This window comes from Haemorhous mexicanus, chromosome 9 (assembly GCF_027477595.1).
Source record: "Haemorhous mexicanus isolate bHaeMex1 chromosome 9, bHaeMex1.pri, whole genome shotgun sequence".
In the NCBI taxonomy this organism is placed as follows: domain Eukaryota; kingdom Metazoa; phylum Chordata; class Aves; order Passeriformes; family Fringillidae; genus Haemorhous; species Haemorhous mexicanus.
In genome coordinates, this window is record NC_082349.1 from 28,603,539 (window position 1) to 28,673,759 (window position 70,221).

A 70,221-nucleotide genomic window follows, 5' to 3' on the forward strand; every position below is an offset into this window, starting at 1 on the left:
CTGCAGAACTGGTTAATGTCAGGGAGACTGATGAACACTCCACAGTAGTTAAGGGATGCAGTGAGATGTCATAGAGAAAAGTCCACTGCTAAATATTTTGATTTGAGGAATGAAGAAAAGAAAACAACTGGCATTTTAGCAGATGGGGAGAAAAGAGATCTGGAAGCAAGGAGAAAATCCTGCAGAGAATGAGGCATGACTTTTTAAAACAGCTGCAGGATGTTCTTCTTGGAGGCTCAGAGAAGCACGTTAGGAAAACCCTGGGATGGACCTGGTTCTCCACGAGCACATCCTCACGCCAAAGAGTTATCATCTTCTTCATGAAGCAAACCACCAAAATGTGGGAGCAGCTGCAGCTCACACAACAGCCAAGCCAGAGACACAACCTCTAGGAGACCATCAGCAACCAGAGTCATCACCTAAACAGCTACAGAACTATTTAGGACGTGATGCCGATTTGGGGTAATGCTCAGAAACCTACTCCAGATGCAAACTGGGAAACTTTGAAGAAAATGATGTCTGAATTGGATTAACCCCTCCTTGGGACAGGGACAGTGTCTGTCTACACTGGAATGGGGAAAGTGACTTAAGCCTGCAAAGGCAGAGCTCTACCCAGCTCATGTGCCCAAGGGGCTCACAGCATGGCTCTGCCAGGAGTTTGTTGCCCAAGCTAACAATCCAAGGGACAGCCACTTTGTGACTCTTAAACACAGCCCACAAACACCTCCAGTGAGGTACCCTTGATGGGCTGAGGGCTCATGACCTCCTAGGACAGTGGCAGTACGAAGGGCTTCCCTCCCACATGGAAAAAGGAAGGGAGCAAAGTAACACAGCTTGCTGAGAAGTGGTTGAAGCAACCATCTGCAGGATACCCAGCTCCTTCCTGTGAAGGAGCCACAACAGCAGGGAGTTGCTGGTACCTGCTGCCTAGGAATGACTCCCAGAGCTCTCCGTCCCTTCACTTCTCCTGGGGATACAGTGGTCCCCGTGGAGGCAGTGGCAAAGAAGGTCAGCTGCCCTTTAGCTACACGGCAGGCAGCTGAAGGGCTCCTGTTTCTGTTGTTGTTGGACTTAGGACTGCAGAGCAGCCACAGCCTCACTCAGTATCCATCACCAGCCAGGCATCATTGCTAAGCTTGTAGTTCATGGAGTGCCTCTGTGCTTTGCTCTACTCCTCCTTTACTGGCTCCATGGAGGAGGAAGCTGTGGAAGTAAAATAACTCAGTGGGGTCTCCTTCAGGACACTTAGGGACTAATGCAGGAGCAACACGAGGTCAGCAATTGTGCATTCAGATCTGCTCCTGCTGTGTCTCCTTGTCTGCAGCTGCTCCATCACAAACCCATCACAGTATTTGAGGGCTTCCAAGGCACAGCAAGTTCAGAGCAATGCCTTCCCAGGCTGAGATTTGGGGCTCAATTTGGTCCTGCATAATCAGGAAACACCAGCAAACCAGAACGAAGACCAATTCCTGCAGATAAAAATGTCAGACAGACATTTGAAGGGTGAGATTCAGCCCTGGCAACATGGACAGGAGAGGATCACATCAGTCATGTTCATGATACATCACCAGCCCTTCCCAACTGCTCGAGTAAAGAAACCTTGTGTGGGAAAGTTAAAAAGGCCCATCACTCAGGGATTTATTTGTGACTTATTTTTCACTTTTATTACCCACAAAGCATTTTTTTGGTGTTGGGTGATTTTGTTTTACTCGGCTCCAGCCCTTGAAAGCTGACTGAGGGAGGGCCATGGCTTCAGCCCGTGCATGGTCTGGGTGAAGTGACTCTGTTCCTTCATTCTGCCACATCCTCCCCAATTCTGAGCAATGTAAGAGACTGAATGGATATTCCCAACACTGCAGCTTTCCCTTGGGATGATTTTTATCCACTTCAATGGCATCACAAATCCTGCAATGGGTTCTTTCATCTCTCAGTGTTTCGTTCTTTGCTGTGAGGAACCTCCAAGCTTTTCTCTTGCTGCCTGCAGAAATGGATCCCAAGGCTCCACCAGAGCACTGGGCTGAACTGGGTACAGAGCAACCTATCCCATCCCAAATTTCCATCAGTCTCCAGAAAACTGCACGTGATAGAGCCAGGGAAAAGGCTCCTGGGAAAGGAGTCATGTGTTCCAGCTCTAGAGCTGCAGCCCCAAATGTGCTTTCCAGTCCCAGATATCACATCCCTGCTGCTGCTGGACTTTCTGCACTCCTGTCACCACCCACCGCTGCCTATTCAATAGGACACCCTTCCCAGCCCCTGAAGGATAGTGTGGCTTGGAGTGCTGAGACTGTTGAATCCCTGCCACTTGTAAGAGGAATTTTACTTTCTTGCCTAAGAGCAATTTCTCCCAGTTCTCCCCTCCTGTACTCGTGTGCCAGGTGTGAAAACCAGTTCAGACATCAAAACCCACTGCTCAGCACTGGCAGCATGGAAAAATAAAATCACTGGCTGATCAGCCAAACATGCAGGTGGGAGTGGTAAGGGCAGAGGCAGGAGAGACAAGGTACTAAACCTGCCCAATGCTCCCAAGTGCCTCGTTAGACTGATTTATGTTTAGCTAATTGAGAAAATGACCCTAACTACACAATCCAGGCCCTAATTCAGAAAGGCCCAGGCTTTTTAGCGTCTCTACCTGAGCCTTAAGATGCATGATTTAAACCCTGTAACTAACAGGCTGCCAAAGGCAGGGATTTGAGGGATCTGATGTCCTATCATGCCAAGGGGGTGAGGCTTGGCTCACTTCTCTTGTTACTTGGTCTTTCCCCACTGACGTCCGAGTTCTCTGCTGGGACATAAATCAGGGAAACCATGAAGGAAACCAGTCTTGTGCCCCATCAAAGCAGCCAACACTGGCTTTAATGGGACCATGCAGACCAGCCTAAATAGGGCACTTAACAAGCATGTGGTTTCTATAATACCAGCCCACGTCCCTGCACCCTCTTTGCACCGCCACTGGCAAAACCCTTTGTCCATTACATGCCACACCTGCTGCTATCCATGGAATTAGGAAAGGGATTGTGATATAACACCATATAAATGCTGAACACAGGATTTCTGGGATGGATCGGGCCTGAAGAAAAATGTTAGCTCTCTCTCAGCAACTGCATGAAGCCTTATACACAGCTATGTGTATAAAGGCATGTGCAGGAGAGGAGCACAGGTACCCAAGACACTGTTACACAGAAGCCCACTCAGGGACCAGGCTCGGCCCAGGACATGCAGGTGCTCCAAGATCCCACATAAGCTGCATCTGGTGAAGTTCCAGGCCTCAGGTGTGGGTGTTTAATCCAAACTTGAACCTTGACAAAGGGAGTTAGGAGCAGTAAGCCTTGAGGTCCCATTATTCTAAGCAGAAAATACAGACTAGACAAGGAAAGAAGGGAGGAAAGAAGGCAGGGAGGAAGGAAGGAAGTGGCGGAAGGAAGGAAGGAAGGAAGGAAGTGGCGGAAGGAAGGAAGGAAGTGGCGGAAGGAAGGGGCGGAAGGAAGTGGCGGAAGGAAGGAAGGAAGGAAGGAAGGAAGGAAGGAAGGAAGGAAGGAAGGAAGGAAGGAAGGAAGGAAGGAAGGAAGGAAGGAAGGAAGGAAGGAAGGAAGGAAGGAAGGAAGGAAGGAAGGAAGGAAGGAAGGAAGGAAGGAAGGAAGGAAGGAAGGAAGGAATTCAACAGTGCTCTGTGCCCCTTTCTTGGGCTCCAGAACTTCCCCAGAGGTTAAACTGCCAAGAGCACCCCTCTCTAGCATGTTCCTAATGCAGCTGATAGGTAACACAGTACCCCCAACCACTAGGCCAGTCTCCACATTTCTCTCTTTACTAGTTTCTCCTCATTCAGTTCAGATGGGATCCAGGCCCAAAGGAAAGACTCCACTGCATCACAGGAGTTATCAGGAAGAAGAATGGCTGATGGAGAACCTGAGTCCCTCCCCAGAAAGCTCCCCTATGCTCAAACCTCTTGAGAGCCCAGCTTCATCTGGCTGGACACACAATCAGATTGGGGGTTGTCCAAGTGTTTTACACCATGCTCTGCACATCCATGGGAAGCCCAGGCTGAGTCATGACCATCTGTGCTCATTTAAACATTTCTTGACAGAGGAGGGAGTGCTAATCCTGACATCCTGGCCAAAATGCAACACGCATAATTATACTGTGCTTTGTAACTTTCTCAGTCGTGTACATTGGTGTTTTCCAGTTCTTCCCATAACGGTATTGTGGCGATCCAATACAGGAATGGCCACGTTGCCAGAGGAGAGTCCCCTGTGCCAAGCCCTGAAGTGTTACTGTCAGACATCACACATCTCCATTTTCCCTCCCATGACTGTTCAACCCCAGCCCACTTCACACTCAAGACATTTACCTCTACCTGTGCAAGAGGTGCTCATGAAAAATCTGCCCACTCATTCCTGGGCTGTGCTGAGCTTTGCACTCTTCTGAAGAGACACAAAAGTGGACAGCACACCGGCCCTTAGTGCACACCTGGGGCAGCAGGACAAACATTCTAACATCAGCTACTACAATGGTAGAAATGGATTTGCTTGAAGAGCCTCAATTCCAACAGTTCTTTTTCCTTCAAGGAGAAACAAGAAAAAAAACCCAAGCCTTTTGTTGCACCAAAATCATCTCCTGGCATTTCTGACCAGCACACATGTTGTTACAATTAAGACTGGACTCCTTGGCTCCGGCACAGGGGGAATTTTAAACCGGCACACTGGCACCCATCAAAACATTTGTGAACTTCCAAAGTGGAACTGACACCATGGTAGTGGTTTATATCACACGTCAGAGAAAGGCTTCACAGCTGAGATCAAACAAATTAACTCTTCAGCTCCCTGTCCAGCAAGAGCAGCCTGATGCTGGGCTGCTATTGTTACTCCATGGGGCTATTTCACGTGGTTTCCAGCCAGTCCACTTCACTTTGCAGGCTCAGAAGTTAAAGAGAACTGGCCACAACTTCAACAACAGACTTGTAAGAGAACAGCAACTGCTGATTTTAACAGCATCTTCCCTCTCAGGCAGAAACAGCACCAGCACTATCGCAATGGTACACAAGAATGTTTCAGCCTTTAAACAGTTTTGTTACATATAAACTTATTCCCTTTTAGGAAACTCGTAACCTTAAGCAGTTGTCAAACAATCTTTGGACTTGGAATTTTTTGGAACACCATTTTCAGAGTTTGAACAATAATCTTACCTGTGGCCACAAGGTGTAGAAATATTCTGACCCCATTTTAGCCTACCAGAGAACCATAAATTATATGCAAAATGTTGTCTGTGTGATTTCTGTAAATACCATCTGCAATTCAACTCTTCTGTCAGAAGCTCTTCTGTGTGTCCCCAACGAGCTGAACACAACTGTAATGAGGAACAGACCTATCCTCTAGGCCTTTGAATCTCTTGAGGAACAACTGGGGACAGCTGCAGAGGCTGGGAACAGGAATGGTACAATTAAATTATTGCTGCATTTACTGGTATCCCATTCTGAAAACCATCAGCAGGTCTCAAGGTGTCCTGCAACAGCAGACACAGCAAAGGAAGTCACGCAGGATTTTCTCACAATACCATCAAATCTTCTGCTTTTAGGTCAGGTTTTCCAGCAAAATAACAGGGAATGCAGTGTACCAGCAACAGAGCAATGCTTCATATGTATTTCTAATACTATTTTGGAGTTAGACTCTAACTGCAATTAGCCCAAATTATGAGTGGCTGCTCTAGGAGACATATTTATCCCACTTTCTCCTGTGTATGGAAGGCACCAAGAGAGATTTTCCACTGTTGCCTTGAGCCAGTTAGTTGAAAAGATTCCTGCCAAGCTGTATCCTGCCATGTCTTTACTTCATGCATTTCCATATTTTGGAACAGCCTTATTTGAGGTTTTATTTTCACCCAGCGGAAAGCTGCCAAAGGACGTATCTGATTCTACCATTTATCATCTCCTGTGGAAAAACAGGCTTGGATCCCTGTATTAGTCTCAGATATCACAACTGAAAGTAAACACACTGTGTACAAGATGCACTGATTTATTAATAGAATGAAATTGAAATGTAGTGACATGTTTTTCCACTGTTCTAGCCATGGAGACAATCACTGTCCCATTTATAGACTCGGTGGCGTCATTCAGCAACTCATTCATAAAATCACACCCATCACGGCCAGGTCAGGTATTCCAGGAACCATTCCCACACTTCCCTGGTACCAAGAGGTTAACTGTGAGTGCAGAGTTTGCAGCTGCAATCAGTCTGTGGGAGATTTTTCCTATGTTCTCTTTTAATTCCTGAGGCTTTCTCCACCTGGAATAGCTTTTTAAAGCCTTTCAACAGCAATAGAGCAAATCAGTTGAACTTCTTTGGAAGACTAACCTGCTCTTCAGGCAGGAAAATGCATTAAATGTTCTACAAAAATAGGCTTATTTCCAATATACTGTGGGAATTATTCATTACAAAATTAATTATTGGCTAATTATTGGCACTTTGAGGCAACTACAACAGAGAAAATCTCTTCAATGGAACAGCTTTAAATGTAACACCCTCTCTTTTGTGTGTTGCTACTTCTACATTCTGCAAGGTCTTAAACTGTAACCCATCCTTTTTGTTAAGCTCTAGCAGCAGTGATTTCATAGCTAATAGTGTTATCAATGTACAGCTCCATGATTCAGCACTGTCTGAAAGGAAGTGATAAATAAGAGGTATTACAACTGACATTACAGTTTGCCTCAATATGCAAATTTCCCTTAAATCAGGAAAATGTAACCTCTAGGAAGGCAATTAATGTAAGCACTTGGGTTTGACAGCAGGAGAAACTGTTGGAAACTAATCCCTTATGGATACAAAGGAAGACAAACATCCTACTGCAGTTGTCAGAATGTGTTCTGAAGCAGACCCAGGTTTCTCCTGTAGGTATCTTTCTCTTGCACACTGCTCAGAACAGGCATCCTTGAGTATCAAAAAGCTGAAAACCTTTGGACAAACCCTACTGTTCACTTCCAAGCGTCCTGTTTCAGGAAGGTACAAAAGCCCATGAAGAGCTGGGCAGCAGAACATGAACGTACACCAGAGTGATGACAGATGATGAACCCCAAATGCGTCTTGTGGAAAGAAAAGAGCCATTAAAATTTGGAAACAATAAAAAGGAAAAGAGAAATGAAGTGCATATTACTGGCACTGCTGAAGCCCAGATACAACATACAGCCACAAGCCTGCACAGAGTACCTCATCCATAACCACTGGCTTATCTGCATCCAGCAGTCATGTGGCAGAACAAGCTGGGGAGCTTCCTGAAGTCACATTTACTGCCTGGGTTTGGCTGTCCACGTTGGAGAGGGATTTGGTCCTGGGGTTTTGAGACTGTTCAGAAACTGCAGGAGAAGCAGCAGCAGCACGGTCAGCCTGCTGGCTCTCCTGCCCCACACCAGTGGGAGCAGGGTTCTCCTGGGCTGTCGCAGCATGGCTCTGAGCCTGGCTGGATTGTCTCCCTGCTTCTGCCTCCTGCTGCTGCAGCATCTGTTCCACCTCGATCTCGAGCTCCAGATTTTCCTCATCTGCCTCCACGTCCAGCTGCTGCATTAACTCCTGCAGCTTCCTGGCCTTGCGGAGCTCGTTCTGCTGGATGATGGTGCACAGGTGCTCTGTCAGGTGCTCCTTGATCTCTGTCTTGTGCTGCAGGTCCAGCTTGGCTGCCACGTACTCGGACTCGGCCTTGTCGTAGCGCTTCCTGCAAAACCAGCAGTAGCATTTCTGGAGGGTTAATTCTCACTGCACCTCACACTCTGACACAGGCACAGGTACTTTAAGACGACCTGGAAAGCAACATGCTCTGCAATGCATTGTGCCAGCTGTTTGTGACAGGCTGCCACATGAGCAAGAGGGAAGAAAATAAGAGTGAATTGATCGAAATTACTCTAGACACTGGGGGCTCTGCTGTTGTGTACTCCAAGAGTTAACTTGCTCAGATTGCATCTCAAACACTCATTTTTACTGCCTGTTTGAAGAGATGCATCACTGGCAGCAGAAAGAACCCATCAGAAATGGCAATGTTTTCACACTTCTAATGAACACCCACTCGGTGAACTGAAACACCACAAGAGCGGTCGGGTGTTTTTCTAACCCAACCACCCCCCCACAGACACAGATGCTCCATGGAGCACGTTGACATTTGGATCATGTGCTTTTCTGGCCACCCATATCCATGTTCAGAAAATCAGGGGCAGCACAGACTGACACAGCACGTGACATCAACACAGATGTAGAATTTTATTGCAAGCATCCATCCCGACACTCACCTCCTGCCAATTTGCACTTCCTGTCATGACAAATACAGCAAAAAGGGAATATCTGAAGTATTTATTGAGTTAACAGACAGAGAATATCTAGCACTTTAATGGCTGGTGTCCACATTAATGATGCATCTTTCACTACATCAGTGAACCTGTGTATTAATTCTAAATAAACGACAGATGCAATTTTGCTCATCCAGGAAGGGAACACTCAAAGGCTTTTGCAGCCTGACTACAGAGCACTCATAAAACTAGTATTAGTAAGGTGGTTGAATAAAGAATCCAGCTCTTGTATAAAACCAGATTCCAGTATCTGCTTAAACAAAGCAACAGAAAGATGGGAGAGGTCCTTTGCTTAGTGAAAGAGAAGTAAATAACACATAGAAAAATCATCCAAAGTATCTTCTTTTATATAATAACCATATGACTTTTACCCAGCTGTAAAGGCTATGTCTGCAGTGGGCAGAAGATGCCCACTTATGTTTCCCCCTCAAGAAAGTCAAGATTTCTCTGGGTCAGATACCTGAAGTGGCAAAACCAATGCTATGCTGGAAACATCTGCACAGCTAAACCTTTGGGCTGAATTCTCACCTATCAGTCACACTGTATTTATAAAAATTCCATTCCACAGCAATTGTCAAATGTTGCTAACTAGGTATGTGCTCAGGACTATTTAATATTGCACTTTTTAACACACTGAAATGCTCTGTGTTTTAGCCCTAAAACAAAAGGCCTAAAATAATAAGAAACTGCTTTAAAAGACTCCACTTAAAAGTAAATTGGCTTTAGCTCATAAGAACTACAACACTGAAAGTATCTACCCCACATTGCCAAATCCCTCCCTCAAGAAAACACTTACTAAATTAATGAAAGTCATTAAGATTTTGGTGAAGTTTACCCATTTGTCCCACTAGCATCTCCTTTTGCTATTGTCTTTAATTAAAAACTGCTTTCCCAATGTCAAGAGCTGCTTGTTCTCTTTAGCCAGCAAGCATTTCAAATAGATACATTATTACAAATAGAAGAAGGGTAAGAAGATTTCAGGAGCATTTAATGTTTTTAGAAACCAGATGAAACCTAAATCCATTTAAATGTTTTTCCTCTTGAGGACATGAAATTCTGGGTTCACATGCAATCAGCTACGCTAACTACAGTTAATCTTAGACATTTCAAATGATAATTACACCAAAAAGATCTTAATTATTTTAGCTACCACTGCTATTTTTTTCAAGACTAATTACCAGCTTTATTGGCCTGTGGTCAGAATGGTATGGCAGAAGTCAGAAGGAGAAATGAGCATTTTACAGATGGAATGGTGAACCAAAAACCGCGAGTGAACATTTCTGCTTTATGAACCGGCTGCACAAACATGCTGCTGTTTATCTACTGATGTTGTGGTTTACCCACAGCTAATGGGGTGCTCCTATTCATTTCTTGCCTTTAAGGAACTCATCACACCCACAGTGATTAAAGGCACATTGTGAAGGGTTAAAAGCTTCCCTCTTCCTTCAATTTTTGGTCCTACTTGCAAAAATGCTTCACCAGGATTATATGTTTTAAGCTTAATTGGTCCCATTGATTCCAGCAGGACCAGAGCTGTCATGAAAAAGCAAATTTCCCTGAACAGGATTTTCATTTCAGGACTTCTTGAGAAAAACCTCTTTCCCCCTGAGACAAAATAAACAACCTTGAAACAATAAAGGAGAGCTTATGGACAACTGCACACTTAAAGCAGGACCTATGTCTTGTGACAGCAATCTCCAGTCAGAAAACCTGCTTCAGTTCCCAGATTCCAAAGGGAAAAATTAGGAAATAAAAAGCATACTTTTACTTCCAGATCTGAAAGCCCCCCAGACTGTGACCGCTTCAGCTACACGTTATTACAGTGACAGGAGTCATTAGTGCTCCAGGGAGAGGAAACAGCATTTTCCCCTCCCCTTAGGCAGGGCTGCTGCCTGTTCCCCCTGGCTGGGTGCACTTACCGAGCATAGGAGTAGTCCAGGCTGGCCTGGTCGATGCGGTTCCGCAGGATGCCGATGTCAGCAGACACCATGTCATCCAGAGCCTGCAGCTCCTTCTGAATCCTCTTCAGCTTCACTGTTTCGGCTTGGGTTCTTTTGGATCTGCAAAAGGAAGATGATTTTTTTGTTGTTGTTGTTTTAATTTCCTTCTCAAGCCTCTCTTCTTGGCATACTGGGCCCCACTTCACTTGCAGAGCAACTGACCTCTGTAGGACCTATTCAGAAGGTTTCTCCTTTATGGTGTAGGGCTTTTGATCTTTTTTAGCATCCACAGGGATCTAAAATCCCTGCTATTAAAGGACTAGGGCAAAATTATGTAATGACTATAATCAAAGTGCCTAAAATGGATTGTGTTTCTTCACTGTGGAAACACACAAGAAGCTGCTGTATCTAAGTAGTTCTCAGTGTAAGGAAACAGGAAATGGCTTGGGGGGAAGTGAGAGGGGGAAGGGATTTTAGTCCTGCAAATATCCCCTTTCAAAGGAGCCCAGTTAGTAGGGGCCAAAATGTCACCTAACCTAAGTTTGATTTCCATTTTGTAAAATTATTCCCAAAAGGTCCAGCCAAATCCCAATGAAGTGAATGGAAAGTTTTACATTAAACACAAAGGATTTCAATCAAGCCTTGTAACCTTTTTCAACTGGGCCATTCATTCCTAAGTCCTGAAAACGAAATGTTACTAAGGGCAACCAAGCTTTGATGGATTTCACTCCCAAGGCAAGCCAAGTGACTTCCCACAAGCTTTTGCACCACGTCACTTTGCCATCATTCATCACCACCAGCAAAATGGTGCTTCTCAGCCACTGCTTTACACCCAAGGCAGGTCCCTGAAAGCAAGACTGGGTGTGCAGGCAGTGCCAGCATCTCTCAATTGACCAGATGATGCAGGTGGAGGGAAACAGACACCCTGTGGTATTGCTGGGAGCCTGAGGAAGGCCCCTGAGTGACAGATGTAACTCCTCAGCTGTCACCTTATGAGTCTTGTCTCCCCTCAGGCTTTGTTTCCAGGAGAAAGAACCAAACCTGGTGGCCACATCCATGTTTGACGCCCTACAGTGACTCAGAATGAAGGTGCTTGTGTTTTATCTCTGCCTGGCAAAGGAAAATGAAATTTTCAGGACTTTAGCACAGTACAGGCTGTGTTCACCGGTGCTACCCAAGGGCTCTGATGGGCAGAACATAACACATGCCTGGGAGAGCACTGCAAGCCTGAAAACTTCACATCACTGTCCCTGAACCAGTGTTATCAGATGTTCCAACATCCTTCCCTACAAACTTTGCCTTTCCTGGAGTCTTAAACTACCTCAGTGCCAGAAAGCTCTTGCCCTGAAGAGCAAAAGCTAACAACTGTGAGAATATGTGCCATTTTATAATTTCTAGTCACCCAGTGGCAAAACAGCACCTTCCTAAAGCTGGTCATCTCCTCTTTTTAGCATTTTCACACACTAATGTGCCAAAAGTCCAAACAGAAATAGCTTCTTATCACAGGTTACAAACCAAATAAGCTCCCCTTACATCCAGCAAAAACAGATCAGGACCAGAACATGGACAAGCATCTGAGCACCCCAACCTTCCAAACATGACCTCACTAACAAATTTAAGGACTTCAGCTAATCTTCCAGTTGTGTAATCATCTGTGCACAGAGCTGCAGCTTGGGAAGTGTGAAAAGCTTAGTCACAACTTCTTAACCAGCACTTGTCATCCAAGGGAAACGTCCATCACAGCTGCTCACAGAGCACAGAGAAGAGGAAAAAGTGAAATTCAATTCAAGATATGAAACTGGTTGCAGATGAAGAGTCAGCCCTTGCCCAGGCTCAGCCCCACCTCTCAGCAATGGCTCTGGCCAGGAGTGCCTTCTTGCGTTTATTCTTCTCTTCTATCAGCCGCTGCTCCTGCTGGAGGATTTCCCATCGGGATTTCTCCTGCCTGCTCGTTGACAAGAACATCAAAATTAACAGAAAGTTCATTTCTCTCCCTGCTGCCCACATTGCAACACAAATATTCACCATCATATATTCTGGAGCAAGCTCTTTAAAAAGTTGAAGGAACAATAAACAGGTTTTGGTTCTCAGGAAAGAAGAATCATCTGCAAGAAGCCATTCAGACCAATAAACCATTTCCAGATGAAATCTGCTGATCGGAACTAAAATCTGCAGAACCAAATATGCTGCATGGAGCACTTTTTCAGATTTTTTCATGTAAAGGATGTGCTTCCCTACCAGGTAGAAGCAGTTTCAAGTTTCTTACTGGCTGCTGTCACAATCTGTTCAGTCTGCCAACACAGCCTCTTTCTGGAAATGTTTTTTCCCATAAAACAGATTCTTTCCCAGGTCTGCTTTACAGTACAGCTCCCAAATAATTAAATGGATACAAATGAAAGGTCAGTATGAGTTCTAATGGAAACAAGCAGCAAGGAAGAACAAGAATTTGCTTTTGCCACCAGTTAAAGACTGATACAGATTCCATTTCCTAGACTACCATCCCAAAGGATGGAAGGCCAGGTGTCAGTGAGAGGGCACAACTTGTGGCAGGATTTAGGAGAAACAAAGAACTGTTTGCTGCTTTCCACCCCACTATGTTCTTCATGCCTTCACCCAAGGAGCCCAAACTTAAAAACACCCGAATAACTCAGCTACTAACAAACACTTCTGCTCTTCTCTTCAGACTTGTCCTCATCAGCTTATTCCTAAAACCTCACATACAGAAATACTTTTAGTAAGATTTAAATTCAAGCATCCAGGCTGAGAAGAATCCAGCAGATTCAGGAGGTGACTGTTGCATCTAAATGCCATTTGCTTTCACCAGTGTGAAAAAATTCTCAGCAAAGCTCCAGCTGTTTTCTCCCCAGACAAGCAGTGCCTGTGTGTTTCCCACCACAAAAATGAGATGAATAGCCAGTCCTACTGGTGAGCTGCACCCACAGGAGCAATCTGAGTTCTCAAAGTGCTGCTGCCCTGGTGCAGGGAGTGCAGGCAGGTGATCCCAGCCCGGAGCTGGGCAGGGGAATCACAGGCAGCACAACTAGCAGCCTCTCAAGGCCCATCTCTGCAAAACAGAACCTCCTGAATCCTTCTGTGTTTGGAATTTCAGAGAAGCCACTGGTGCTTCTCCACACAGATGCTGCCTCATAGAAAACGGAATTATTTGATCTCACAGAGCTTCCTATCAGACACACAAAAGTTGACTTCACAACCAAAGAACGAATCAACAGAGAACAACAAACCCCACCCCTTGATTTTACCGACTTACTAACAATTCCACTTTCTTTCTCTCCACTTGGCTGTTGGCCTTTGCAGGGCGGGGCTGGGCACTGTCCCTGCCATTACAAGACTCTGCCGCTGCCACTCCCTCCTGCTGCTCTCGGCTGTCCCTCTGCCTCTCATCCCCAGGCGCTGGCCCGGGCTGCTGGGGGTCACAAGGTTTGCCTTGTGGAGCAGAAAGCAGCTGCTCTGGAGTGACAGAGGCTGCTCCTCCCTGCAGCCCCAGCCTCTGGCTTTGCTGCTGGAGGGCTTTTTCCCGCTGCAATTGCTTCCGAGTCTTGGGCACAGCCTGGGGGCGAGGCTGCTGCTGCTGCTGCGGCGGCGGCGGCGGCGGTGAGGGCTCGTACAGATCTGTCAGTGCAGAAACGGGGTTAAAAAACAAATCTCAGTATTGTCAAAAAAGCCAGTCACTTGTTTTTAACATTTTCAAAGTTTAATAGTAATAAAATGGTTATAAAAATGGCAATATAATTAGAGTAATACAAATTTGGACAATTAGGATTTAGGGCAATATGAGACAATAAAAACAAAGAGTTACAGACAGGCCGGGTACCTCTTTCCGGGCAAAATAAGCCCGAAAAAGGACCCACGTTAGCAGAGGATTAACCCTTAAAAGCAACAGCCTGTTGCATATTCATACTCCTCATACATGATGCATCAATTCCATTCAAACACAGGATTCTGTCTGGTCATCACCAACTTCTTCCTCATAATCCTAATGGTGTCATCCTGTCTGAGCAAGGTGGGAAGAAGTTCATTTCTTCTGATAATGGAGCCATAAATTCTCTTTCTCTGAAAGGTTTAGGTGTCCTGTGGCTGCTATCTCAGTGCGAGTCCTTTCTTTAGAAAAAAAGTATCCTCCATAGCATAGTTTCTATTTTAACATTTTATTATAACCTAAAACTATATTTAACACACTACTTAAGAGAATTAATACAGCATCACTTTCTAACATAACACATATAATATTCATTTTAATATTTGTGAAAAGCCAATCATAAAATACACATTTTTTCACAATATCAAAGACAGGCTCTGCCAGAGCTGTTCTGGGCAAGCAAAAACCAAAATAAGGAAAACACGAGGCAGGCTGTCAGGGGAAGGCAATGGGGGGGGTAACCTCAGGAAGCTGGGAATGTTTTGTTAGCCTAAGATTCAGGAATTTTCAATGATATTGGTATCCCTAAGTGAGGAAAGGGAGGAGTAAGGGGCCTGGCCTAAAAGAGAAACCATAGGTGCGAGTGAAGTGACTCCTGGGATAACCATGATGAGGCAGATCTAGGGCTAAGGAAGGGTCCCTGCCAGCCTAGCGGGCAAACTGAGGTTGTAAAGTGCAGAACGGGGTAGAACGAGGTGACACGCAGGTAAAGAGGAGCCTGGGAACACGAGGGGGGCGTTGGGCAGAGATCTGGGTGCGGGACAGGGGGCTGGAGAGCCCGGGATTTTGGGGATTTTGTTGGAGAAGCTGCGGGTGGAGAGAGGGGCTGCATGAGGGGAGCAGGGAGAGACGGGGCTGGATGGGAGGCACCGAGGGGCTGCCGGGGACAGGGCAGGTGTTTGATGTGGGGATGGACCGGGAAGGGATAGAGGTGTAGATGGAGGAGCAGAGGGGAGGGAGAGAGGTGTGGGTGGAAGGGCTGAGAGGAAGGACAGAGATGCGGCTGGAGGGGCTGAGGGGAAGCACAGAGGTGTGGCTGGAGGGGCTGAGGGGAAGCACAGAGGTGTGGCTGGAGGGGCTGAGGGGAAGCACAGAGGTGTGGCTGGAGAAGTTGCGGAGATGGGGCGATGGGAGGCAGATGCAGCTGCGAGGGCTAACAGGGTGCCGAGACCCAGGCTCTTCCTCCGCGCCGCTCCGGACCCCACTGTCCCCCAGTCCCCGGGCGCTCCCGGCGCGGTGCGGTCCGTACCTGGGCGCTGCCCCCGCAGCCGCCGCAGCTCCTCCTGCGAGAAGCCGGCCCAGGCCTCGGCCATGGCGCTCCCTCCTCCTCCTCCCGGCGCCGCGCAGGCCCCGCGGCTGCCCCGGCACCGCCGCGCCGCCGCCGCAGGCGAACGCCGCGGACAGCCCGGCCGGGGGCCTCGCGGCGCCGCGGCGACGGGGCGGGGCGGGCAAGATGGCGGCCTGAGGTGGGCGGGGGGGGGGAGGGAGAGATAGAGGGGGGATGGAGGTTGCCCGTGCTGTGGGAAAAGCTGCCGTAATGGGCACGTCCTCGCGGCTCCTGAAAACCTAGTGCTGTAAAGAATCACAGAGTCAATTAGGTTGGAAAATATTTCTGAGCTCATCGAGTCCAGTCTGTGAGAGAGCAGGGCTCAGTGGGTCCCGGCTAATGCGGCTGAAATGGAGAGGGGATGTTGCTCCCGGAAAAAGCGAAAAAACTTCAAGGAACATCACCCGTACCCCCATGCAATTTCGTAATTAAGTAGTTGTAAGCAGTTGAAAGCCTGCTCCAGCGTGTCTACTAAGTTACAGTGAGAGGAATTCACCACCCTCACAGGGAAGAACTTCCTAATATCTAAACTCAGTCTCTCTTCTTTTAGTTTAAAACCGTTCCCTCTTGTCCCATCACAGTCTGCCCATTTAAAAAAGTCACTCTCCTTCTTTTTCTATAAGCACTGGGAGGCCATCGGGGAAAAATATAATTTTGCCCATACTGGTGTTTTTTAAGATCTTGAGAGGAATATCGGATTTGCCTTTCCAAACAAGGTGTGGTAGATAAAACCAGCACTGGGAGATAAACAATGGGAAGGATTCCACTGATTGATGAATGGAAAAAGAAATTAGCTTTTACAAATAAACTCTAGGATTTACAAATAAACTCTAGGGAGCACAAAGGCACCAGCCCACGAGCCCCTGGCTTAGCTGCAGCAGCCCAGGGGCCTGGAGGCTTAAACAACCCATAATGGGCAGTAAAAGGGGGATGTTTCCAGCTCCACATCCCTGCTCAGCTCCAGTCTGGGAGGGATTAGTCCAGCTCCCAAGCACTGCTGCCTCCCTGAGCAAATCCACGGCTCCACGGCCGTGCAGGACTCCGCGATTTCCCAGCAGCTCCCATGACTAACGCGTCCCATCAACACTGCTCTGAGGGGGATGCTCCCTGAGCTGGCTGTAAAATGCTTTTGAGGGGATTTGAGTGCCTTGCCCAGAGCCTGCAAGACTTCTCTGGCAGTCAGAAGCGTAAGACAGAAAATGCCAGGACATGATGGCTGGACCTTAGAAGCCCATCTCTTCTGCCTTCGGACCTCTGCTTATCTCTCTGTAAGACTATAGATCACTTTCCTTTATTTCCAAAACCCCTGTAACCTATATAAAGAGCTGCTTTTGCCCAGCTCAGAAGAGCTGTCACTGTCAGCTGTCACCTTCACAGAAGAATCAATAAAGACGCTCCTGTGGGACCCCACATAGCCTTCTCCTCTCTCTCCCTGTATCTGCCTGCCTAGGCACCTAAGAGCTGAAACCACAATGAGCTGATCATCACTAAAGAGCTGCTATCACTTAAGCTTGCTAAGGTTGCCTGTGGCTAGGGATTGCTTGGGAACTAGGACATGCTGTGCCGAGCAGGTCAGAGCGATCTGGACCCCGTTGCAGCCTGCTGGGGACACCCAGAACCCAGCAAAGGCCGCATTATTGGGGGAACACGAGTGCCACCATTTCTCACCTGCAGCTTAGCCTCGTGTAAGACGGTCTGAAGTTTCCTTCATTTGCCTCACGATCGTCCCAAGGACCCTGAAGGGCCCTGACAGGAGCTCTGGCCTGGCTGAGGTGGATGTTTTTGGATGTTTTGCCAAGTGATTGTTTGCAGGTGTGCTCGCTCTGCCTTTGCAGAACACTGCTTCCAACAGGCTCTGACAAGCGGTGGCTTGTCCTTGCACGCCTGCACCTGCCTCACAGACCAAGGGGTCTCAACACAATGGCCCATGAAGCTTCCCCACCTTTTGGCCAGATGCCTCTCCTTTGGATTGAGAATATATAAACTGTAACTTTTGAGAGGACTTCGGTGAACCCCCACAGACGACAGTGAATCTGTGTGGCTGGACATGAGGATTCCATCTCATTGGTAGCTATATTCCCCTTCCCCTCTTTTTCCTTTCTATCCTTTATTTCCTTTTCTGATCCCTCTATCACATTTGCTGTTGGCCCTCGATAAAGGTGCATTTGTTGTGATTAAACTGACAGTCCCCTGCTGTTTGTTTTTTGCACTTTTGGGATCGGGAAATGGACCACCACGACCTCGCTTGCCCTAGTGGATTGTGACACATTGGTGCCAAGCAGAGATGCTGATCAAGCAGAGGAGAAGGAGAGCACAGTTATTTCATGCAGGAAGTCTTTCCTGGGTAAGCCCAGGGCAGAGGGATGCCCAGCAGCCCTTCACACAGGATTATGGCTTCTCTAGGAAACCTGACTGAGCACAGGAGAACATCTGAATGAGAACCATAACCCAGCCTTGACTGAAATGCTCTCAAACTCCAGGGAGTCCAGACGGCAGAACCAGGTGTCAGCTTGAATTTTACAATGGAACAGTGTTGGCCAGCCCTGCAAGAGTTGGCTTACAGCAAGGTGTAGGCACCTAATTCCCTTTGAGATGACTATATAAGAATCATGAGTCTAAATCTGGTGTCTAAATCACAGCAATGGGCTGTACCAAACCCAGAGATACCGACTGAATGTGCTTCACCAAGTGCAAACACCAGATCTCACCTTGAACCTCAGTTGTTCTTTCTTCTTGCAACTTTTAGCACTACAAACAAAAGCCAAGCACCATATCCACTTTATTGCTGCAGATATTCCAGGCACAAAGCTCCCACGTGTTTTATAGAAAAAGTAAAAAGAGCTTGGAGTTGTTAACTCTGACGCTATGGGCAAGGCAGCAATCCCTGCTAACAGTTTCCATCAGTCTGAGGTTTAATTGCCAGCCATTGGGCCAGCTTGCTCCAGGAACAATTGTGAAGTCATTTCACAGAGCATTTACCAACAGCAGGCTCAGAAAACAGAGGCTGGCCATGTTCTCTGGCTGATTAAAGTCCTGTGAGCGGAACAGGGCACTGAAGGTTTGCCACCTAGGAATGAAGTGTTTTCCAGGCAAAGGCTGCTCCAGTGCAGGCTGGAGGAGGCAAGATGAGGAGAAAATAGAAACCTTTTCCCCAGGTTAGATATCCCCACAAACCTTCCTCTTACATCTGGGGCTGGATTTGAGTCCTGAACCCTTTTGTGCTTCAAGAGCTGCTCTCTCACGAGCAGAGCTGGAGACCTCCGTGACTGCTGCATCCGTTTTCTCTTGGCCTAATTGCCCTGGAGTCTGGTGAGTAGAAGCAGCCAGCACCAACAGATCACAAAAACATCTTTTCTTGTGCAGTTCCCAAATCAATGTGGAAATGTCATCATGGGCTGGCAAATTGGGCTGCCCAGGTCAGAGCTCAGGGTCAGAACTCAGATGACATTTCAACCCAGGACAGGAGCAATTTGTACCAGGCCATAACATCAATTTGCATCGGTTTCATACTGAAAACTTGAGGGGTTTTTAGGAGCCAAATCAGATCTTCTGTCAAAGGGCTCCCTGAGTTAGATGCACATTTAAAAGTTCATTCTTGCACTTCTCTGCATGCTGCCACAGAAACACACAAAGCAACATTTTCCCAGGAAAGGACTGAGCCCTGATGTGAGACAGGGAAAGTTTTGTATAGGGAAGGAGGGTTTCCTTTCTGCTTGCATTTCAGACCCTATCATGAGCTTCCAAGGGTTCTGGCATATAATTCAAGAGACCTAGGGAGAAAAACATCCTGAAAATAACAGAGACAAAGATTCCTAAATCAATTTGGCCCTTCTTCTAACAACAACAACAACAACAAAATCTACCAAACTTTATCCATGTCAATACTACTCCATCCTTTCCCAGATCATAACACAGGCTGGCTTAGGAAGATCCACCATGTCCAGATAAGCTATGGCACCATGTGAGTAAGGAGCAAGTCAGGATTTAATTTGTCCTTCAAAATCACTTTTGAGATCCATGAAAATTTATTTTGTTGATTTTCTGCTGGACCGTCTCAGGCTTCAAAGCCTGAGATGAGCAATTTAATTTCTTAGCAGAAGAGTGAATTAAAAAGTACAGCATTATTTCTTCTCCTCAGTTTCTGTTCCCTTAACTGCCTGGGAAGTGGGATTAAGTCAGCACTGTCATTTCTGGGACCAAGGCAATCTTTTGGTTTGTAAGAATTTCATAGAGGAAAACCAAAATCCACTTATCTGAAGAGCTACTGGGTGAAAAAAAAGTCACATAAAACTCCCTGTTTTTTAAACAAGATAAACCAAAGGTTTTCAACATCTTTTGATTTGTGGGTCTGTACACATTTTCTGGGGAAGAGGCAAACTTCCCAAGGGTACTCTGGGCTGTCAGCAGCCAAACTGGGGGGAGATGGTCCCACAGGGACTCCACAGCACTGCAGGGCTGAACCTGCTCCTCTCTGCATCCCGTGCAGAGCTGGCTGTTTTTGCAGGACACTTCTCATTACGGTGATGTGTTTGCTTTGAAACTGAGCCTCAAAACTTCTCGGCTTTTCAGGCCCCCACCCTGTGTTTTCATGTTTCAACTTTTGAGCTTTTACCTTAAGATAAGTTTGGCTTTCAAAAACTAAAATCTGAACTGGAAGGAAGCTCAGCATGCAATATAAATGTTTGTTTTTTAAAAAAAAATTCCTACTGACGTTTTTTGGTTCTTTCTTTCTTCACTGCATTTAAGATAAATTTTCCATATAGACAAACATATTGTGTAATAATTCCTCATCTCAAAATATTTGTGTAAAAGAAAACCTAAACAGGATTAAACCCTGGCTAATTAAAAGTGCCATAAAAAAAGTTGGTAAAATAAAATAAAATAAAATTCATTACTACCAGAAATATCCTGAAGATTATAAACTTAGCATTTTGGCTGGCACAACTGGAGCTGAACAGTAAAACAAGTGGAAATGAACAATTACTGATATATATTTTTATATAGTTTAAGAAATACTGTTGCAGCTAATTCCTTTTAAAAGATACTACAAATCATTAAAAGAATACTTTTTATAACCCCAAGTTTAATATTTCATGACAGTTCTAGAATGCATTTAATTGCATTGCCTAATGTGAAAGTCATAATTCAAATCTTTATACAGAAAAACTAGAAAGCAATTGCTTTTATTCTAACCCTTTGTGTAAAAATTATATTCTAGCTGTCAAAACAGTTGATAAAATTTAAGATTTGAAGAGAAATTTGCTGAAGGTTTGTTATCTTTGGCATAACTTGAGTGATTCGAGCCCCTGCGCTAAACAAATTGATTATTCATCAAACAAACTTCTTGTTGTTACACGCTCCAGAGAATGAACTGTACTTGTTTGGTCTGGATGGGAGAGAAGTGTGGGGGAGAGGATGTGATAATCGTCTTTGAATATATAAAGCACAGCTGTAAAGAGAGAGGGTGATGTGTTTTCAGGGCCTGTGGAGGATAGAGGTGAAGGAGAAAGCAAGACTCAGGCTAGAGAGGAGGAGTCAGGGCGGCAAAACGTGGAGAGAATTGACTGAAGACCACCACAGAATCTCCATTCAGGTATTTTTAAAAAGAAACATTTTCTGGGCAAGGTCAGTGAAGCCCTGGGAGAGCGAGATGCAGGGTTTGGAGATTTCAGGTGTATGATCTCCACGCAGGCTCCACAGGAGATGGGGACCCACAGACTCAGGGTTCAGGCTGCTCCTGCAAGTTTGGACATTGCTTTCTGCATCATTTATGGTCTGAGTGCTGGCCAGCTCCTGACACCTCTGCCAGCCCTGCTCCTGTGACTGTGGTGCTTCCCCCACCATTCCCACCTCTTCCCAGTGCTGTCACAGCCCCATCCCCTCCCATGGGCACTCAGGTGGGCACCAGCAGCGGGATCACTTTGGGTGCCAGTCAGCCGTGCAGCTCCTGAAAAAGTCTGTGAAAAAGACAAGTTTCACCTCTGAGAGAGTGAGTCCATGTGGGAAATTCTTGTGTTTTCAGGGCAAGGCAGAAGGACAGATGGCTGCCAAACCCAAGAGCCAGCAGTGCTTGTAAGATATATTTGCGGTAGGGTATGATATGATGTGAAAATCACTTTATTACCATCACGTGCCAGTTAGCCCTGATGTGACAGCCGAGCCAGTTCACATCTCTCCTTCCCGCTGCACAAGGAGGATGTTGTCCTCTCACCTTTCCCAGCTCTGCAACACAACACATTGAGCTTAGACAACTCCCTTCTGCAAGGGAAATGCTGCTGACCCTCAGGGAGTGGCGGGCGATGCTGCTCCCATCCTGCTGCATTCCCACAAGTGCTGCTGTTTGTGTCTCAGTCAGTGCCTTGGCTCTCCTTCAGCCCATGTGGCTGAAGGGACACCACGTGTTCAGTGCCAAAGGAGGACGTGTGACACCACCTCACCTGTTTGCAAAACAAGCCCTCACTTTTCCTGTATCCTTGCAGCAAGGCACTCTCCGTGAAGCCTTGTCCAGAGCACAGCCACCTCGCTCAGCCTCTCTGGAGGTATCTGCAACACAAATACAAAGAAGAAATGCAAGGCAGAAGAACCAAGGAACCCATTTGGAGACCAGCAAGGTGCAGGCACCTCAGGACATGCACCAGTTTGCTTTCCCCCCCCATCCTGCAAACACTTAAGCTGCAGCAGGCAGATGTGCAGGGTTAGGACCTCTCCATCCCTCAGCTGCCTGGTAGTGCAGCCTGCTCCCTGCAGCCACAAGGAGAAGTGAGGGGAGCCCAGGTCAGCCAGGATATCCTCAACACTGCTCAGAGACAGCCCAGCAAATGGTGTGTGCAGCCCTCCAGTGTCACCCTGAACAAACTCTGCCAGTCAGCTCCAGCTGCAGGCAGGCCTGGAGACCCTGAGTTTAGGGTACAATGCATTATATACCTTTCTTTGCTGAGCATCTTAATACAGTAGCACCAATCTATCCCTTAACTATTGTCCATAGCCTATCATAACTACTGTAATTACCATATTCATGTTACTGTTCTCCAATCACTAACAGTTCGTACATTACAGTTTAAGCTAGAAGTTGTTTTTCAGTTTTCTTGCAGTGGAAAATTCTGAGACCTTTTTGCTGCTTGCAGCATCGGCAGGTTTGTCTGCCTGTGCCATCTTCCTGCTTGGTAAAAACATCTTCTTGTTTGGCGTGGGTTCATCCTTTGCTCTAAGCCATAAAAATCCCTTCTAACTAACATACCCTTTGCCCTTGGTTATCCAGTAAGACTGGCTCAGCAATTCTTTTCTTCTATATCAAAACTTGCTTCCATCTCTATTCCTTTTTCAGATTTTACATTCAAAATCTTTCTGCTAAGCACACATATCTGTGAGACTTGTCAAACTTTCATCCTTCCCAACACTGCCCATGTCTGGAGGGGCTGTGCCCCCCCAGCTCTTGCCTCTACCTGCAGCCTCAGCTATTCTGCAGATAATGCCTGCTACAATTTGGAAGTCTTTAAGAGGAAACGTTGTGTCTTTCCTGCAATAAAGTTCACAAAATGTCGATGCTTTGTCTCTGTAACAAGCACACAAAAAGAAGATATAAAACCCCACGTGTTTATAGATGCTCTCAGTGAGCTGCTCTTTGCCAAGGCTGGATCTGTGAGGAGGTTTTCAAAGGATTGCTGTGCTTGGATCTCACCAAGGATTCAGTGGGTAACTCCTTGCCATGGCACTGGAACGTTTCCCCCATCAGTTGGCTGCTGCCTTTCACAATGTTTGTGTAGAAGCTTTTTTTTCCAGCCCTTTCTGTGGAAGAGAGTGTTTACTTTAGTTTTGAACAATGCCGTGACTGCACACCAGCTGACACCCACAGGCTTACCAGGGCCATGAACTAAGGAGAATTTCCAAGTGTTGGTGTCACTGGCAGGGTTTGAAGCAGAGCTATAAAGCCTGCAGACAAGCAGGCTGCTGGCCAAGGAGGCTTAGCAGCTCTTTGGTGAGGTGTCCCAGATAGCAGGAGAGAGATCTGTACCACACCCTGGCTGCAAACTCTGATATCACAGAGCTCAGCCTGCACTGCATCGAGAGGGGAATAAAGATTGAAACAGGAGCAACCAAAATTAGATCCCTGACTGCTGCAGCAGGAAGGTGAAAACAAGGATGGCTGGTTTCTTCCAGCGGTGGAAGATTCTGGCTTTGGAGCTGAACTAAGAGGAAAGACTTGATGTAATGAGGAAAGCTCGATTCATTTTGGGTCAACCAAAAACATTTTGCTTGATCAGTAACAAAATCTTCTGCTTTGTTTGGAGACTATTCCATCTTTTAGAAAAGTCAATATGAAAAACCACAACCCTTTTCCTTTTAAATTTAGGTCTATTGAAAATGAAAAGAAAAAAGAAAGCATCAAACTAAATAATGTTTAATAAAGCAAACTGCTTCAGCCTGAAAATGCTGAAGTGAAACATTTCAATATTTAAGGAAGTAAAGGCAGACTTCTATTGTTTTGTCTTGTCATTGACTGACTTCAGCCCAGATTTGTGAGTTATCTTGGTTGCCTTCATTTTCACAGGGGACTTAATTTTTTATTTTTCAACTCATTTAATACTCTCTTCTTGTGCAGTTTGAGGTACAAATGGTCAGGTTCAGCAAGAACATGACTGAGCTGACAATTTGCACAAATATCAGGCAAACTTCAGGGTCCCCCCCCCTTTTGCATTTTAGTTTTCCTTTGAAATTGTACCTAAATTTCAAGAAGCTGGGGGGTTCTCAAGACCCCCATAACATGCACAGAAGAGAACTGTCAAAGTCTGTGTGCTCTGCTGGGTAACCTGCACACCGCAAAAATTCAGATGCCATCTTCAGTCCTGCAAAATATTAAGCCAGGCATTTAAGATTTACCCCAGTGATTAAGCATGAGCAGCTTGTAATTGTTTCCAGACCCCTCTCCTAGCAGGAGAAAAGGCTCTGCAATCCCTGTCCACGTGCTCAGTGTAGCAATGCACTCACCAACAGAGAAACTGAAGGTGAGCTGGGGAGGACAAGCAGATATCCTGAGTTCTGAGAACAAGCCAGCCTTAACTTTGAGTCCAGCACAGACTGTCCAGCTCAGAAAAGCAGGATTATTTATTCAGCAGGGCATGTCTGTGTCCTGCCTGGAGCAACACCTGTGCACCAGCAAGCAGAAACCCCTCCTAAGTACATGTGGTCACATTCAGTCTGCAATTTTTCATCTGGTTTGAGAGTGTTAAATGAAGATCAACTGCTGAAATCGGCCTCATTTGGGGGATCTGACTTTACAGAGGAGACCTTTGTCCTCCAGGTTTTATATGAAGCCCCAAAGATTGCAGACTTTCTGTGTAAGCCACAAAACAATCCAGCGAGCATCTGCCTCACATCCCAAACTGTTCCCTCCATGCAAATCTACTGGTGGATTTTTCCCCCAGACTGTTTGGTCATTAAAAGAGATCTTCCCCAACTTGCTCAGGGCTTCAGAAAACCTCAGAAAAAAAACCTCAACAGCCCCAGCCCAAGTTTGAAAGCAAATTCAAGGGTTTGCCCTCACCTTTGAACACAGCAGGGCTCTGCTCCAACAGGTTAGATCTCAGGGGCCACCTTGCTCCCAGGATTTAAACCAGACCACATGTGAAATGGGAACTACCTCTTGATTTTATCTTTTTTTTTTATTTTTAAATAGGGAGAATTTAGGGGCTATGGTTCTTCTTGTTGTTATTCTTACTACTATTTTAATGGCAAATTCAGTGTGTTGCCTTCCCTCCTTAATGAAGGGAACCAGAGAAATTCACCAGAGCTCCATTTCTCCTGCATTCTAGAAATAGTACCTACAAATCCTGTGTAGAAAAATAACCACAATTTTTCCCCACCTTGTCTCTCCCCCCTGAGATGGGGTTTTCATCATCTCAGACCATTTATCTTCTACCACCTCTTTATCTTAACCTTTTCTCAAAGGTTACATTTATTTTCTGAGCTCCACAGCCAGGACAAGGATACAGAGGGTGCAGCTGATGCTGCCTTTTGAGAATCACTGTCACCACTGCAAGAGGCACAAGCCCAGGGGGGAAGGATGTCTCTGGAAAGAGCCCCTGCCCTCAGCCAGCCCAGTTCACCCAGTCTGGCCTCTCCAGAGCAGCTGGGGTTGCTGCCATCAGAGCACGTCCTTGCAGCCAGAGCTGAGTCCTGCCCCTGAACTCCTTTTCTCCCCCTTTCCCAGCCCTGGCTATTGCCTGCACATCTGGTGGCTCCTCTGAACCTCTCTGCAATCATTGCTTCATCTCAGTTCAGCTCCAGGCTGGAATGGAGCTGTTCTCCCTCCCCTGGGACCTTGAGTGCATCCTCCTCTCCGAATCAAATTCGCTGTGCAGCGGATCCTTCCATCCCTTCTTATGCAAAACCCTCCGAGAAGGGTCTTGTTCCAGGATGGAAATCTTGGCACACTCCTCAAGTAGATGATCTCAGATAAGCCCACTGCTGGGGAGAGAGGTTCACCACCCTCCATGGAAACTTTGCAAGCTCTGGTTTTCATCCAGATGAGATTTTTTTTTTAAATTTAAATTTGAACAAAAATGCTTCAATCTTTACAGCGTGAGAGAGGAGTGAAAAAACACATCACTGCCATTATAGTGGAGGGGTAAAAAAGTAGCTCAAGCTGTCTTTGAAGAGCCCTGGTGCTGAAACAAATGGGCTTCTCTTGTGTAAGTTGGATGAGAATGGTTTTTCTGCCAGAAATGGCCTCTGCTTGCTTCAGTGAGTGAGGGGTAGCATTTGCTGTCTCCTGCCCAAGCCCATCTCCCCACAAGTGGGGTGGTTGGCAGCAAACCTGGCACTGAGCCCGTGGAGTTTTGTGGTGGAGCCAGAGAGGTGGGAGCTGGCTGTGCCATCTGAGACCTGCAGTGAGGGCCAGAGCTGAGCTTGCACAGGAGCAGAGAGGGGTGGCAGCAACTTTTAACCACATTTCCACATCAGGGTACAACAGGGAGCTCTTCCATCAAAGCACAACTGTGCACAGCCTCAGGATTGTGTTTTACTCAGCATAAGTAGTTCTCTGTCTTGTGCACAGAGGAAGGTTTTCACTTGTGTGCTCACCCATCTGCTCATGGCCAAAGCCAGGTCGGTTCTGGTTTGCAGAGCTGAGTCCTGGCCAGGCTGTCCCTCAGCTCCTGCTCCTCCAGGTCATCTCTGTCAGCCTGTGGTGCCAGCAGAGCTCCTGGGATGTGCAGTGGCCCCATCTGCACCATGACCCAGGGCTCACAGCTGAATGGCAGCAGCAGGAATTGCCTGCAGGGAAGATGTTGAGAAAGAGATGAGGAAAAACTGCATCTCACCCCAGCCAAAAACACAACTCACTTCCACACGGCCACCAAGCACTGGGACCGTGGCAAAGCCAAGCCTAAAGGGGCCACTCAGCCCCCAGAGCATCTTTAATTATGCTTTTCTAGGTCATCACAAGCCAGCCTGGACAGTGCTGGGAGAAAACAGATTCACAGCAAATTCCCTCAGGTCTCTGCCTGCAAACAGCATCGCCCAGGGGAACACGGCCCCGGCCTTGGGAAGGCAGCAGGAAGGTGAAAACAAGGATGGTGAAAACAAAATCTTCTGCTTTGCTTGGAGACTATTCCATCTTTTAAAAAAGAGGGTTGGGGCTCAGGGCTAGCCCGGCCCCCGAGGCCCGGGGCTACCTGCGGCTCGGCTCGGCTCTGCCAGCCGCCCCCGGAGCCCCGCGGCGTGGAAGGCATTAGCGTTTAAAAAACACTTATTTAAAAAACACTTACAGGAATGGAAGGGTGGGAAGGGGGGAGAAAAACAAATGGTATTTGCGGAGGCCCATTCCTCAGCACACTTTCATGTGTGCCAAAGTTTGTTGGCATGGCTCTGAGTTTGATAGGGAACATCTGGGCTGCTGTTGCTGCCTGTGCATTGGCTGAGGGCAGCGAACAAAAGGGGTTTGTGCAGGAATGTGCGGGGAGGGACAGCTGCGAGAGGCGAAACGCAGCCATGCTCCCTGAAGAAGAAAGCCTAATGCACATCCCATGTTCATGCTTTTTAAAAGGGGATAAAAGCCTTTCCCCACCCCCTTCCCTTCCCTTCCCTTCCCTTCCCTTCCCTTCCCTTCCCTTCCCTTCCCTTCCCTTCCCTTCCCTTCCCTTCCCTTCCCTTCCCTTCCCTTCCCTTCCCTTCCCTTCCCTTCCCTTCCCTTCCCTTCCCTTCCCTTCCCTTCCCTTCCCTTCCCTTCCCTTCCCTTCCCTTCCCTTCCCTTCCCTTCCCTTCCCTTCCCTTCCCTTCCCTTCCCTTCCCTTCCCTTCCCTTCCCTTCCCTTCCCTTCCCTTCCCTTCCCTTCCCTTCCCTTCCCTTCCCTTCCCTTCCCTTCCCTTCCCTTCCCTTCCCTTCCCTTCCCTTCCCTTCCCTTCCCTTCCCTTCCCTTCCCTTCCCTTCCCTTCCCTTCCCTTCCCAGACTATGGGGAGAACAGAGGACATCTAAACCACAGTAACATAACTATACATCACTAAAGCTTTTCTTAATATTCACACAATAGTTATCTTTTAATTGCAAGAGCCAATCATCTCATTATCCATCTATAACAAAGTGCTACCCAAATACCTTCTCTGGAGCAACTCCAAGGAGAGCCAAAGGCCCAGGCAATGGAAATCTTGGTCCAGGTAGCAGATCCAATGTGTGTCCTTGCTAAAGACTGGAGCCAAGGAGGGATGTAGGCTGCTAGGAAGGATTCGGGCCAAATGTACATACCAACAACAAAATAGAAAAATTCTCCATTGATTGGAGGGGAAAAAATCCCTTAAACACTCAAAACCGTTGCTTTGTTGTATTGAGCTGGACAAAAATGGAATGAGGGGAAAGGTGTCAGAAGGTAGAAAATTACACCAGTGCTGGTCCTGTTGAGGGAGAGGTTTACTCCAGAAAGTGAAATTTTCAGAAGATTCATGAATGCTAAAAACACCTTTTGGGTGAATAACACCTTGGGTGTGGGATGGTGGAGAGGAGCTCCAAAAGGAACAATTCAATGTCAGGATGATTCAGTCAGAAGGTTCTGGTGGCTGTGCACAGGCAGCAGTGACCCCTTGGCAAGAGCATGTCTGCTGTGACCTTTAGAGCCAAGGGTTGCACCTGACCTGAAGTTCTCAGCTAGCTCCCAACAGACCACCTTCCTTCAGGTGTGAATCTTCCCCTCCTCGCCATCCTCTGGTGTCACACACAACGGGACTCTGTGTCTGTAGGAAGCAGTCTCTGGCCTTTGGGCTGCTGGCAGTGGCCTCAGTGCTTATTTTCATCTTCTGACCCCACATTTCCAACAGGAGTGGAAGAAACTTGAATCAGCACTGCTCTTGGTGGGTCCAGGTCACTTGGTGCACTCTGAGAGGGTTTGTCACTGCGTGCTTGCCCTGTGGCATCGGGCTGGCTGTGCCTTGGGTCTGTTATAGATGGATAATGAGATGATTGGCAATTAAAAGATAACTATTGTGTGAATATTAAGAAAAGCTTTATGATGTATAGTTATGTTACTATGGTTTAGAGGTCCTCTGTTCTCCCCAGAGTTCTCTTTTCCCCCTGTGTTGTTGTCTAGGACAGGTAGAAGAAGGCTGCACAAGTGTCCCTTACCTGGGGCAGGTGGGAATGGAAAAGCTTGGTGCTTAGGGGGAGCAGCATGGCAACACCTGACCTCCAATGCAGTGACAAGAAAGCAGTTTCCACTGATAAATGGCACAGAAGAGCTGACTGACAGACTTTGGGAGGGGCCAGGGCTGGCTGATGCAACCCCAGGGGTATAAAAGCCTGAGCATCCATCTGGAAGGTGAACTGGCCATGTGGTGTGCACGAGGGGCAGTTCCCAGCACTGCAGCTTTTTCCTCATGTAGTCCTTTGCTGTATTTTTGTCAAGGTTTAATAAACCTCTTTAAAGTTTCAAAGTGAGCAGTTGTTTCTCACAACTTGGTGTACACATCCCTCTTCCTTGACAGGAAAACCCTCTGGGGAAGCCCTCTGGAGTAAAACCTAAAGACAGAGTTCAGGTCAGCAAAGTCCCTTGGGTCTGGCAGTGCAGGTGTTGGAACCCAAGAAATTCCTCTGGCTGCCCTGGAGGACTCAAGACCAAAGGGCTCAGAGACCTTGGCACAGAGCTCAAGACCCCTGTGCCTTTGATCTTGACCCATGGAAAAAACAATTGCCAACCTTTATATGAAGAATTATGACTCAAGAGTGTTTAAGTAGAATAATAGTTAGTTGGTCAGAGGGTGAAAAATAGATTTTTGGGGTTTTTAGAATGGGGGTTCAGGGGGCAAGATGGAGGAATCTGGGCATGTCCAGCCTTTCTCCTTCTTCTTCTTGGCCTCCATCTTCTGGGTGATGGTGGCACTTTTGGATTGGTTTAGAGTAGAAGCTCACCGTCTAACACAGATGATAGGTGTTGGGAAGTAATTGTAAATGTTGTACACCTAGTTTTTAGTATACAAAGATAACACTGCCCTGGGGGTGGCCAGTGTGCCTCAACCCAACCTGCCAGACAGACCTTGGCAGGTAGGAGAAAGAATATCATAGATAAGAAACAATAAAAAACCTTGAGAGCGAGAACAGAAGAATCCTGACTCCTTCTTCGACTGCCGGGCTGGGAAAAGAGACCTGCACTCATCTCAGAGTCACTCTGACCAGCAGAGATCCTGAGCTGCAGGCAGCTTTTTCCAGCTCTAATCTCCTCCCCAGGTCTCAGCTGCGTGCCTACACACCATCGTTTGGAGCTGACTTCACACCAGCTGCCCCAGGCAGCGGGATCAGCCTGGGGGTGCTGCCTCCAGGGCTGGCCATGTTTGCAGATAAGCTTCCCTCAGCGATATTTGCATTTCGATTACATCAGTGTCAAGACAGCTTTTGGCCAGAGCCAAGCCAAGCAAGCAGCCAGGCTGGGCGGGGCGGGGGCAGCGCTCCCCAGGCAGCCCCGGGCAGGGGACAGCCAGCACTGCCACCTCTGTGCCACACACACATCCCCTCTTCTGTGGGCCGGGAGAGGAGCTGCGGGAATCCCAGGCAGCCTTTGGGAACTCCCCACAGCCATCAGCCCGGGATGTGGAGCCCTGCATAAATATACAGAAATGCACAACCGAGTTTAGTGGTCAGGGCTGTGTTTAAGAGAGGAGGGAAAGAATGTCACTGCTGTGTTCAGTGCTCCTCGAGCCACTTCTGAGGACCAGGAGGCCTGGGGGCAGCCAGTCCACTCCTGCTTTGTCACTCATTCCTGTTGCCCTCAGGGACAGGTCTGTGCCTCCATTCATCCTCTCCATCCTCCCCCAGGACACCTTTTCTCTTGGCTCTGCCTGAAAAGCTGCATGTCAATGCACCAAGGGACAAAATGTGGCTTTCCAGCCATACTCCTCCCTGATCCCACTCCTGGCTGTCCTTCCTTGACTGGCCACTAAGAACCACCAGTCCCAAAAAAGCAAATTTCTAAAGCAGAGAAACAATCTAAGCACCTAAATCCCACTTTCCATGTGGTTAAAGGCCCCATCAGGAGGCAGACTTTTAACATCCTAAATGCTTTTGAAGGCTGCAGTAGAAGCTCATCTGCATCTTCAGTGTCCCAAGGGGCTCCTGTGCCTTTGAAGTCCCTGCTGAGGGACCATGATGGTGGGAAAGAGGACAAAATCCTGGAGCCACAATTAAAATCAAGAGTCCAGTGGATCTCACAGTGGTTCAAGCTGCTTCTGCCACTGTGGGTCCATCCCATTTGCCCCATCCCATTCCCTGGGCCAGCTGGGACACTCCCTGTGCAATGGGCCTGGGAAGGGAACAGTGGGAAAATGCCCATTTTCCTTTTTGCAGGCAAGAGTGGTTTGGACAGTTGTTTCAGCTGGGAAAAAAAGCTCAAACCCTTGTCCAAATTGTCCAAATGTTTAGCTTTTGTACTTCCTCCAGTGACACATCCCAGGGCTTTAGTTGAAAAGGTCTTCTCTCTTCAGAATTAAGCTGTTATAGGAAAAAAAAAATCCTATCAAAACAGGAAGCTTGAAATTATCAAAGAAAAATATTTTCATTGACCTTAAAAGATCTTACTCTTTGGTTTTCTAGTTCACAAAATTTTTCAGAACTGACTCCTCGTCCCCATGAGAAATGAGAAATACTGTCAGTACCTCAAAAATGTTGCCAGAAGGGAAGAGTTATTAATTACCAACCTCTATTTTTAACCTGCAGCCAAAAGTCACTTCTAATGGGTGACAAGTGGATTCCCTCGAGGCTCTGCCATTGGCTTCAGCAAGGCTTTAAAATCAAAAATAGGGTTTTTTTCCCTTTTTTTTTCTGGATGGGAAATGCCCCAGGCACTCTGCAAAGCCCAGCCCATCCATCCATCCATTTCCAAAGCAAGCATCAGGTATCACAGGCTTTTGCTATCCATCTCTTTAGAAAAATGGTGTCATTACCTTTCCCCCCTCACCTATATTCCAGTTGAAAAACCTTATATTTTCTCCCCCTTAACTCAAAAAGGGCTACACGGATTTTTTTCCCCTCAGAGTATGAAAAAAAAAAAAAAATCCCACCTGGTTAAGGCCAGGGACACAAAAATTTCAATGTGAAAAGTGAATGTTTTCAGAAGTTATGAACTTATGAAAAGGAGGACTATTGTGGAAACTGTTTTACTGACATAATTATAACACCATGAACAGAGCCTGCTGTAACATATAACACTATCAAGCTCCTGTCAGCATTTAATAGAAGTCTTAATTAACTGCTGGGGAGGAACCTGGCAAAAATTTATTTTCAGGAACACTTTTGGGAGCAGTGTAACTCTGTTTTTTTTTTTTTTATTATTTTTCAAGTCCATCTCAATTGGAGCCTTAGCAGAGTATGGAGGACAGACTAAATACAAGCCACAATTGTGTATCTTGTAGGCATTACTTCATGATAGGATTTTCTTTTCTCTTAAACATATCATCCAGAAACAACAATGTTTGTGTTGGGTCAGAGCCAGATACTTCAGAGCTAGATTTTAACTTTCCCCAGGTTTGGGGTTATCCAGAGCCAGGGGATTGATTCAGCTTTTTGGGGACAGGGGCTCAGGTGAGCCCTGTAGCATTTGCTTTCCTCCCCACCTTCCAGCACCCAGAGATGCTCACACTCAGGATTTGGGGGAAGATCCTGTGTTTCCCTGCATGGCAATGGCTGAGCTCCTGGGCTAGAGACCCAGGCTCAGAGGGGAGGTGTGGGGAGGGTCAAGCACAACTCTTGGGGGATCTCTGTGATAATTTCCTGCCAATGGTTTCACAGGAGAGAGAACAAGCTCAGAACCAGCCCGACCATTGCATGGTTCTTCTCCCTTGCCAGTGTGGGGAAATCTTGCAGAGGAAGGCTCCTCCTGCTGCAGCCTGATCTCAATGTCCATCTCCAGGAACCTCTTCCATCTCCCCAGCACACTGGTGGGGTCTGGCCCCTGCACCTCTCTGGAGTCACCAGGCTGGGCTGAAGAGGTGAGCAGGGTAGCAAGGGAGGGCAAGCCTAACCCTGGGATGGGCAAGCTGCATCAGCAGCAGGTTTTGGGGTGTCTGGGGCACAGAGCCATCCTGGGGGGAGCACATTAGGAGAAAGCTCGAATTAGAGAAGGAGCACAGAGGAGACACTGAGCAGGCGGTGATAAGGGATCTGCCAGGGTTAACCTGGCTCTCCTCACTGCCACACCTGACCTGCCAGATCACATCTCACAAACACTCTGGCAAGCAAAGAGCTTCTCAGCCGATGCCACCACAAACATTCCCTCAGTCTGGCCTGGCAGCCCAAGCTTCTTTTCCTTCCCTTCCTGCCCCCTCCATCCCCCGGCTGGCCCCTGCTCCGGCGGAGCAGCGAGGGGAGCTGGCAGCCCACATCCATTTCCCTGATAGCACCGATAGCCCGACAGCTGCTCTCTGTCCCTTCGGAGATTAGTTTGTTTTCCTAACACAATTACTGCCACGTGGCCCTGCTTTGTGCCGGGATCGGGGCTGGATGCAGATAAAGCAGCGATAAGATCCCAACCATTCCAGCCCCTTCCCAGCCGGCTGTGCTCTCCTCTCTCCTCGGCACCCTGGCTGCCATGTACCCGCTCCCAGCTGGGCCAGCCCAGTCTCGGGGTTTGGGTTGCTGGAATGGCTCCCGAGGTGTTAAAGAGCTTTTTTCCCAGCCCCACGACTGGAGAAGAAGTTGAGATTTGTTGGTTCTGCTTCTCAAGGTTGTTTATTTTCTCTTATCTGTTCCATTCTTTCTCTGCCCTGCTGAGATCTGTCCAGCAGGTCAGGTTGTGGCACAGCCCCTGCCCTTGGGGTGGTGCTAGCTTTTTATACTAACAACTATGTGTACTTTATTTACAATAACTTTCCAATACCTATCACCTATGTTAGACAGTCTGTCTCTATTCTAAACCAATCCAAAAGTGTCACCATCACAGAAGATGGAGGGCAAAAAGAAGGAGAAGGAGAGGACACACCCAGATTTCTCCATCTTGCCTCTTGAATCCCATTCTAAATCCCCAAAATTCTTCTTTTTCACCCTTTTTCACAAATTCACTATCATTCTACTCCACTCTTGTGGCTTGTAACTCTTCACACAAAGTTGGTAATTGTTTCCATGGGCTAAAATCAAAGGCACAGGTGTCTTTGACTCTGTGCCAAGGTCTCTGAGCCCCTTGCCAGGGTCTCGAGTCACCCAGGGCAGCCAGAGGAACGTCCTGGGTCTTGACAGCCCTGGGCAACTTTCTGGCCCTAAACCCCAAGGATTTGGCTCCCAGCTCTTCACACAACACCAAGGAGTTGTTGTGTGATGTGCCTGTGCAGGGTTGGGTGGGTGCAGCCATGAGATGCGACACAAAGCGCTTATCAGTGGTAGCGCCCTGCTTTGGGCAAGCACAGCTGGCCAGCAGCTGGCTCCAAGCTGGAGCCTGCAGCCAGGCCAGCTGGCTCTGCCCAGCCTCTCCTCCTCCTGCCCAGGGTTAGCCCAACTCAGCTCTGCCTGCCCATCCCACTGGTGAATGAGGCAGCTTTAGCCGCGTGCATCCTCGCTCTGAGAGGAGCACTGTCAGAGCCCAGGACATTCCTCTGGCTGCCCTGGAGGACTCCAGACCCTGGCAAGGGGCTCAGAGACCTTGGCACGGAGTCAAAGACACCTGTGCCTTTGATGTTAGCCCATGGAAACAATTATCAACTTTGTGTAAGAGTTACAAGGCACAAGGGTTTGAGTAGAGTGATAGTGAATTTGTTACAGGGTGAAAAAGTAGAATTTTGGGGATTTGGAATGGGGGTTCAAGAGGCAAGATGGAGGAATATGGGCATGTCCTCTCCTTCTTCTTCTTCTTGTCCTCCATCTTCTGCTGGGGTGGTGACACTTTTGGATTGGTTTAGAGCAGAGACAGACTGTCCTAACACAGGTGATAGGTATTGGAAAATTATTGTAAATAAAGTACACGTAGTTCTTCATATAAAAAGCTAACACCACCCCAAGGGCAGGGGCTGTGCCACAACCCAACCTGCTGGACAGATCTCAGCAGGGCAGAGAAAGAATGGAACAGATAAGAGAAAATAAACAACCTTGAGAAGCAGAACCAACAAATCTCAACTTCTTCTTGGGTCCTGGGGCTGGGAAAAAAGACACTTTCTCATACCTTGGAGATCATCTCAACCACAGAAAGCCGAGAGAGCATCCCAGCAGGGCTCACTCCGGTGCCTGCAGCGCCAGCTCAGCTCCAGGGACATCCGTGGAGCCACCACGGGGGCAGCTCTGGCACGGCTGCTCTCCATCACATCCTGCAAAGGATCTGAGTGTCTCCCAGAGCCTCCTGTGGGAATCCTTGTGCAGGGAACAGCTCCTGGAAGCCGGGCCTGGCGTGGTGCACGCCGGGAGAGGACACTCAGGGAGCCTTCAGAGAGACGAGCAGCCTTGCCAGATGTCTCCCATAAAGCTGCAAGTACTTTATTTTAATAATAAGCCTTAATGTATTCATTAAAGGCTCCCAGTGACCTGGGATGAATTTCCCCACTATTGTAAAGGGCTGTGGGAATCTAGAAACCGCTGCATTACAGTTAATAACTTTAATTTTACAAGGCCCAAAATAGACAACTGAAAAAATACACAGACTCACTGTTTCCAATTAAGAAGGGATTTCTTCTAATTCCTCTGCCACCGGCGCTCTTGTTTAGCAAACAACAGCTACAGAAATTCAACCAGAGACGGGGGGAAAAGCAAACTGAGGGAGTTGCCTTTTGCATCCCTGTTACAGGAGCTGAGGAAGGAGCTGGGACCCTTCCTCCTCACTGGGTTATCAGGGCATGCAAGAGCCACAGTGTGGTCAGCAACAACAAACCCAGCCCGGGGCAGCCAGAGACAAAACTTTCACCCCTGCTTCTTCAGCCTCAAGTGCCTTTGATCCAAGGGAGATGATTTCCAATCCATCTTCTCCCTGTTCTCTCCCAGCTAAGATACTTAAAGGGGTTTGGTGGGAGTCCTGGGGTGTGGGAAAACCACCCCAGGGGCTGGGTGAGCATTCTGCTAGTATTTGGGGTTACTGGATTTCTGACTTTAGGGTCAGGAAGGAATATTTACCCCCACCTCAATCAGCCTGGCAGAGATTGCCATGGATTTCTTTTGCCTCTTTCTTTCTCTGTCAAACCAAGGGTACATGGTTACCCAAGGGGGAAAATACACCAAATCTGGGATCCAAAACCAAAACAATCCAGCCTGGGGGTTTTTTTTGTTTGGTGGTTTTTGTTTTTTTTTTAATTTCTGGGAATCCAATGTTTAACAACCCAAATCTTTTAATTTTCCATTCCATTTTTTGGGGGAGGGTTTCAGTTAAAGCTGGAGCTTTTTTTTTGAAAAGAGGCCTGACATTTTTTGTAGAAGCATTCATTTTGTGGCAAGCCCATTTTCTTGGGTGGAAAAAGGAGTTGCAAAGTCCAACATCTCAGTCTGGCTGTGTTGACAACCAACACCTGCCTCCTCATGCACTTCCAGATCCTTCTTCCACTTGACACAGGGACATGCACATCCTCTCCTTAGCATCCCCCCAGCACCAATCCATGCCAATAATCACCTCTCCCCCTTAAGAACAGCTCCATGTTTCACAGCAGCTCCCAAAATCTCCCTCTGCAGACTTAGCCTGACACAGAGAAACATATTGCCTAAAACCCCACAGGTGATCTCAGCTCATGCAGATCCCAAAACTCTCCCCAGGTCACCCAACAAACCCAGCAGGAGGGAGCAGAGGAGTTTTGGGTAGTTCTGAAAGAAGCTGGGAGTTGGACTTGATGATGCTCATGGGAGCCTTCCAACAGAGGGAATTCTGTGTTTCCCTGCAGCAACCCACCCTTGAGACCCTCCCATCACTGCTCTGCCCTTGACCAAGAGCTGCCTATGAGCAGCACTGACTTCACTCTGGAGCAGATTGAGTTTTCCCAGCCAAACTGATGAAAAAGCAAACTGCTTTTCATCTGCCTGGACTCAATTTCCCCATAAATAAGATGGAAATTGGGGAAAGGGGCTGTCAGAGCAGTAGGTCATCCATCAGAGCCACACTGAGAATGCTGATTCAGTCCTGCTCCAGGAAAGAAAATTTATTTAGGAAAGCCAGCAGGCACATCCCTACTCTCTGCTGAAGCCCCTGAGAGCCAGGCAATTAAAGATATCTAAATGTATAAGGGACAGATAAGACTTAAGGGGCAAACCCAGAGCTTCAGAAGGTATTTAGGCAAACTGCTTTCAATGGAAATTAAGAGCTTTTAGAACTCTTTTTAAAGAGTTACTTTTGTGGGCAGGGTCTTGAAGTGCACACTGTGCTTTAGGAAAAAAACCCAACAAAAACATTCCTGGTGGCTTTCCTGAAGAGATTCAGACACACAGGTTGTGATCAGTGCTTGTAAACCTTCATGCTATCCCAGAAAACCCAGCCTCCACTCTAGACATCCCCAAAACTTCTAAAAGTGTGAAAAAGCCAAACTGCTGTGCCTCACCTACAAGCCAAACAGACCCACAAGAAGCACAGACCTTCCCCAACTCTCTGTGCACATATTTCCTACTCCTGCCTTTCTCACATCAATACTCTGACTAAGCTTCTTGAAAAATTTCCATCCAAACAGTTCATAGCAGGTCATTCTTCAGTCAAAAGCAGATTTTTTTTTTTTCTTTAAAAACAAAGCACAGAAAATATTTTTGTGGAAATTTGCCTGACTTGTCTGAAATGTCAAAAAAACCTAGAAAAAATAAGATAGAGGTTTGGTCTCAAGCTGCAAAAATCTTCATTTTAAACAAAAAAAAGAAAAAAAAAAAGAAAAAAAAGGCAATTTACGTGTCTTTTTAGCGAAAATTTAACTTCCAGAGAATAAATTCTCTTGCTTTCATTAAATTGTTCCTGGTGGGATGGGTACACTCAGATTTTCAGAAAAGCCTGCCTCCAGGGATTATTAAGGAAATTAGCTGTTGTGCAAAAGGGGAAGGAACTGGTTAGAGCCTGGCAAAGGAGCAGAGCAAGGATAAATGCTTTGTTCCCAGCCTGATGTTACATTCACAGCCAGGCATCCCACGGGTCTGCTCCAGCATTTGGGGCATTTATCAGTGACCTGGGTGCAAAACAAGGTGGACACAGAGGGCACAAGCCCAGGGGGGCTCAGGATCCCACCACCCCGAGGTGGTCCTGTCTGATGGCACTGGGACACAGCTCCAGCCTTGCCCCTGCCTCCCAGGGGTGGCTTGTGCATCACCCAGTGGAGATGCCCAATCTGGCCCTGCTGTGGCCCCGTGGGGGTGTTTGGCTCCATCACCCCGTCGTGCTGAGAAGCCTTTGGCACAAGATTTTAGGCAGTGAGGAGACATCCCCCCCCTCTCCAGATACAGCCCTGCCATGCCAGCCCATTTGGGGAGTTCAGGCCTCTCACCCAGCATGGGAGCAGGGGATCCACACGCCCTGGAGGCTCCAGGCAGAGCCTCCAGCACCCATCTGGGTTACAAGTGAACATGAACTCTCCCTCCCCATCTGGAGCCCATGTACAGCAAGTGGCAAGATTTATATTGTGCTGAAGCATTCCACAGTTTTGAGCACAGAAATGATTGAACTCCAGATGTTAACAAGATGCAGGACCCTTTTTTTATTATTAAAAACGTGATTTCTTGTTTTGCTCATGACAAAACCCATCAGATTAACTTATTAGGAGCGGAACTGCCATCAGGCTGGTGGAAGCAAGGCTGCCTGAGAGCTCCCTGGAGCTCAGGGCAACTCCAGGCTCCTTTGGAGCAGAGCTGTGTGCAGCCACTCCCTGCACTGGAGCAGGAGCAGGACACAGGTGACCTTGCTCCATACCCACTGGCACTGCAGGGATGCTGGTGTCCCCGTGCCTCAGTTTCCCCATTCCTTAGGGAGAATGTTGGTCAGAGCTGGAAGGGAAGGCCCTGAGCAAACACAGAGCCTGGAGCCTCAGGCAAATCACATCTCCTTGCTGAAGTGGCAGAGCCTTTGCTAACAAGCCCAGGCCAGGAATGGAAACCTGCTCACCACTGAGTCAGGAACAGAAGTGAAGTGACACATAACTCTGACTCTCTCCTGGAGGCTAATACAGAGTTTATTAAAAACCCTTTCCTTTTCATACACTGTTCCTATATAGGTGGTCCTGATTGATCATTTAATCAACACCCCTTCACCACTGGCTAATTAAGAAGACAACCTTTGGTAAATATCTTATGAGAAAACAACTGTCCAAAACAGCTGCAAGATAGTTTTAATTCTTTCTCTCAGCCTTCTCAAAACTCCCCAGAACAATTCCTGGGAAAGTTTATTTGCCTTTCTCCCTCTGACCACGCTGTCAGTATCCACACTCATGCTCCTCTGTCCAGCCTTGGGAAGGGCAAGGGGGATGGAGGATGTGGGGCTGGCACAGGCAGCTCTGACACCCCAGTTCCCCTCAGGAGAGCCCCACAGCACCTTACAGCACAAACTTCACTTCCCATCAGAAAGGAAACAGATTTCCAAGCACCTCTGCAAGTCCTTGGGACCATCCTCCAGCAGTGCCAACATCTGTATCCCAGAGCAGGGGCTGGGGCCTGGCTGGAGCTGTCACATCTTGGCTGCTTTATCACAGGAACTTTATCACAAGCTCATAACACACACGTCTTTGCACCACGAGATCAAACAGGTATGGGATGGCAGCACAGCCTGCTGTCACAGCACGGCCCCCAGCAGCTTGGGCTGCTCCCTGCTGTGAAGACAAAACATGTTGAGGCTGCAGGATGGAGAAGACCCACATATGCTCATCACCCTGATGTTGTGCAGCCAGACCAGCTCAGGAAACTCACCAGCACAAAGGCAGCCTCTCCTGCTAATCCCGTGGAGGCACAGCATCCTTAGGGGTGCACACATTTCCACCTCCCCAAGCACGTGGCAGCTCTAAGGACAGTCACATCTGTTTGCTCAGGGGCACATGAACACTTCTGGGCAGTCCCAGTGTCCTGCTTGGCCAGGCTGAGCTGGGGACAAGCCAGAGCGATGTGGCCTCTCTGCACCCAGCACAAACACCCTCTCCACTCAGCATGAGCCAGAAAAGGTACTGCCCTGTCCCTCTCCCACACATTTCCCTGCTGGGGGACACAGCCACTCTTCTGTCCATGCCCAGGACAGCAGGAGGAGGCTGCCTTCACAGGCCAGCCTTCCCCAGACACCTGCTCTGAGGTCAGGGCCACCCAGGTGTGCTGCAGCCCTCCACCAGCATCTCAGGAGCAAACCCTCCAGCCCACACCAAGAGCCACCTTCCTCCACAGCCCGGGCTCAGGAAAAGCTTCTGCAGGTGACAGCAGTGTTTATTCACCCAAAGGGGTCCCTTAGAGCTGAGAGCTTTGTCACTCTGCCTGACCTGGTTTTGATTCCTTCCTGAGTGCTTTGAAGGGAGCTTCTTCCAAAGGTAAACCTCTCCCTGCTAACTGTGCAACCTGCCTCCATCAACATTTCCTTCACCTCTTCCTCCCAGCCTCCTGTTTAATGCCACATCCCCAGGCAGAGCCCTGGGGGTGCCACACTCCCTCTTGAACTTCCCCTAAATTGACTGGATATGGAATTTTTCATTCCGTGAACAAGAGAATCAGGTGGGAGGAAAAACTGTCATCTTCCACTTCTTTTTTGGAGAAAAATCCCATGAACCTTTAATCCTCCTCCCTTCCCCAGAATCATTCATCATGTGGGAGAAAAAAACCCGAGTGCAAATGCAGTCAGGCAATGCTGTGAGTGAGCACAGGACATGAGCACCACTCTTGGGCAGCAGCAGCAGCTCTGGGAAAGCCCATCTCATTCACCATCTCACCTGAGCACAGCTGCTGGATTGGTCTGCAGTGGACAGGTCCTGCCAGACCCTCATCCCCTGCCTGGCAAGGCTGAGTGGTCCATTGAGCTGGGGCTCTGCAGCATCTGTAGCACCTGAGCTGCCAGCTCTGCTGACACAAATAATTTCTCCCCCTGTTCTCGGCACGGTGTGTTCTGCTCAAACACACTTCAAAGAGGCAGCTCTGCAGCAAAAATGTTTCAAAAAATATAATATTTCCATCTGTTATTCCAATAGCTCATGCTGTGGGACTCTCCTCGTGGACTATTTGACTTTCTTTGCTCCTGTGAGATATAAAAATATTAAACCAGCAAGCCCTGGGGGCTGGCAGGCAATGCCTGACAGGTCCTGCTCCCCTGCAGTTCTGCACCTCAGTGCTTCTTTTCTCCTGGAAGCAAATTATTGGGTAGCAAAGGGGAAAACAGGCAGAGAGCTGCCTGCAGGACTCCCTTAGCTGGGCAGGCAGAGCAGCAGCAGCACAGGCACAGTCAGCTCTGGTTCTAGAGCTCTCATCTTGTGCTCTTGTTTTGTGCAAGGGCGCACAGAGATGTGCCATGGACAGAGGGGACAAAACAAGCTCTGACTTCAATGCACCTTGAGGACACCTGAGGGGTAGCAGGGGCTGGATGTTCCTTCCCTGGGCTGCAGTAAGGACATTTTAAGGACACTGCTGTGCTGGACCTTCCCCACTTTGTGGTTTGTTTGGTCTGAGAGGGTTTCCCAACCACGTGGAGCAGCAAGGACTGCTTCCTTACCCCCTCCCTGCCCTTTTCTGCCTCCCCATGCAGCCCTTCCCCCTCTGGGTGACCAAGGATACTCAAAGCCAGTTGTTCTGGCCACCTGAAGAAGCCAGACCCATGGGGAAGGTGTGCATGAGAGCAGCAAAGCCTTGCCCCCATCACTTGTGGGCAAGGTGCCCTGTTGGATGGTGCTTGTCTCCGTCACCTGCTCCATCCCACAAACAGAAAAACCATGGGGAAAAGCAGCTTTCCCAAGCTTCCCAGCAGAGCAGCCCCACACAGCTGCCACCACAGCAGCTCCCTGGTGAGCAACTTCAGCACAGGAGACTTCCTCAAGATCCATCTTCCCCTTTCAGAGTCACTAAGGGAGAGAATTTTTCAAAAGAGATTCAAGGATTCACAGCAGCAGCATAAAAGACCTGAGTCCCCTCCTCATTTCCCAACTGCTAAGACAGCAAAGGATTCCCAGCCCCTTCAGAGAGCTGGAGAGATGAGAACTTCCACTTGTGAGCCACAGCCAGAACAAAACGAGCCTGTCTTTTCATCTGGCCCATTATTAGTCACAGTTTAGTGCTCCCAGGTGCCCTGTATGAAAGGCACATTCCTGGGTAAGCAGCCACCAGAGACTGCACTGTGCCATCCTGCATGCAAAGAGAGCAGAAAGGATCCTGGGAGCAGCTCCAGCCCCCAGATCTCATCTCCCTCCAAGGCCTCCTGGGCCCAGGAGAAGGTCCTGCCCCATCTCTGCACACACCCCCAAAAGAGAAGCACAGTGTTATTTCCCCAAACTCCACAACCCAAAGTGGAACCCAATCTACCCAGCTGGAAATGCAGCTTTTATTGCATCCTGAGTCATTCAGAGCTTCTTTTTAGAAAACCAAGATTATTCCCCCCACTTCCCCAATTTAACAAGCTCCTCCTGAAACCAAACCTTTCCCTACCCTCCCTCCCCATCAGACCCAATGGAAATCCCATTGAAGCTGCTTCTAGAGTACCAGTACAGAGAAGGTGACACATCTACCCCACTTCCACCCATTTCACATCAAGGGTGATCCCAACCTTAAACAGGCCCATGGTGATGGCAGAAGAGGCCACCACGCTCTGTGTCCCCTCAATGTCCCCTCTGTCCATGGCACATCTCTCTGTGCCCTTGCAGTACAAAGCTGTCTTGAGACAGTGTCTGCAGACTTGGGGAAACCAAAAAGAAAGAAAAACCCCAAAGCACACACTAAAGGTTGAGTTCAGAGTCTGTGAAAGGTGTGTTGGCCATTGGGGGTTTCTTGTTTGTCCAGATAAAGGGGAATGGAGGCCCTGAGCAGGACTGGCAACCTGGAGAGCCCAGTTATTCTTTTTAAATGAAAGCTCAGGTTTTGCAACATATGAAATCCATCATGCCTTTAGCCACATAAATACATCAAGGGGTCTGGATAGTTGAAGTCCCTTTTCTCAGTTCAGTAACAGACAAAAGCATTGCACAGTGGCACATATAGGGAGCCTGAAATTTCAGATGGCTCTCCTTCAATAATTTTGTCAGCATTTGTGTAACAGCCATCACTAGCAGTTAATATAACTCACAGTAAATACCAGATTGATGTTTAACAGTGTTAAGATGCAACCTATAAAACATATGCTTGTGTAATTATACTGATAAGTTTCCAATCAGCAGCAACAACAACAACAAAAAAATCTGTCCACAGATCCTTACAAAGAATTGAAAAAATCCCAGCAGATTTGCAGAGGGGCTTTAGGAGCAGGACACAGTGAGGTTCAGAAGGGAAGAGGGGCACTGGCTGCAGGTCAGGAGCAACAGCACTCTGTCTCCATCCTGCTGGAGCATCCTGTGCCAGCCCTTCCCTCTGCCTGACCTCATGCTAGGCTCTCCAGTCATCTCACCTGCATGGGCAAAGGCAGACACGATGCTGGGATGGGAACATCCCTGATATTCCCTTCATTCTGAAGGCTGACACATAGAGGGATCCAGGTAGATTTCCCATGGGGCTGGGCAGTTTCCCAGGATAAGGATGGAGAAGGCTGTCTTAGACATATTTTACCCAACTTAGTATTTAAATAAAATCACTGGAACACTGGAAATACCCCAGCAGGACCATCTGCACATATTTTCCTCAAGGAATTGTTTTTTAAAACCTACATTTTGTAGAATAAGCATCCCTTAGAAGGGCCAGTTATCTTTCTGGGGTTGCCTCACTTCACTGCCCCCTCACTGCCCTTCATCAGCTGCACCCAGAGAGCAGCAGGTCCTGGACTGTCCCATCCTGGGGCAGTGAGGGTGCTTGGAGAAGAGCAAACACCAAAGGCATCCTGCAGGATCACTGCACAGGTGAGGCACTTCCCAGCACCTTCACTCCTTCCCAAAGAAGCTCTGACCCTCCAGCCATGGCAGACCTGCACAAAGCAGCCAGCAAAGCAATGGCACAGAAAGCAGCACACACATTCCAATATCCAGCTACACACTGGCATCATCTGCAAGCAATTAGAAAATATAAACACTCCCAATGAGACTTGGGTTCCTATACTTAGCAAGACTTTAATGGGCTTTTCTTCAGCCAGAAAAACCCTATTAGAGTGATAAATTAGTAGCCTTTTTTCCTAAACCAGCATGAAACCTTACAATGGAAAAATGACAAAAGGAGAAACATGCCCATTTTTGGCAGCCCTGGCAGGGAAGAGGAGGGGATGAGGAAGCAAGAACCAGCCCAGCAAGCAGAGTGGCTTTTCTTCAGTGTGCCCTCACCTGGGGGATCTCAGCCCGTGCCAACCCTGGGCACAGCAGCCAGCACAAGCCAGTGTGTCCCTGAGCCTGTCACCAGCTCCAGCAGAGCCTTGTGGCTGACACAGCAGAGCTGGGCTCAAGAGCCCCCTGCCCTCCACCAAGGCAGTCTCCCAGCACCCCAGAGCCTTGCTGGCTCCCCCATCTCTGCCAGAACCTCCCAGAGCCTTGCTGGCTCCCCCATCTCTGCCAGCTGCAGCCTGGGCTGTGCTCATCTGAAATAAGCCCTAGGAGCAGCAGCTCACAGAGGGAACTGGGTTGACAACCCCAAAGTCTGTTCTAGGATGAAATGGCCTCACTTTGTCATGAAGCAGAGGGGGAGAGGCTGCAGGTGAGTCCTCCAAGCTGTCACAGCCTGGAGAGATGGGACCAGGAGCCCTTGATGCCTCGGATACCTTAGGTATGAAGTGTTTCTGCTCTGCTTTGGTGTGCAGCTTTTAGCTTTATATTAAGTGTTACTGGGATCTTTTCACAGGGTGGTGAAGACAAACCAATCCTGTTCTAGCTGGAGACTCAAGGACAATCTCCTCAAACTTCAGGCCCAAAGCATAAACACTGTGGAAAGAGGAGGGTGGGCAAGCAAGGAAGGAGGATGAAACTTCATCATTTGAAGCCATTAATTGGACAGTTAACTCCTAGATGCAAATGGATTAAAACTTACAAAAATGTGAGATCTTGTGACCAAGCCCTCTTTTGCCTCCATCTTGGAGCCATCCAGGTGCTGCCAGGGTGTGGCCTTTGAAGGCACTTCAATAAATACCCACTTTATTCCTCTTAACTCCATCCAGCCTCTGTTCCAGCTCCTTTAAGGCATCACCTCCTCACACCTCCTTGCCTGGGCACACTGGTGCCCCTGCCTGGCTTGGCCCCCAGCGTTTGTGTAGGATTGCACATGCATGAGGTCAATGGAAACTAGGAAGGAGCTGCTGTGGTTTGGCTCCCAGAGGCAGCCAGAGAAGTGTGATCTTCCCTTGCCCCAAAACAAGTCAGGGAGATTCATGAGAACAGCCTTTCTTGTGGGTTATTCTGGCAGCAGCAGGGCTGGACAGGACCAGGAGTAAGATGACACAAGGCCGTAAAACATGTCAGAGGAGCAGCCACACGATGAGAGTCTCTATGCTGGGTGCTCCAGCCTGACCACAGCCTGAGTCAGCCATCCCTGACCTGCCTCCAGCACACTCCAGTGCCATCAACCAGCTCCAGGGAAGGCTCAGCATCCCCCACACCCAATGCTCCTTTGGGACCACCTCCTGCTATCAGGTACAGGCACTGACCACCCTACAAAGCCACCTCTGAGCAAGCAGCTGGCCCTGAGCCCACCCAAAGCCACCAAAATCCCATAAACCCCATAGAGACCAGCCTGACACCCCAAAAACCACTCAGCGAGCCAGATCCACCCTTCCCCCTGTCCCATCCTACAAACCTGAGTCCCCTGTGCTCCATGCCAGAGCATTTAATACCTCTGCACACAAATGAGGAGAACAAATGAGTGCCAGGGGAGAGGGAGATGGTTTGCATCACTTCATCAGCATCCCCAATAAAGCAGCTCTGCGGAGGGTAGGACAGCAGAGTTCAGCAGATTTTATCAATAACATCTCGGAGCCCTGCTGCGTGCCTGAGAGAGTTGCCATGGTTATTGTGACAGATTTACTATCATTGTAACTTAATGCACCATAATAAGGATCTGCATAGTTATTATTGTTTTACAATGATAACTGTAATTCGACCGCAGATTTATGACTAAATTTGTAACGTTGCTCCGATGTTCTGGGAAGAATTGGGAGCGGGGTAATTCACATGCTTTCTCAGAATATAGAAAGAAAAAGAGATCTTGGTTGGTGCCCTTTTCTTTCCTTTTAATTGCTTCTTTGAGAACAATTTTTGTGGTCTGGTTACTGTTGGTTTGGGAGAGGGTGCTCTGTCAGAGGCCATGCAGAGAGGTAGCTGAAAAATGGGATTTTTCCACTGCAAAATTTATCCCGGGGAAAAAAAAATAAAATCCCAAAGTCTTTCAACAGAAAGTTGCAAAAAAAATTTCCCAAGTGTTGCCAACTGAGAAGCAGACACAAAGCACAGGCAAGATGAACAAAAATGGTCAGACTTTGTTCAAAAATAATGACTCCAGCAGCACAGGGAGGGCTTTGCACCACCTTAGAGCTGCCCTGGGCAAAGACCATGGAGCAAAGCCAAGCACCTTCTCCCAGCTCTGGGGCTGCAACCCCATAACCTGCCCCAGCCCACCCCAAGCTCCTGGCAGACCCATGGGATCCTCTTGAAACAACTCGGCTCAAATTACTGCCCAAAAACTTAGAACAGTGTTTACTGATGGATTACTGCTCAGACATGGAGTGATTTGAAAAAGCAAAGCTTTAAACAAGGACTTGTTGGCAATTCTCAGGGCACAAGACCCACACCTGCAGCTCCCCAGGATGGGGAACAAGTCCCACCTGGGCTGGACCCATTGAAGCAGCTGGTCCCCAGGGGAAAGCAAAAGAGACTCCAAGCCTGAAATACAAACCACGGTTTCCATCAGGCTCCCTTGCACCCTCCTCCCAAAGCTCTCCCCTGTTTGAGGGCTTAGCTCCTTCTTGGGTTTCATCACAAATGCAATGCTGCCAATTACCCCACAAATTTATAGGGAGCCCTGATGGTTTAACATCCCTTTTTCATTCTGCCCAGGCAGGCCATTGCCCCCAGGAGCTGTGGGATGGTTGACACCCCCTGCATGCCAGAGGCACCCACACTGGGCAAACTACAGCAGAAAAGGGGCATTTTCCCAGCCCCTCCTTGCTGCTCACTGGGGAGGGCTCTCAACGTTTTCTAAGGAAAATAAACCAGTCTGCACCACCCATCTGGCTTCCATGGCAAGTCCCCAGGTGAGCAGCTCCTGCAGACACTCCAGACTCAGCACATCATCCCAGCTCCCCACCATACCTCGGTCTTTCTAAAGACACACGGACACAGCACGCACAGGTCACACCCCTCCAGCTGAGCAAAAGGGGGCTTAGGTCAGCAATCCATGCTCTGGGACTTGGAGCCTTTTGGGTTTCCAACTGGATTGCTTTCCTCAGTGATTTATATCTTTTCCCATTCCTCATCCTGACTGGATCAGGGATGGAGTTTTCTCTATTCCCCCACCCTCACACAAGAGCATCAAGTCCCCCTTCTGAGGGAAAAGCTGCTCTGCCTCCCCAGGGAACACTTCAGAAGTGTTCCTGTCTGCATGGAGAGGCCCAAAGTTTCCCTGGAGCTGTGGGGAAAAGGTGGGAAGACTGGCAGAGGCTGGGTGCTCCCCCCTCCCTCCCTCCCTCCCAGCAGTGATGTGTGTCAGAGCAGGTTACATCACACTCCCCTGCCACCACCACCTCCTGCTTTCGGGCTGATATATGAGAGTAAATATGGGAAAATCTACTCATAAAATTAATGGAGGCTGCATGAACTCACAGATCATAAACTCAGAGGGATTTGCAGCTTGCCTTTTAGGGAGGGGGAGGGGGTGGGCTCAGAAGCAATTTAGCAGAGGGGACTAATTGACAGCAGTTGCCCCAGCACTTCCCACACCCCCCATCCCCATTCTTGGGAGGATTTAGGGGAACACAGCACTAAAGTCTCAAACAGTGCTGGAGCAGGCACCCAGCAGCTCAAGGTCACACCCAGCATGGCTGCAAGGTATGCTCTCACCGAGAGCCTGTGGCCAACCTGTGCTCTCAGTGACAGACCCCCTGCCCAGAGTACAAATCTCAGATGCTGAAGGCCAAAGCATAGGCAGATCCATCCCGTGCTCTGGGGGTTGCTGACAGCACAGCACCTCTCTTGGCTGGGGGGCTGCAGGGTGGGTGATGAAGAGGGCTGGGCCATAGACCCAAGTTCCCCAACACACCCAGCAATGGGTGCCACACAGGGGACAAGGCTGAGGTGCTCCTCTCCAGCCTAGCCTAGGAATTCCCCTGAAACCCTCTTGATACAATCAGAGATGTTTTGAGACCAACTCTCCACCACTGGCTTCCCAACACATCCCTAAAGCCATCCTGCTACCCCAGTGTTGGTGGTCACAGCTCTGCCAGAGCAAACACCATTTCCAGGACCTGCCTTCTGCCTCCATCCCATTCCCAACCCACAGGAGACCTTTGCTGGACCACCTCCACACCCCTCCACAGCATCAGCAAGGCCAGTCCCTGTGTCCAGGCACCTTTGCTCTGTGCTGGGCTGTTCAGTGCCTCTCATGTCTTGGGGAACCACCCAGGCTTTTCATGGCACAGCCAAGAGTGTTATGCAAAGGGCAGTAAATAACCACTGCTGCTCAGAAATCTGCCCCTACATCCCATTCTCTACAGGACATTGGCTTACTCTGCCTGGTTAAGGGCCAGCCCCACGGATCCAGCTGCCCAAGGAAGCTCTTTGCCACACTAAGTCAGCTCAGGGCTATCCAGGCACCAAGACCTCCCTCGGCCACCAGCCCTCAGGGGGAAACCCAGCCATCCCAGCTCCTAAGCAGCCTCTTGGTCTGGCCCTGCTCAGGTTCACTCTCAGTGCCAAATGCAGTTTTTTTGCTGTTTTCTGTCCAAAATCATCGTGGCCCCCGGCTGCTGCCCCAGCCGTGACTCACAGCTCTGCCCCAGCCTCAGGCTTGCCTCCTGCTCTGACTCAGGCAGCCATGAGCACGAGCCCCAGCTCCTTTCAAGTGGTTTGGGGATCCAGCCAAGGCACCAAAGCAAAGGGATTTAGGCACTATGCTCCCTGGAGCATCCAGCCTGGCTGCCAGCCTCAGGCTCGCCTTGGGGGGCTCAGCAGGCTCAGCTCTGAGGCATCATCTGGTGACCAGGTTGTGCCACCACTGCTGGCACCAGGAGCAACCACCAAACAGCAATGGGGTCCAGGTACATCACCCCACACACTTTCTGCCTCCAACACAGCCAGCTGGCCCCTTTGGTGCACCCTCACTTCACATACCTACATCCTCAAGGCACCACTGGGCACCCCCTGCCCTGGGGTGCCCCTTCTGCATTCTCCAGGCTGCTGGAGGGAGCTTACAAATAAAATCATGTCTAAATAAGAGTTCACCTTCCAGAGAGGCAAAGCCCACAAAATGACACTGGAAATGAGCCATGTACTGCCCTCCTTAGTGATGCTGGCTGCAACCCTCCTCACTCCATCCTCCCCTTGCTCCTGCTCTTGCTAGAGCTAAAGGAGGGGAGGTGCTCCTCCCTTCCCTTTTATAGCACCCCTCAGGTGGTTCCATCAGCCTCTCCCTGCTGCCTGGCTCAGGGAACAGCCAGCTGCCAACCCCACCTGCTTCACAGGGAGTTGATTTACTCCCAGGTGGAATTGATTCTCAGGTGAAACCTCTGGGACAAGGGCCTGCAGCATTGCTGATGAGCTCCACTCCCAAAATGACATAGGTGAAGAGGAGGAGGACGGTTGGGCTAGCACTGAACCAAAGCTGGGGCTTGAAGAGAGAAAAGCAGAGCTGCCCCCTCCCCAGACAGGATCCACAAAGCTCTGGGACACGTTCCCCAAACCCCCTCCTTCTCTGCTGCAGGTACCAGGGAAAGGGGAGCCTCGCTGCCTGCGGACAGCAGAGAAAACGGCAGGGAGACATCTGTTCCCCATCCAGCAAGCAGTGTCTTCCTGATCTGCCTCTTAAAAATTACAAGGCAATTTGGAGTTTCTATTTTGTACTTTTGATTTGCCCAAACACCTGAAACATGAGCTCTCAATCCAGGATCAAAGGCTGTCTCTGGAGCAACACAGACAGCGATATCCACCGCCGTATTTATGTGTGATTAGGAACGCCTGCATGGCAGAGGGGATTTGGCAAGGCTGGGTGTGCTGCAAAGCCTGAAATTCCATCCCTTGGAGAGGGAGGGAGCTGGGGGTTGATGTCCTGGCACGTCAGGTTTAGTCCTGACCCCTTGGGCAATTCTTTGCAGAGGGAGTGTCTTTTCTGTGTCACTTGTCCCCTGTCACTCCTGTCTGCAGGACTGAGACCCCCCCCAGTGGTGGGTGGGATCTCTCATCCTTACCTTGCTCTGGGATGACTGGGTAGGTGCACACATCCCACATGCAGAGGGATGCTGCAATGTGGACACAGTCCTGGGGCTGTGGGGTGAAAGGCACTGGGAACAAAGCCAGGCCATGTAAGGGGTTAATGGTAATTGACAGTCATTAATGAGCTGGAGGGGAGGGGTCTTCCCAAACTCTTCTGGTCCAGCTTGTTCTACTTTGAAAAATCCCAGACCCTGGACCCCTGTGGGCTGGGATTTTGCATCATCTAAATAAACTGGGAGAGGTTCAGGCCTGTGAACAGATGTGGCCAAGCCTCCTCTCCCATGGAAAGTGTGGCCGAGTTGCTGTAAATAACCAATTTTAATGGCAGAGGATCTGCCCCTTGTCCAGCACCACTGACACGAGGGCAGACTGGATCCCTGGAGAGACCCTGGCTCTGGATCTGTGTCTCACATGGGTTCCTGCTTCCTGCCACCACAAACTGCTTCAGAAGAGCTGGATGGTGTTCCCAGGATAAGGGAGTAGTAGCAGGGCTCACTGTTTGTGGGAAAGCCAGCAGTAAAATCAGAAGGCTGTGAAGAAACCTGCCCTTTCACAGGTAGTGGGTCAGAAAACACCCTCATGGTGCTGAGGTGTAAATCAGTGCCAGTGATGGGTGCATTAGGTGGGTGACACATGCCAGGAACACCACAGAGCCATCTCGCATGGGGATCTGGTCCCTCCTGCCATGGGAGAGAGCAGCAAGTCACTCCATCACCCTTAAACAAGAGCACCAGGGTGGGCAGGAGCACTCGAGGCAGCAAAACCTCCATGAACTCTTTTAACTTTTAAGCAAGCCAAGCTGATGGAGACATGTCCCACCTTCCCATGGGATCATATATCTATTTATAATCAATGAATTTCCATGAAAAAGTCTGAAAGTACATCTGATGCAACCCTGGTGCTCCTTTACTGGAAAAATTGTTGTTTGTTGGGTTTTGGTTGGGTTTTTTTTCCTCACACATTGAGGCACCTTCAGAGAAGTGCTGGGAAAAGCTGCCCAGGAGCTCTCTGCAAATCAGGGCATGCTCCTGCCCTGCCAGTTCACAAGCATTTAGCACTGGGAATGAGCTGGGAAGAAAATTTGCCACAAATATTTTCAGCAAATTATGAAGTCTTAGAAAAAGCAGATTTCAGTTCTACTGAGAAATTATTGTTTTGACAGATGTTTTAAATATTTTTTAAAGAATTTCATTTTTTTTAACTGAAACTGAAGGAGGTCCTGAAACCAAAGACTGGGCCAAGAAAAGAAACCTCAGAAACATTCTGCTTTGAAAATATCTCAGTAAAACATTTCCTTTTTCCCCTCTTCCCCAGTTCAACAGTTTGGGGAATGGAGATGAATTCACAGAATTTCATCTTCTCTGACTCCAACCCTTTTTAAAGCCTGGAAAATATTTTGACAGAGAAATGCCTTTCCTGCCCCACTGAGTCCAAGACCTCTGAAGGCCTAAAAACGAAGGGGTCTTCAACCTCCAGCATCCTGGTGTGGATGAAAACACCAGGAAAACAGAGTGTGGCATTCATGTTTTCTGAAAAATCCCTTCGCCCAGGATTTTTCTCCTGGGAAGCTGAGAAGCCTCAGAGGAAAAGGAAAACCACTCTTATCTCATTGGCTTCTCCTGTGTTTTGGTGCTTTGGAATGTGGTTGGAGATTGTTTACCCACAGGTGATTGTTTCCTTGGGTTTCTGATGTGAGTTGTTTTGACTTATTGGACAATCAGGGCCAAGCTGTGTCAGGACTCTGGAAAGAGTCACGAGTTTTCATTATTATCTTTTTAGCAGTCAGTAAGTATCTTTTCTGTATTCTTTAGTATAGTTTAGTTTAGTATTCTTTATGATAATATAGTATCATAAAATACTAAATTAGCCTTCTGAGAACATGGAGTCAGATCCATCATTCCTTCCTTCATCAGGGCACCCTACAAATACAATAACATAGATTTCTAGATTTCCCACTTCCCACCTGCAGAGCAGCCCCCAGGGCAGTGGGAGCACCCACACCCCCCATCCCTGGCCACAATCCCTGCATGGCCCATCCTGGGCTGTGACCAGCTGCACCCTCCACTCCCAGCTGATCACAGCATGCTGGGGCTTTGGGGAGCCCAATAAAAATAAAATAAATAAAATAAAAATTCTGAGGTGTCAAGGCAAACCTGCCAGCTCCAGAGCACCTCCTGCACCTTCCAGAGCGGCCCACACGCTCCCAAGGGAAGCCTTTCCAGCTGGGAGCAGCACAGTGGGATCCATGGGGAGCTGCTTTCATTCCATAGGTCATAAAAATCCCTTTTGGGATTGCAGTTGCCTTGCTCCCCTCCTGCATCCCGCTGCTTTTTAAAGAGGGTGTGTCCAACTCAGTCAAACCCAGGCAGAAAGCACCGGGAGCTGCTGAACCTTAAAACAACTGTTATTCTTTGGGAGAGTGCTCCTTCCAACACTAACAGTATTCTGAGATGCAGGTAACATGTGACACATTTTCTTTTGCTCTCCAAAGAACAGCACCCTTCCCTTCTTCTATCCTTCCTTACCAAATATCAATCATCAGCAAAGACAAGGCAAATGAACTTTTAATCAATAACAGCTACTGTTTCTTGTACCGGGACTGTTTATGATTTAAAAGGGGGAAAAAAAATTTAAATCGATCCTGATGTGAACGTTTTCCCACTTGGAAAAACAGCCCAATCCCATATCAAAAGGTTGGGGGGTTTATATGTTTTTAAAAGGTTTAAAAGCTAAATCAATTTTAAATTGTTTTTACATATCTTGCCTATAGACAGAACCACATCATATGATGAGGAAGGGTGGTCCGTGGTGTATTAATGTTCCCAGTAAGTGCTTTAGCACCAGTCTGTCTGCTTTACACACATTTAATACTGTTGCCATCTCAAAATCATGACTACCCTAACCACAGTGTGTCTGTCCAGGCGCTGTAGCTGGCAGCCTGTCCCCTTTCCATACACACCAGGTGCTGCAGACATCTCCTGCTCTGTCTGCTCTCAGACTCCACTGTCCTCACCCAGCCACCAGCATCCAGGAGCCACCTGAGACTAAGGGATGGTTTTGGCAAAAAAGCACCAAGAACTGGAGGACACCAGTCCTCCTGGCTGGTTAGGACAATGCTGAATAAATGCCCTAAAAAAACAACAACAACAAAAAAAAAGAAGCAGGAACTCATTCCTGGATCTAGGAGTCCATAAAGGCTCTCAAGGTAGATGGACTTAGATTTGTGTAGCTGGACATTGGTACCTAAAAAAGGCGAGACTGCAACTAAATCTCCTAACTTTATTCTTCAAAAGCTTTCTATTCCCAGGGCCTAAATAGCCAGGAGATTGATAATTCATTTTCATCTTCATGTGCTGCAGCACTGGGAGCAGCTCAAATGGCAATGTGCTGGCTCCAGTCCCGATTTATCTGAATGTGAGACACAAACCCAGATGCATGAAATGGCATCCACCAAGTCTTGTATCAGCCTCAAACTGCGTTCACTTCAGCCCTCTGCAGTGGCAGGTTGCCCCCTTGGCCAGTTTCTCTGTGCATCCATCCACAAAAGCCATGCCTTCTCTGCTGTCTCACCTTCCCCAGCCCAGGCAGTTTTGGGGGTCCTCCTTCTTCTCTTTGAGATATCCCATGGCCACATGCAGCTTGCTGTTTCTGCCCAGTCTCTTCCCATGGCTGATTCTCCCAGGCCCAGATCTGGGACAACAAGAGAGTAGTCTCTTTCTGTCAGGGTGATGGAGCAGTCTAGCCATGGCTGAATCCATGCAGGACAAGCCAGGAGCTGTGGACACAGCTGTGGAGGCAGAAGGCAGAGGGATACTGGGTGTGGATGTGCCTGAAGCAGAGTGCCAAGGTCTGTGATGGCAGAGACCTCCTGAGGATGACTTGTGGGGAGAGGATGCTCCCCAGATGGCTGAGGGGAAGTGGCTCAGACACACACCCCCGAGGGGCTGAGTCACTGGCCAGGGATGTCCCAGCTGGAGAAAGCAGGACGTGGCCAGCCTGGCCTGGGGCACAGTGTCAGCACTGCTCACCATGAGTACATGGCACTGCCCAGACAGAGATCCCAGCAGGGAAAATCATTTGGTCCTCTATGTCCCCATAGTTACAAAACACATTTCCCCCTGGATTTATTAATTAGATCCCCTCTGCCACCACCATGATACAGTTTTTGTCCCCACCCTACCATCTTGACGTGCTGGGGCATGGGGTGTGTAGTTTGCATGGTGGCACAGATGCCCACGGGGCTGTGGCCAAGCCTGAAGTCCTCTCCTGCCCCACCAGTTCTGCAAAGCAGCCTCAGGAAGTCAGGAAGGTCCTTTCCTTAGTTCGTGCCCAAAGGAGAGTCAGGAGGGAAGACAGAAAGGTGAATTCTGATGTTTTCCTTGGTACCATGGGATCAGTGGCTGAACCAGAGCAGGGACTTTGTGTTTCTTCCTTCCCTGCTTCCTCCACAAGGCCTCTGGTCCCTGGGGAACATCTCTCACTCTTCTGTTCTCTGGGCCTCTTTTATCATCACCCCCATGATGAATGCAAGCACATTCCAGTTGCACTCTGAGGTGAGAACCCACCATGCCCCCACTCTCTCCTCCCAGCTGAGAAGAGACATCAAGCAGCTTTTTAGGATCAGGATAGAAGAGAATAGAAGTTTCTCCACTTACAGTTTTGCCAGACTTTAACCGGGCTCCAATTTTCCATGCTGGATTCCTGCCTTGGGCTGTGTTTTGTTTTGTATTTGTCAAAAAAATTCCATGACTCCATTTCCACCAGCCCTTTGAACGAGTTTTAGGGAGGTCTTTTTCTTTCCTTATTTTTTTTCTCTTGCCCATGCTCAGACATTATTACAACCATTTCAGTGGGGAGCAGCAGTGCCTGCAGGCCTGGCAAGAAGTGTCCCCTGAGTGAGGAGACGGGCCTTTCTCCATCCCCGTGACGGCGCCTGCAGTCGGTCGGATCACGAGTCTGGGAAACAGCAGAGCCTGGTTGGTGTTTGGCAGATGGATGAAGCCCAAAATCCGCCTGTGCCGAGCGCTCCCCATCTTCCAACAGGCCTCAATCAACAGTTTCACAACAGCACGTCTGCCAACTGTGTAAACACAGGGCACGGCTCAAACAGAGCCCTCGCCTCTGTGAACAATCGGCGCTGAAAGGGAAGAGCATCTTACTCAAATCTTACTCAAATAAACAAAGGTCCTGCCCAGCTCAAGGGTTTGGATCAAGGTCAAAGGAGGGAGTTCGTGATAGGGGAAGTTATTGAACCTAAAAGCACACGCAAGTTTTTCAGAGATGGATTTTGTCTGCAGGGAAGTACTAATTCAAGTGGACTGGACCCCTCTGTGGCTTTGGGTTGAATCCAGCAGATCCTACATCCAAACATCTGCAATGGGAGAAGAGAGGAGGAGATGGGGAAGTGGGGAAGGCCAAACCAAAAGGCTTTGTTTGGGGCAGATCGATTAACCTGAAACCCAGTTTTGCTTGCTTCACTGGGAAGATGGATGTGTTCTGCTGGCTTGACAGGGCCCTCTCTTCTTCCAGGATTTGGCTCCACCAGTAAAACTAAAAACCCCCATCATTATTTCAGTGGCTGCGGCTGCAGAATGATCCAGGTAATCTTCATGCCTTGCAAAACCTGTGAGGCCCCATGGTACCTTCAAGCAGGTCTGGTGCCGGCAGGTCCCTGAGCATTGGGCAGACCTCAGAAATAACCCCCTGGGATGATGGGGGTCAGACCCCCTGGCACACGGCTCTGAGTGCATTGAGAATCCAGTTTTGGCTGCAGGAACCAAGGCCTGAAATTAGGATTGCCTGGTGATGTGTAACAAAGAGGAAGAAAAAGGCAAAAGGAGCAACAGGACACAAGCCAACCCCAAAAATCCTAGCTTGGGGGTCCAGGAAAACTAAAAGGGAAAAAATGTGCCTGCCTCAAGGGAGGCTGAGGGAGGGCTCTGGAAAAGCCCAGCTTGGTGAGGCCTCTTCTGAGGAGCTTAGCAGTGAATGGAGGAGGACAATGGGGTCAGGAAAACCACAATGCTTGGGGACAGGCTCCTGTGCAGCAGAGACCAGGTCCTAGAAAGGTTGGCATCCTCTGGCAACAGCCCCATCCCTGGGGCTTGGTTTCAGTTGGAAGGGTCCCACATTTGACAGTGCATAGACAGGAATGTTTCTCCACTCTGCTGCTTGCAAGGTGGCCAGAGAGCAGGTAAAACAGCTGCAGCCTTACAGAGCACAGGAACACAGGGTCATATCGTGCCTTTAAGAGCAGATTAAATTTAAGACCTGTCAACCTCAATGGTGTCTAGGTCAGTTTTCTTCCTCTGCATTGACAGGGAACAAATTTGAAGCCCTGAGGTGTCATTTCTGCACATCATGCTTTGAGTTGTTCCCTTCCTTTACCATGGTAGACCTGTTCTTTTCCTGAGGATGATAATTTTTCAGCCAAACATGTGGTAGTTCACATTCCTGAGTTATAGAGCACAGAGCTCACCAAAGGAAAGGGAATTTGGTTTCCTCTCCTGCTGACCCCACAAATGCACCACAGAGCTGGATGGTCGTGGCCACCATCCCCCAGAAATGACATTGCTCTGGGCCAGGCCATGCCTTGAGGGAAGGAGGGCACCCCCAGGGAGATGCTGTGCTGGGTTAGTCACCTTCCTCTGACCCAACTTTCCCCTTGCATTCGCTCCCCAACGAGGGCAGATGTGCCCCAGCCGTGCACACAGTGATATCTCTAAAATGCCCAACTGCCAAAAACCCCAGGCTCACAGCACTGTGTAATCCCCAGGCTGCTTCCCAGCCTGACCTTCTCCATGCCCTGCAGGAGCAGCAATTCCCTTTTTTAAACCAGGGGCCATGCCCTGCGCCCCAAGGCACTGCAAGCCACTCCCTCAGTGAATAAGGAATGAGAGTGAATATCTGCTTGGCAATTACAGGCAGATTGGAAACGTCTAAAGGGGGTCTTCAACACTCAAGGAAAAGAGTCAGAACTCAAAAAACCCCAATAAGTTGGCAACAGCCAAGCTGGAATAACTGGACTCAGGTTCCATGAGGGTTTGTCTCAGCATTTCAGCCCGTGTCTCTGGGTGTGAGCACTGCATTGTAAATAACTGCTGTCGTGGAAACTTGGCTGCAGGGGACAGACTGTCACACACTCTGCAGAGGAGATGATCCTTATCACCACTTGAAAGGCCTGACTGGGAACTGCTGCTCTGGAGCTGTGGGGCAGCCCCAGGAAGGATGCACAGCCCTCACTGTCACACACACACACCTTTGCTCTGACTGATGGATCCTGGAGCTCATGAGCCCAAGAGGTTGCTCCAAGGATCTGGGCTGGCTTGCTGTGATCCCAGCTGGTCAAACCTTCCAGCTGCAGAAGACCCTGCACACAGCTGGGCTCAGACACACACTGCTGAGGGCAGTCCTCCTGGCCAAGGGACCCAAGCTGTGCCTAGATGAGGTTATCCCAGAATGCTTCCCAAATCTCAGATCTAGAGGCATGCTCTGGCTGCATCTCAGCTCCAGACCGGGGATGTACAGCAACCCCAGAGCCTCAGAGAGAGGAGATCCAGATGGAAATGCTGGCATGTTGCAACAGCTCCCTCCCCTGCAGGGGCTGGGGACCATGACACGAGGGCTGGTGAGCACAGAGTGAGCTCAGAGACCTGCCTGCCCAGGAGAGAGCTTCAGCCTTCTCCTGACCAGCCCTCTCATTAATCAGAGCCCTGCAAGGTCTCACAAGAAACACCCCTCCAGACAACATCTCCAGATTTCCCACAGACTCAGTTACAGGGCAGCAAAACCAATCCCAATGGGACTAGTTTCACACAGGGATGATTTTTCTCCCTTTTTTTCCTTGAGATGCCATGCCAAGGTAAGCCAAGAATGTTGCAAAACCCTCCATGGATGATGCCACCTTGTAAATTAAGGTCACTACCCCATCACAGACAGTAAAAAGTCTTTATTTTCTGCTGATTGCTGTTAATTATGCAACATACTGTGAGTCCATATGGACTGTGTTCCACAAAGGTTTTCCTTGTGATCGTTCTTTCTGGATTCACGTCCTGCCAAACATGGCTTGTTTTCATGGCCCATCTTATTTACTGCCAGATTAGTCTGGTGTTAGATTTTCCTCCCAGTCCTCTGGAACTTCCCCAGAGTTTCCAGATTTGTTTTAAAAATCGCCACTAATGGTTGAGAGAGCTCTCAGGCCAATTTGTTTATCCTTTGATGCAAGTTATCTGATCCTGCAGAATGTCTAACTTTAATCACTGCTCTTTAACATTCAGCTTCATCACTGGTAGAATGCAAGCTAATTAATTTTCTCCATAAAGTATGGTTGTGTCATCCCACTTCCCTCCAAAGGGAAAAATAAATGTTGAGCAAATAACTTTGTCTCTTTTACACACAGGATGAGTGTTTTCCCGTTATTGCCAGGGATCTCATTACAGGATTTGGCTTTTCTTGTTACATTTAAATAATCATCATCAACTCCAGTGGCAAAAGGCTTTTCTCTCCTACCTTTAGCTTCCCTTCCCAGGTTCTTGCTGATTTCTACAGCTATCAGATTCTTCCTTTTGGATTAATCATCAACACCAATATGCACTTCACTGCCACATATTTATGCCCATAATGCTCTTTATGTATGTATATATAGATAAATAGCTTCCACCTTCCCTCCTAGCTGGGCTGGTCTCTGCAAAGCAGTGTTCAGGCTTCCAGGATAGCACAGATCTTAGAGCACCTCATCCTCCACTAAATTTTGTTAAAATAATTCCTTCCACTCCTTAATTGTACTCCTAATTATTTTCAGGCCAGGGAAGCTGTTATTTTTCCAGAACCAGGGGCTTCAGCTGGGCACCTCTGTGCTCTTAAAAATCTGGTCCCTCACCACCTATAAATAGCTCTGGTCAGAGCTTTTTTGAGTTTGCACATAGTGTGGTGCTCGCTGGCAGGGAGACAGCCGGGGAATAGGTTGTGGAGTGTCATTATAGGACACGAAAAAACACGGCGCGGGCACGCTGCTCTTTTCAAGGTAAAAAGAGACTTTTTAATTTCTGACTCCAATATTTATAGATTTTTAAAAGTGACAGTGGGTTGGAGGGTGAAAGTGACACCTCTCCAATGACACTGGACAAACCAACAGTCTATCAATTTTTTTCTCTTCTATAAAAGAATGCAAAACAATGAGTTATTTACATAAAGTGTGTGAGAAAGTTCATTACAAGAATGTAAACATCAGAAAGCTTAGAAAATCTTAAAATATCAGGGCGACAGTGGAGTCCCTGCCCATCACAGGACTGGAGAGTTGCATACCTAAAAGGCAGAGGAAGCTGGTTTGGGGTTATTTGTGGGGGATGCATCCCTTCTCTGCTCCCAGGCTCACAAGAGGGGAAAAAGCCACTGGGGACCAAAGACAGCTTTCATCAATTGTGATGTTTTATTTTGTGTTGGCTTTTTTTTCCCCTTAAACATCCTTTGTTTTCTAACAATAAATCATATCCCGAGGCAAAAAGCCTTTAAAGAGACTGGGCATGGAGTCTGCTTCCGTTGCCTGGCTGGCGCGGCAGGCCACCAGCTGACAGCAGCCATCAATCCACAACTCAGCGATCTATCCATCTTCCTCCGGCGCTGCGGGGACGGGGACGGCGCGGGAGGCCCCCGGCTGTGCCAGCCCACTGTCCCCTGCCAGCCCTGGTGGCACCCAGGATGGTTTCCTCTCGGCTTTCTGTGGTTGAGATGATCTCCAAGGTATGAGAAAGAGTCTTTTTTCCCAGCCCCAGGACCCAAGAAGAAGTTGAGATTTGTTGGTTCTGCTTCTCAAGGTTGTTTATTTTCTCTTATCTGTTCCGTTCTTTCTCTGCCCTGCTGAGATCTGTCCAGCAGGTCGGGTTGTGGCACAGCCCCTGCCCTTGGGGTGGTGTTAGCTTTTTATACTAAGAACTACGTGTGCTTTACTTACAATAATTTTCCAATACCTATCACCTATGTTAGACAGTCTGTCTCTATTCTAAACCAATCCAAAAGTGCCACCATCACAGCAGAAGATGGAGGGCAAAAAGAAGGAGAAGAAGGAGAGGACACGCCCAGATTTCTCCATCTTGCCTCTTGAACCCCATTCTAAATCCCCAAAATTCTACTTTTTCACCCTTTTTCACAAATTCACTATCATTCTACTCAACTCTTGTGGCTTGTAACCCTTCACACAAAATTGGTAATTGTTTCCATGGGCTAAAATCAAAGGCACAGGTGTCTTTGACTCTGTGCCAAGGTCTCTGAGCCCCTTGCCAGGGTCTCGAGTCACCCAGGGCAGCCAGAGGAATGTCCTGGGTTCCTGACAGTCCCCAGTGCCAGACCCTGTCCCCCGTGCTGCCCATTCCCCCAGAGCAGTGTCCCCTTCTGCCAGGCCCCATCCTCTGGTGTTCTGCAGCCAGCTGAGCCAAGTCACCCTCCAGGTCTCCTCCTGTGGTCCATCAGAGAGCGGGCACTCCACCTCTTGCCCCTCCAAGAAACCAACAGCTCTAAAGAAGGCAATAGCATCTTTTCCAAGCAGAGGGTACACAAGGAGCTTACTGGGGGGATAAACCTTCCCAGGAGGTTTCATAAATCTCAAGCAGCCATTTGCTTTTTTTGCCATCAGTGGAGGTTTCCACCTCCTGTTGTTTGCTGCAGGCTTCTGGGTTTGCTTTTTAACATTTGTGCTGTCACGACTCAGCAGTTTTTGTTGGCTCCTACGTGTTCTGCTTACCCTCTTAACAGTGTTCCCCAAAGATGTTCTATTAAAACCCTCTTAATGCCTCTACCTTGTTTGTTATCTGGAAAATTAATTGCTATCCCAGCGAGATGGAGGTGGTCCAGCTCATATGATCCTTCAGGAGGTGGGCCCAGTGCTCCATGACCTGCAACACTTCCATTTTACCTCCATTTAACACTTTTTGCCCCTTGGTGGTCTCCTCTGTCTGCTTTTGCTCCCAAGATGCAAGGTGGGGTCTTGCTGCCGACCGTCTGAACTTTCCTCTCCTTCAATTTCCTCCTGAGATCCCTCCAGTTCTTGCTGATCTGAGAAGTATTTTATGAGGCAATTTCGTCCATGCCAAATGTGTCATAACCAATGGATCCCTGCCTGCAGTCATCAGAGCCCTGCTCAGGCTCTCAGTGATGTGTGCTGTGCTGGAGCCAAGGAGAGACCGCACAGGGGCCCGCTGTCTTTCTGTCCCCTCTTCTGCTGGGCAGAACATTTGTATCTGCCTGCCTGCACACATTTGGTCCGTGGCCATCACTTGTGCTCATACCCCCTTTATGTCTTCAGGGATCATGGTCAAAAGGGGCCATCACAGACTTCTCTCTCACCACAGCTCCAGGGTCAAGAGCTGTTGCGTCTCGGCTACTCTTCAGTACCTCATGTCCCTCCACCAGCACAGGCAGAGCTTTGGCCTCTGCCCGCAGGTTTCCATGCAGCAAGGAGAATGTGGTGCTTTCCCCCTGCATCAGGGCCCCTGTCCTGGGAAAATGGCCTCAGAGATGTGTGGCACATTCTCCTGATGTCTCCTCCCCAGCCACAGCAGCCAAAGCCACCAGGACTGCATGTCCTGGCCAGCCAAGTGTGCCCGGGGCAGATGATGCCCCAGACAAGGTTACAGCAGACAACCCCCAGTGACTCCATGATGCTACTGGTGACCAAGATCTGTTCTTGCAATCCTCAAAGCTTTTCCTCCCCTGCATCAGAGCAGGACTGTGCCCCAGGAGAGGCCTGTCCTGCTTGGAGAAGATGGGGCAAAGAGGTCTGACCCATCTCACAGCTCCAGGAGAGGGACACAGCCACCATGAGGTTTCCTCTGGCATTTGCTCTGTGCCAAGGTTGGAAAGGATTCCTATAGTAGATATTTTTGCCCCCAACAAGGGGAGAGAATGATGCATCTGACTCCATCTTATCAGAAGGCTAATTAATTACTTTATTATACTATATTATTCTATATTACATTACACTATATTACGTACATCTAAACTGAATCTGCCAAGCACTTCACTGCACTCATGTCGTGACTGTCACCCAACAGTCCCAACACACACCCATGTTTGGCCCTGATAGGCCAAGGAAACAAAACACCAACACTGTGGGTAAACAATCTCCATATTGCATTCTACTTTGGTACAAACACAGGTACAGCAAGTGATAAGAATTGCGTTTTCTTTCTCTGAGGTTCAGAGAATGTGAAACCCAGAAATATTCTTGGGAAGAACTGTGCCTTGATTTTCCTCTGCGAAGAGGAATGTGGCGACAGATTCCAGGGTCACAAAAGCACCTGATCAGGGAGGGCATTTCAGGACTGGAAGGTAGCACAAGCACAGGAGTAGATAGAGGTTCCTTGAGGAAAAGGAGAAACCTCCAGCCTGCAAACCCTTTTATGGGGCAGGCAGCAAGGCCTGGGGGAAGGCCTTGCCTTTGGTGGGGGAAGGTGCGGCAGGATTTTGACATGGCGTGCCTCAAGCCGATGTCCCAGCCTCTTTTAAAATGTCTTCAAGCGCTTGGGACTGCCTCAGATGAAGTGCAGTGTACCCGTGCAGGGTGTAAATGAGAACCACCCGTGGCACCTCGCAGCTCCCCCGGCTCTCCCGGGCAGGTTCATGAGGCGCTCCCCGCCGGCCGGAGCAGGCCGCGGGCCGGGGCAGCGCCGCCGCGTTTGATATTTTCCACTCTGCGTGTCAAGGGCATTTACAGTCGGCGTCAGGCTGTTCCGTCAGTCTGAGGGAAGCACTTTGAAGTGTTTGTGGTGGAGGCCACATGTGCACTCAAGATGTGCTTCTCTCTCTCTCTCCTCTCTGCTGCCTTTGCATTCCCGGCACCATGTGACAATCGACAACACGGCTTAACCCTTTCGCACCACTGCCGTGTGGAGATGGGGAATGGAGAGGATGGGGAATGGAGAGGATGGGGAATGGAGAGGATGGGGAGTGGAGAGGATGGGGAATGGAGAGGATGGGGAGTGGAGAGGATGGGGAGTGGAGAGGATGGGCCCTGTGGAGATGGGGAATAGAGAGGATGGGGAATGGAGAGGATGGGGAATGGAGAGGATGGGGAGTGGAGAGGATGGGGAGTGGAGAGGATGGGGAGTGGAGAGGATGGGGAATGGAGAAGATGGGGAATGGAGAGGATGGGGAATCCTCATCCCTCCCTGTGTTCTGGTGGCCCAGGAAGCTGCAGTGATCCTGCTTCTTTCCAGGGAATGAAACAGCACAGCTTGGGCAAACATCTGGTGAAGGTGACAGGGTGGAGCTGGGAGACCTTGGAGCTGCTGGTCCAAGAGCAGGATGTGTCGCTGATCCCCACAGATGGCTGCTTTGATGGTGACAGCATCACTGGCCACAAGCAGCTGTGGAGTTGTCCTCCCCCCTTGCCCGTCCTGCAGTGGGTCCCGAGGAAAAGGGTGGAAGGAATCCCAGAGGCTGTGTCACACCAGGGGTGCCCACAGTGACATTACTGCCTGTCCCTCCGGCGTGATGGATGGCACATGACAACATGGGCAGCACTTGGGTGTGTGGCTGCTGCCCAGGGAGCTCTGGGCACAGAGAGAACAATTGCAGCTGCTTCCCCTCCGAGGCATTGGTGCAAGCCTGGCAGTGCTTTGAGGAGCTCTCCACGGGGGCAGCGGTCAGGGGTGAATCTCATTTCTTTGCATAGTAGCCATGTAGTGTTTTGCCATAGCCACAGGCTTTAGGGTATTTTCATGCACTCAGAGTGCCCTGGAGAGGAGCTTGCTATGAAATGAAACACGGGGATCAGTGGGCACAGCTGCCCTTTGAGAGGACAGTTGCACCCACCCAGATGTTTGCCTCTCCTCAGCTCCCTAAAATGAGTTCTGGGACGAAGTGGAGAAATTAAAGACATGTGGTGTCACCAGGTGTTGATTTCCTGGTGCCTGAGAGGCACCTTCTCTGCATCCCTGCAGGCAAGATGAGAGGGGCCTTCTCCAAAGAGCCCCCTGCCACACTTCAGTCCCTGTGGGGGGATTTTCATCTTCTGTCAGGATCCCCTGGGTGGTTATGGAGAGACAGGCTTGGCTTGCATCTTGGGAAATCACATAGGACAGAAAAACCTCACTGCCTGACTCTGCCTGACTCTGCCAGGGGTTGAGCTGCAGCCCCATGGGGTGCTGTTAATCCTGAGCAGATTCTGATCCGTGCAGCCAGGACCCACTGCAGTGATAAAAAGGACAGGGAAGGCAACAGGGCAGGAAAAGGCTGAGCTCAATGCTGTGAGCTCAGGGGACAGAGATGTGAGCTGCAGACAGGCAGCTCCCACCCTTTGCTGCTGTCTCCAGCGCAGCAGTTTTTGGGGGCCAACGTGGAGCTGCCCCCTTCAGTGACCCCTGCATTCCTGGAGCACTCCTGGAGTTGGGAGCAGGCCATGGCAGCACAGATCCAGCACAGGAATGCTGCTCTGGCAGCTCCAGCGTTAATGTGTGGCACAGCAGAAATAATCTTCCTTTTCAATGATTGCATGACAGTGGGTGGAGGCCCTGGGGGAAGGGTGTCATTGTACTGGCCCTTGTTTGGCAGGGAAAAGACATCTTCTGGGCTGCAGCTTCCTAGAAAAGCTGAAGTCAAAGCATTATCCAGAGTAACTGGCCTCTCCTTCTTCCATGAAAGCCCCCTCCCTGCAATTAATCTGAGTCATGGAAACCCCTGCCTTCTGCTCTGATTTCCCAGTCCCAGGCAAAGTGTCTGACTCATCCTGCAACTCTCTGGTCATGGCTCCTCCTTGCTGAGGTGACTGACTCCCTCACCCTGGCAGGGCTGAGCTTTGCAGCCCATTAAACAGCCCGGGGCTTGTGTGTGCTTCCATGTGCTGGGCTTGATGCCCTGTGCAGGCTGACCTAGAACAGAGACTGGACAGAGCTAAAGAATAAAGCAGGGATTTATTAAAAGGATCTCCTCAACAGATCCACCTTGGGCAGCACAAGAGCCCAGCCAGGGCTGCACCCAAGATGGATCAAAATGGTCCCAAAATGGACAACTGGTCACAGGGTCTCTCACTTTTATAAGTTCTGCTCCATTTGCATATTGGAGTTCATTGTCCAATTCCAGCTCCAGCCCGTGAAGTCCCATCCTTCCTGTTTTGCTCTCTTCAAGCTAGCACCAGGAGGAGAGGTGGCAGGAAGTGTCAGTCTGTTCTGATTCATCAGACCACTTGGAAATCCCAAATCCTCTAAATCTGAAAGGTCAGAGTTAGAAAAGTGGCTCCTGGCTGCCCATGGAGCACCACCCCTGCATCCTGATAAAAACAGGACCTGCCCACACAACTGCAGCGACCCAAACATCACACACTCAGCCTAAGGTCATCATCAGCCCTCTGGTGAGAAATGGATGAGGATGGTTACATCAGCAGGGAATAACTGCCCAAAACAGCCTTGCAAACATTACGCAGAGACACCACCTGAGCAGGAGCTTCAGGTTTTTCGGTTTGAGGGATGTTTCTGATTAGGCTTGCTTTCCATTTCTGCTGGAGTAGAAATCAGGTTTTTTTAGAGTTCTAAATTTCTGGGGTAGAAATCAGTTTCTTTAGAGTTTCTTTTTTGCCCCCATTGCCCCAGAGCCCCTCCACTCTGATGACAAATTCACAGCCCCAAGGGCAGGTGGGTTTCCTTTTACCTCTCAAACCCCCAGTGGGGCTGATTTCATAAGACCTGAAGGTGCCCTGGGCCCCAGCTGTCTGCCACCCTCCCAGGGTGTTGAGAGACATCCATCCCCACCAGGCTGCCAAGCCAAGCTCCCATGCCAAGGACATGTGAGCTGTAAATGGGGAATGAGGAATTCTCCTTTCTGTGCCTGCTGCCAGCCCCAAAGGCACACTCAGCTTTGGGCTGACCTGGTCACACACCCCACCTCTGCTCAGGGCAACACTTCACCCCTGGATAAACCCTTTCCTCAGAGGATCACACAGTGGTTTGCTTTGTTAGTCCTCACCACAGCCCTGGGAAGGAATAAGAGGCACTGGGGGATCACCTCATTTGCTATGGGGTGGGGGCACCTTCAGGGGTGAAACTGAGGTGTCTAACAGAGGAGAACAGTGCTGCTCCATGGAACACACCAGCCAGAAATTAAATGGAAGGAATTAAAATCGTGCTGATTGAGGGGAACTTTAGGCAGGAACAGTGTGATTAATCACACTGAAACTTGGCTAAGACAACAGTGAAAGGCACCATGTGATTATTTTCAGGCTCTGTAAGGGCTCCACTAATACTCCAGTGTGGCAGGTAATGCAGCATCCCAGCAGAAGGGGCTGGGATGGCAGGATCAGCACTCAGTTTGGGAGGGAAATGGCTGGGCAGGACTTGTTGGATATGTCCCACAGCTGCCATCAGGCTTGTTCACTGCTTGAGAAGTTCCTGCTCTTTATGAGTGCAGGGACAAGTGGCTCTCAGCCCACAAGCCAGGGCACATTGTCACCTGCTGTTTGTGGCACACCCCCCCCTTGCCCCAAAGTGCTTCTTGCCATCCCCACTGCTGATCCTGTGTTGTTCCAGGCAGACAAGAAAAAGGCATGCCTGGTCTCTATGTGCAGGTTTATTTTCCATTTAATCTCTGCACCCTGGGCACTCCTCAAACCTGATTCCCTTGGAAAGCTCCTCAGCTCAGCCATACCCTCCTGCACGTGCAGCCAATGAAACCAGTGGCAGGCACAGCTGCACAGCTCTGTCCTGGTTGATGTCTCTCAAGGTGGTTTGCAAATAACCCAGAAACTGCTCATCTGAGTGGGATTATCTGAAAACCAAACTCTGCTCAGTTGCAAGCCTGGTCCCAATCCCCAGGCAGCCCAGATGACAATACTTGCCAGGAAGAAAAGGTCAGCAGAGCTCATTTTCTCTCCAGGACTTCAGGAGGAAAGAATTTGCCAATCCTTCCATTCTAACAACTCATTTTGGAGTGGATTGCACAAGACTGAAGGATACTAAGGGGGACTGGGCTCACTGTGTGAACACATCTCAGTTGAGAGATGCTGTCCAAGATGAGGGCAGGACGTGGAAGATGAGATTGTGTTTGAATGAAGCAAGAAATCACAGTCTTGTTTTCTGGGTACTGATAACTTCAGTAATTACCAATGCCAGCTCTGCCAGCCCTGTGCCTCCACCCAGGCCACACAGCACTGTGAGGTGCCTTTTGTATCCTCATTGCAATGAAGGATTTTATCCTGCTAGGGTTTATTATTCTTTTATGGACTGAAGGGCTTCAGCCTAATCTTTCAACAAATAAAAGAAATCTTTCAACATTTCAATGCTGTTGCAATTGGCTCCAAAAATAGCATCCTCAGAGCTACATTTTTTTAAACTTCTCAAATCCAGGGATTAACCTTTTTTCAGAAAAAGCACAATAATCAGAATACCAACTTGTATATATTTTATATATCAAATCAAATAAACAAAAGACTAAAATTTGAAAGCTAGCCTATAGTAGCTTTTATTTTCTCCCATTTTGCTTGTGTGCATGCTTCTGTGGAGCTGGAGGGGAGAGAGAGGGTTTCCTATTGTTTCATGAGCCACTGCTGGATATTTTAGTGACCAACAAAGGCCCATGGATCCGGGTCTGAGAAACACTGCCTTAGAGATAAACAGGCTCTGTTTCTGCCACCCTGTCCTGGCAGTTCCTGTGCCTCTTCAGTTTATACCCCTGGATCCTTCAGTTTATACCCCTGAATTATGTACCTCTCCAGTTTATACCCCTGGATCCTGTGCATTTTCAGTTTGTACCCCTGGATCCTGTGCCTCCTCAGTTTATACCCCTGGGTCCTTCAGTTTATACCCCTGGATCTTGTCCCTTTTCAGTTTATAACCCTGGATCCTGCTTTTCAGTTTATACCCCTGGATCCTTCAGTTTATACCCCTGAATTATGTACCTCTCCAGTTTATACCCCTGGATCCTGTAGATTTTCAGTTTATACCCCTGGATCTTGTGCCTCTTCAGTTTGTACCCCTGGGTCCTTCATTTTACAGCCCTGGATCCTTCAGTTTATACCCCTGGATCTTGTCCCTTTTCAGTTTAAAACCCTGGATCCTGTACCTCTCCAGTTTATACCCCTGGATACTTCAGTTTCTACCCCTGGACCCACGCCCTGCTCCCTGCACTCCCCCCAGCTCAGCTCCATGGCAAAGCACCCTCTCCCCAGGGATGCAGAATAATGCCAGTTTGTCCTGGGCCTTGAGAAAGGCAGTGCATGTCCCCTCAGAGAGGATGAGTGGCCTCCACTGCTCCTCCACTGCTCCTCCATTGCTGCAAATGGCTTTTCCTGCCAGGAAAAGTGGCCTCAGAGCAGCCCTGTCTGTGACCCCCCCCCCCCCCCAGGTCTCTCCAAATTTTTCAAGCAGACACCTTGGCACCTCCTGTTGCCTTGGGACTGTGTTGGTGTTGGCCAGCTGGGAGTGACAGCTTCCATCTTCTTTCTCCTTGTTTCATGAACTGTCAGGTTGGAGGTTTTGATTTTCCCTGGAGCCCAGCCCTGCCAAGGGATTGATTCCCAAATAATTTCCAGGGAAAGCTGTTGTAACCAAGGCAAGGAAATGCACTGGATGCACTCAGGAGATGGTGTTCACATATTGTACTTTCATAAAGGTACAGCAATGGAAACATTCCCTATTTTGATTGTCCCAAAGCCACAGGAAAAAGGGAATTAAGGGAATTGATATGTCTGGGAGAGATGCCAGCTCTGATTTACTCACATTTTTACCCTGATGTGAAATACCTTGGTCAGAGATGGAAAACTTTTATAGAAGACATGAACCAAATCAGGCCCTGCAAGTGCTGGTATCCAGCAAAGAGCTGTCTGAGCTGGCACAGCCTGAGAAACCCTGAAACAAAGGAACTGGGAATCAAATGGACAACAGCAGCTCTGTAAGAAATTTTCTTCTCTTCCTCCAGAGGGTTTGGACATCCCCACATTTGCAGTCTGCCTTCTGACCACAAAGTGCCTAAGGTACCAGAACTCCAGTGAGTTAGGATGTAGGGGTTGGCAGGGCTCCTGGAAAGAGGATGTGCTTTATCATCAAATCCCAGCATGATTTGGGATGCAGAGGCACAGAGTGGTCAGGGCAGAGCGGGGAGCCCAAAACAGGGTTGCCTTTGGAAGCAGTATAAAAGGAAAATATCCTTGCTAACATAACCTGGCCTTCCAGTTTAACCTCCATGTTCCCTCAGAGAGTACAAACATGCCTGCACATATTTTAGGCATAGCAACCCATTTAGGAAGACTCAGATGCAGGGTAAGTCCAATTAAAGCAAAATGGAATGAAAGTCCCAAATTATTTCAATGTGTCAGAGTGAGGAGTTTGCAAATCCACTGGTTATTGCAAAGCTGTTCTGGGAAAAATAATTTCTGTATAGATTCCACCCCACTTTGCTGAATTCCATGGGAGTTTTGCCATCAGCTTCAGTGGGAAAAGGACCAACACATACTGGCAAACTTTAGGCAATGCATTATTCATGTTTCAGGCCAAATGCATTTGCTTTTACCCCCAATCCTGAAATGAATTTTCTGTAGAAATATCTCTGCCCCTCCAGTGGTGCCCACTGAACTCAACACCAACTGCAAGATCTCATCTGACTGTCCAGAAACCCCTAAGAACATAGATCTGCATTCATCTTGCTGAGATTAATATGAGTTCAGTTAAGGGCAGAGTTTGATGAAAATATTTCATAACATATCAAGCTGGAGGGTAGATCAAAGCTCTTTTTTTTTTTAGCTCATTAATAAACCAAAACAGAAATAGCACTGCAGAGGAAGTAGCTTGTTTGTTTGTGATGGCTCCCTGCTTTGGGAAGGTGACTACAGAAA

At 48.7% G+C, this 70,221-nt stretch overlaps 1 protein-coding gene and 2 long non-coding RNA genes across 11 annotated transcripts in view; all 3 read right to left on the minus strand.

The window, feature by feature from the left end:
- Positions 1 to 5,989: 5,989 nt before the first annotated feature.
- Positions 5,990 to 15,567, minus strand: GORAB (golgin, RAB6 interacting). 5 transcript variants are annotated; one of them, XM_059854693.1, is made up of 5 exons: positions 15,447 to 15,567; positions 13,533 to 13,890; positions 12,104 to 12,205; positions 10,240 to 10,380; positions 5,990 to 7,695 (listed from the first exon to the last, which is right to left on the minus strand). In XM_059854693.1, the coding sequence occupies exons 1-5, from the start codon at positions 15,508 to 15,510 to the stop codon at positions 7,230 to 7,232; spliced, it is 1,131 nt and encodes a 376-aa protein (XP_059710676.1). In that variant the 5' UTR covers positions 15,511 to 15,567; the 3' UTR covers positions 5,990 to 7,229. The 5 variants fall into 5 exon arrangements, with proteins under 5 accessions (XP_059710676.1, XP_059710675.1, XP_059710679.1 ...); XM_059854692.1 differs by having other exon boundaries at positions 13,521 to 13,890; XM_059854696.1 differs by lacking the exon at positions 15,447 to 15,567 and having other exon boundaries at positions 13,529 to 13,667.
- A 2,492-nt stretch (positions 15,568 to 18,059) lies between these two features.
- On the minus strand, positions 18,060 to 30,358 carry LOC132331330 (uncharacterized). Of its 3 annotated transcripts, XR_009487555.1 has the most exons (6): positions 29,134 to 30,358; positions 28,117 to 28,946; positions 26,604 to 26,795; positions 23,203 to 23,309; positions 21,962 to 22,067; positions 18,060 to 21,746 (listed from the first exon to the last, which is right to left on the minus strand). It is a non-coding gene; the product is annotated as an uncharacterized LOC132331330 (long non-coding RNA). The 3 variants fall into 3 exon arrangements; XR_009487554.1 differs by lacking the exon at positions 23,203 to 23,309 and having other exon boundaries at positions 29,134 to 30,356; XR_009487553.1 differs by lacking the exons at positions 23,203 to 23,309; positions 28,117 to 28,946 and having other exon boundaries at positions 29,134 to 30,344.
- Positions 30,359 to 65,295: 34,937 nt separating this feature from the next.
- The window catches only part of LOC132331331 (uncharacterized), a 7,814-nt gene continuing 2,888 nt past the window's right edge, over positions 65,296 to 70,221 (minus strand). For all 3 annotated transcript variants that reach the window (XR_009487556.1, XR_009487558.1, XR_009487557.1), the window contains one exon: positions 65,296 to 65,610. This is a non-coding gene — a long non-coding RNA (uncharacterized LOC132331331). The remainder of the gene's footprint in view (positions 65,611 to 70,221) is intronic.

Coding starts and splice junctions, on each gene's coding strand:
- GORAB (XM_059854692.1), bottom strand. CDS start 15,510: ATGGCCGAGGCCTGGGCCGGCTTCTCGCAGGAGGAGCTGCGGCGGCTG. Junction 12,206..13,520: donor GTGGAATTGTTAGTAAGTCG/GTAAAATCAAGG, acceptor GTCAACGAGCAG/GCAGGAGAAATCCCGATGGG. Junction 10,381..12,103: donor GCCAGAGCCATTGCTGAGAG/GTGGGGCTGAGC, acceptor TTCCTTTTGCAG/ATCCAAAAGAACCCAAGCCG.